Source organism: Natrix helvetica (genome assembly GCF_964273705.1).
Source record: "Natrix helvetica genome assembly, chromosome: 9".
NCBI lineage: Eukaryota > Metazoa > Chordata > Lepidosauria > Squamata > Natricidae > Natrix > Natrix helvetica.
In genome coordinates, this window is record NC_138560.1 from 8336173 (window position 1) to 8407209 (window position 71037).

Here is a 71037-nt window from a genome sequence, read left to right on the forward strand (position 1 = left end):
TGTTGTAAGTCAAAGACAAGTTGCAATTGCTGCCCTCTTCTGGGCAGCTTTGCAGACCGCTGGTCCTTTACAGCCCAATGATGGCTCAAATGCAACAGGCAGTGATTTTGCACACACGAGTGCTGCTTGGATGCGTTTTAGGAACCTTTTGCAGAGAGCTTGAGACCATCCCTTCCACTCTACTCTCCTAGGGTAGTTTTTCACATTGCAACAATCTCTCCTGGCCATTGAATGTGATGCCAGCTTGCTGACTTTACTCCTTGCTCATCAGAATGTGGACTTCCAATCTGAGTTGCTATTTGGCTCTACTTTAAAAATAGAAAGAAACAATGCAAGAGAGTACTCTCCCTCACTGAGTATATGCTAAAGAAAACAACCTTGTTGATAACAGGGCCATAAGCACAAACAGGACATGTTCTGATCTGGAATTTTTTTTTCTTAAAAGGAAACTGGAAAAAAATAACAAATTCAATATTTGCACAATAAAAAAAAGTGTTGCTTGGCAAGATTATATATAACATGGTGGAGAAGATGCAAGCAAAACACAAAAACACAGCAAAAGGGGCTTGAATTTAGGTGGGGAGGACTCAACAACCAGAGGGGCAATATGTTGCAAGAGAGGTAATCCCCACAAGCAAAGCTGGCTAATGGGACCTGTAGTCCAAACAAAGTATCTCCTATCCTCTGTGTGTGTGTATAATTTATTTATTTATTAAAGTATCAGATTTAACCTGTTCCACATCTTGCTCTCTGTTGCAAGAAGGGATGATCCCTAACAACATGCCCACTCTGGAGGTGGCTGATGGGACTTGTAATCCCTGGAGGTGGCTGATGGGACTTGTAATCCAAAGCATCGCGTTAAATGTAAGACCAAGTCTCCCTCCCATCTCTCAGTCCTCAAAGGACTTCTGCAAAGATTCCGATTCAGATTAACAAAGTTGGAAGGGACCTTACAGGCCATCTAGTCCAATCCCTGCTCAAGCAGGACATCCCACACCATATTCTGACAAATGGTAGTCCAATCTCTTCTTGAAAGCCTCAACTGATGAAGCCCCCACAACTTCCAAAGGCAACTTCTGTTCCATTGGTTGATTGTTCTCACTGTCAGAAAGTTCCTCCTTATTTCTACGTTGAATGTCTCCTTGGTCAGTTTCTATCCATTATTCCTTGTCTGGCCTTCGGGTGCTTTGGAAAATAGCTTGACCCCTTCCTCTCTGTGGCAGCCCCTCAAATATTGGGACACTGTTATCATGTCTCCCCTGGTCCTTCTCTTCACTAGACTAGCCATGCCCAGTTCCTGCAACCGTTCTTCCTATGTTTTAGTCTCCAGTCCCCTAATCATCCTGGTTGCTCTCCCCTGCACTTTTTCTAGAGTCTCCAAATCTTTTTTATAGTGTGGTGACCAAAACTGGATGAAGTACTCTAGGTGTGGTCTTACTAGGGCTTTATAGAGTGGTATTAGTGCCTCCCTTGATCTTGATTGTATCCCTCTGTTAATGCAACCTAAGATTGCATTGGGTTTTTTGGCTTCTGCTGCACACAGCTGGCTCATATTTAGTTGGTTGTCCAACTAAGACTCCAAGATTCCTCTCACAGTCACTGCTATTAAGCCTGTTTTCACCCAGTTTATACATGTACTTTTGGTTTTTCTTACCTAAGTGTAGGACTTTACTTTTCTTTACATTGAATTTCAATTTGTTAGATAGGCCCCGGGGTTCAAGTCTGCCAAGATCCTTCTGGATCCTTCTGGATCTTGAGAATGATGATGATAATGATGATGATGATGATAATTTAAAAAGTGGACCTTTGTAGCAGGTGGGTGGGTGGGAGAGGAAGGCAGCCTCCAACCGAAGAAAAGCTAAAATTACTCCAGCCTCTCATCTCTAAAGGACGATCCCTGGCTGGCGGATGTGATTCGTAGTCCAAAGGGTCCCCAGGTGAGTCGAAGCCTAGAGGAGAAGGCATTACACACTCACTCACACTCCAACACACATGCGCAGACTGAGTCCCTGCCTTCAATCGCCATCACCTGTGTGGACGCTTGCCACCTGCCGGTGATGAGTTGCTTCCCGCCCAGCCTCCAGGTGATATTTTTTTCCATGCCCACCTCGGCTGTGATTGGCTGCTTTGAAAACTCAAGGGCGGGGACACTTTAAAAAGGCGACGGGCTCCTCACCTGAGGTAAAAATGCGAGTGCGCTGTACAAGTAGCAGACGCTGCTACTATAGCTTGTCTTGCTCTTTGTAAGAGAAGATGCTGCGGGAGATAATAATTAATTAATAATAATATCTCCCAATTGAGGCTCTGCAGCCAAAGACTTCGTGCCTTGGATGGTGCCTTGCGCTCTAAGGTAATTCTAGCTGAGCCTCTTGGACATGGTGGGAAACTGAGAGGAGCTAATTAATAGCCTATTCTCGGGGTGTAAAGAAAGCACCTGTGATAATTTTAACCATAGTGTATTTTCTTGAGAGTAATAGTATGCCTGGCGTACTTTTGGCCATGGCGATGGTTCTAGAACCCAAAGTAGACATTGGCAGCCCCTTTTAATGCTAAGTGTGGCTGTTGAGGGAGAATTAAGTTTATGGTTTTCTCGCCTGGCATAATTTTGGCCATGGCAATGGTTCTTAGAACCCAAAGTAGACCTCAGCAGCCCATTTTAATGATAGGTTGGGCTGTTGATGGATGGCGGTGATGATCCATTCCTCCTCGTGTTTTCCCTGGATATAGCCTACCTATTTTTGGGTGGTGCTAAACCAATCATGGACCCTGACTCCAGGTCTGGACGACAGGCCTGTTGGAAATTTTGTTCGAAAGAAATGAATCAAAGCCACTAGGGTATCCCCCGTTTGTGACATGCATTGGTCCCACCCAACCAACATGAGAAAATGAACCAAGGGCTACCGGTTCTGGAGCAGGACCATTAAAGAACTTGCTCCAAACAAGCCAATAGCATTGTGCATTGGCACTCTCAATGTAGGATCACTGACTGGATGCTTCTGCAAATTATCTTCAAGTTTTCCTGCGCTGAGTTGGAGGTATTTCGAGGTTCATGTAAAGTGTAGGGCGGTGGTAGCCCCTTCCCCACAGATCTTTTCAGACCCCATTGCTCTGTCCCACACCTCCCCAGTACCTGAGGCTGCTGCAATCCATTAAGGTAAGAGGCCCACCCCTCAGTGAGGGTACTGGCTGGCACTCAGTTGTCCTGCACTGTGAATCAGCCAGGATGAAGTCTCCCTGGTTGAATCGGCCATGATCATATGGCCTGAGGTGGATGGGACCAGTGACATGGGTGGAGTCCTGGCAGAGGGCCAGCTGAGAATGAATACCCAAGCTAGGTTGGCTGCAATTGGGATGGGGGGTTGAAGTGGATGCGAGAATGTTTCCTGATCAATTGCCCCATTCTTTATTTACATTTACTTGCAGGTTGGAAGATCAGCAGAGGGCGCAGTGGCACAACGAAATGAGTGAAGTGTCTTGTGCAGGGAAATGGATGAGAGCTCCTATTAAAACATCCCTTCTACACGAGGGAAGCATTTAGCCTCATAATCCATTACTGTGCCGTCAGTGGTTATTGTACTGATAGCTATAAATAGACATGTTTTGCTATTCACAGATAGCATCGGGAAGTTGGAGGGATTGGAGGCATTTTTGTGCGTGCTGTTTTGTTTTAAAATGATGGATTTAAAAACATCTTGTTTTCCACCCCTGTTTTTTTTTTTTCTACCAAGCAATCTTATTAAGAGCTTGCAAGGTCTGGTGACATGCAGGTAAGTCTTAGTAAAGATACTATCCGATTGTTGATTCATTCTAGACTTGCTGCTCTAGAAGCATTTTTGATTATTGGCTGATAGCTGTGCCCTATGGGATATCTGATACTACCAGCACATCTGGGACAGATTCAAAAACATAGCCATCCATAACACACAAGCAATTAATGACAGGTGCTGTTGCCATGTTGCAGTTGCCACCAACCATGAGATGGTTTCAAAGAACTTTGAAAAGAATACTGCATTAGTGGCCAAAAGCCATGGCGTTTAAATACAAACTAGGTCTGCAGGAGATAAATAACCTCTCGTTATTTTTTTTTCACATTTTAAAAAAAATTGCTCAGTGGTCTTGCTTTCTTTACCTCTTGTTCTTACCCCCTTTCAGTGCACACTCGTCTCATTCTGTGTGATGGCTCCCACGTAAGTTGCATACCCTTGAGATAGCCAATACTTGGTCAGGGGGATCACCATGCACCATAACTTTTAAATAAGCCATTGTTACCTGACTCCGGTATAATTCTATTCTCAAATGGGTGAGTTGTGGTTCTGAGCCTCATCACAGCTTAGCAGAATGGACAACAAAAAACCATATTATCTAACTAACTCAGATATTTCTTTCACAAAAGCCATTTCTTAAGACAATAAAATTTGGGGCCCTTTTTTGAGCTGGTAGGACAAGAAAACACAATTTTGGTTTCCTATAGCAAGACTCCATTTCTAAGTTCAGCCAGAGTCAAAGTCAACAGTGCCCAATAGTTTGGGGACGAAAGGAAAAAAGAAAAGACTCCAGCAACTACCTTTCTACATCCACAGAAGGAAAAACCGTATCAAACACAGAAAAGCAAACTAAGATCTGCTTTTTTTTTTTTTTTTTGGTCCTGTAATCTAAAATTTCTTACCTGAGGCAGTTTGCTCTTTGCCTAATTGTAGGGCCAGCCTGATCTGGTTTTTGCAAAACATTTGCAAACAGGATATGCAAAAATGCATGCACCATTTGTTTCAGGTTGAAGGCCACACCAGCCAGGACAAGGGCATCGATGATTTTTAAGACAAAACTAAACTCTATTAAACTTATATTAATGAAATATAGTTCTGATCATTATCTCCCGTGTGTAGCCCTGGGGCCAGAATTTGAATGTCCTTGATTAAAATGACTTAAAGCTCTCCTTTGATGAGTCTGGACCCACCTGCCTTGAAACACCACACCTGTGAATTGGACCTTGCAGCATTACACTTTCCGTCTTCTTTCCAACAAAGCTTTCTATACCCATTTTGGAAAAAGTCAAGGATTGATGTTATAACACTGTCTTGAAGACGTTGTTTTCTCTGTGTGCTTCAGACCTGATCAAGTGACTTGTCTGATTATTTTGTCACGGACGTGGGGGTTGAGTTTTAAACTGTAGATTTTTAACTGTGGATTTTTAATGTTATACGCTGCCCCGAAGTCACCGCATGTGAGTTGGGAGGCTGTAGAAATTTGCTAAGTCCCACTTGGTTGTTCTGATCGTCAGTTTAATTGGTTTAGTTTGCCCTGCCAACTTGCTCGTTGAAAAGAGTTTTCCCAACGTCCTTTCTCTGCAGCCCGGCTCCCAACATTTGTAGCCATCAATGTTGGGGAAGAACCACGCCACTTCTCTGCCTCTCGCTCAGCCTTGCAGAGAAAGAGGGAAGAAAAACCAGGTTGCCGTTGTTCTCCTCTGATGAACAGCCTGAGTTTGGGTTACTGTGAATTGTCCTGAACAGAGAACGCTTGTCTTTCCGGGCCAATCCACGGGTCCCTTCTGAAAGGCACATACTGTACATGAAGGCTGCTGGTCTTTGTATATACATACCCCACACACTTAGAAATGTTGGAGCACGTGTCTCGTGAGTCACACACCCACTCTCTGGGGCCAGGAAGTGGCAAGAAGAGGAAATGATTGGTGCGGCCTTTCGTTCCCTTCCAGATGCTCGACATGCCACACTCCAAGGGCTGTGAAGCAGCCGCCATGAAGGTGAGTGACCCCCTATTCCCAGTTTCCTTTCTCAACAATAACTACCAGTCTCCGTCTTTTCGTTTCCTGTCTCTGGGACAATGTGTTAGCTGGGAAATTCCTTGCTGGAAGTTAACTCTTTGGGTTGAAGAACCTGGCTCTGGGTAAAAGAGGGGGGGAGGGGGGGTGTAGTGGCAGTGAATGAAAACCACATGTTCCCCCAAGAAAGGCATGGGAAGAGATGGAAAATCAGCGGTAAGTGGAAAAGCAGGGCTGTAAACGCGAAGGCAGACAGAAAAAACACAGAGAGATGCATTTCTCCCCACTTTTGGGGGTTAGCCCTGAAATGCCTTTTTCACCATTTTCGGTTTGCTCACAGGAAGTTTTTTCATACAAGAGACGAGAACTTTGTGTTATAGTTAATGATGGGTGGAGAGAGCATAATGGTTGAGCCGTAACGGCAGGTTCCGAAACTTTAGGCTTCAAAGTTAGAGCAGTTTAGAACTTTAGAACTGCTGCTGCTCCTCTCTCTGTGTGTGCATTTGCGTGCGTGTTTGTGTATATGCAATCGAGAAAGCAAATATGAGCAGGGAAAAGTCATTTGCCTTCTCAGTTACAAAAGCTAAAAGCCAGGAAGGGGATAGTTAATTTCTGGGATGTGTGGGCTACAGTAGATTGGCAGGAATCCCGTAGGAGAGGGTTAGCAAATCCACCCAGCCTTATGATGCAGAAGTGAGAGGCCACACTAGTTTTCTGTCAACCCCAATGGTCTTTTGTGATGAGGACTTTGGCTGGCTGACAACTCCAAACGGCCTTTGCAGATAGCAGCACTTTGGCACGGACGTTTTTAGGGGTTTTTCTCCCAACAAACTGCAAAATCCTCAGCTGTCTCAGTGAAAGAAGGATCTGTTCCACCGGGTGGATATGACAGTATTTTTCCAGCTCGGGAGGCTTGGATCTACATGGAACGATGAACTTCGTCAGAGCTTTGGAACAAACCAGAAATGCTTGTTACGTTGCGAAGCGGTCACTTAAGACAGAACAACGGAACATGTAGGGTAGGAATTTTGTGAGTGTGTGAGCATAAGTGTATAAATGACATGCCCCCAAACCTGTTCTATTATTTGCTTTCCAAATGTCAGATTTATGTGATCAGGCATTAGGAAGTTTTTTTTGGTATTAGCAAACTGCAACACAGTGCTAAAAAGGAGGGAGGAAATATTTGAATTATCTATATTCTGATGGGAAAATATTTTCTCTCATCCACGTGAGTCTATTTATTTATGGGTTTTGATAAACTTCTAGATTAAGATGTTTTTGTTAAGAAACCAAGGGTTTCTTCCTTTTTTTTTTTTCGTTGATGAGTGCCACGCTGGTGAGCATTCAGAAAGTTTTTTTTATTTGTTGCTTAAAGGATGAATTTGAGTTTCAAAAAGACTGCTATTTAAATAGATAAGTTGAGAATTCAATTCTGTTGGTTCATTACAGAAATGATACACAATCCAATTTTTTGATTTCAGTTCTTCATATAGAAATTAGTAAATGTGAACAGAGAAAATAGGTTGGATTGCACATTGTTTAATCCAAGCTAATTTTAAAAATGACCGGTACGCTAATGGAATATGGGCCCATTCTGAAAATCTGGGAAACTTTCATAATGAAAAAAAAAGCTGTAACTTGCTTTAAACACAGAAATATCTGCAAATGAGGAATAAGACAGTATTTTTCCACCACTCTAAAATCAATTAACATTCTGCATGTCAGCATCTGCTATTCTGAATTTGGACAAACTAAAATGTATGACTCCCATAAATTATCTCTAGTGAATCCTGTACTAAGGTAATTCCCTATTCTGTGGTATAGGTGGAATCTGCATTTGGTTTATAACTTTAACATGTTCCATGTTGGTTTCGATGATAAATCTATCTGGGTTGATTATGTTGTGATTCAGGGGTGGACTCATGGGACAGAGTTAGAAAATACATCACAGTTGATTCATAATTCTGTTTTTTCCTCTAGTTCATTTTTTTTGTCCTACTTGCCCTTCCATGTTTCACAGCTCCTGTGGTTGCCGAAGGTAAGAGGCTAGCTATTTTTTTGACATGGATCTTGATATGTATGTCCCCTCATCTCCACAGTAGTAACAAGCAATGGGTTTGTTCATTTATTTCACTCAACAATGAGATGAGTGGCATATAAATGTAATAAATAACGTTTCCCATGACGGTCAATCTTTCATGCTATCTGATGTGTGGGAATCTTTCAGGGTTACAGGAAAACTTAGCAAAGCTTAGAACCTGAGAGGTGGATCACCTGGGAGATCCAAAGATCAGTTATTAATACTTTCTAAAGCCATTTTGTCTACACCCTGGCAAGCTTGACAGAATATCAAGCAGAGTATGGCTCTCCCATCCCCCACAATGTAAGAAAAAGGTCCTATAGTATATTTCTCAAGAGTTCCCCACCATCCTGTCAGAGCTGAAGAAGCTTCTTGGATGAGAAGCAAAACGTCTTCAAAGAAAAAGGAGAAAATCCAGTTGCCTCTTGAAAAAGGGACAATCATGACCTGGAAAACTGAGAATCTCCATAGACATCCCATAGTATAATTGTGCATCTCTTATTTGGAATATTTACTTACTAGCCTGATGACAACAATTAACTCCATATCCGTTCAGTTGTCTTACCAATATCAGAGATTCTAAAATATCTTTTTTATTTAATTGTAGTACTGGGCTTTTTTGTTGTGCTTTTCTTAAATTCATAGAGAAACGCTTACCTTGAAGTTACCCATTGATTTATACTTGTTCTTAGTCAATGTAATTTGCAACCAGCATGGGAAATTTTTGATGAAGGTGTATGTAATTTATTAAGATGCATCCAGATAAATCAAGACAGGAGAGGAACAAGAAAGAAAACTATGCAGGACCCCCTTTGATCACCTCCCTTTTTCCTTTAATACCCACAAGAGGTGGGAAGGAAGACATTTGGAGACTTGAGATAAAAAATATTATGATTAATTTTACCCTTAAGATGAAAATTAATTCTCTTTAAATAAGCCAAAACATATGCTGGCATTTTCCACATTTCTTTTTTAAAAGAATCTGTATTGATAATTTCACATTTTTTCTGCATGTGTTGCAAAGCCGAGAACCAGATTGTCTTTTTAAAAATTATTTTTAAATATTTGCAAAGTGCTGGCAGAAAGAAAGGTGAGGAAATGTAGCCAATTGGGATCCTAAACTTACTACAAAGGAGAAGAAAGAAAGAGAAGGAGTTTAGGATATGTTATGGAGGAAAGATGGCCATCCTGGCATCAAATAATTGTACAGGTAGTCCTTGACTTACAACCGAAATTGAGCCCAAAATTTCTGTTACTAAGCAAGATAGTTGTTAAGTAAGTTTGCCCCATTTTACAACAGTTTTTCTTGCCACAGTTGTTAAGTGAATCACTGCAGTTGATAAGTTAGTAACATGGTTATTAAGTGAAATTGGCTTCCCCGTTAACGTTGCTTGTTAGAGAGTCACAAAAGGGATCACGTAACACTGGGACACTGCAACTGTCATAAATATGAGTCAGTTGTCAAGCATCTGGATTTTGAGCACCCAACCATGGAGGACCATGGGGATGCTGCAATGGTCTGGTGAAAAATGGTCATAAGTCTGTTCAGTGCTTTTGTAACTTTGAACAGCACTAAATGAATAGTTGTAAGTTGAGGACTACCTATATACTTTCTTCTACTTTTGGAGTTTAGACCTGAATGCAGTTATCTCTGTAGTGAAGTAGCTCACTCAACAGCAGCATTGTGGAGAAATCCAACAACTGCAAAATTACAGCTTCTGAAACCATTTTGGGAGAGGGGACACAACTTTGTGGGGGACAAAAATGAACCAAACATGACCCCTGGCAGCAAAATGGTATCTGGGTGGAAAACTGGAAACAACTAATGGAATGCTATGTGGAATTCTAATCCCTACACTCTATACCTTCAATCTTACTTGTTACTCTTCCCTTTCCAGATGTGGTCCAAATCTGAGACCCGTTACTCACGTTGACCTCTTGTTTATACACTCTGATTTTCTGTTTGTAGTTTCCACTCCTTGGCTTTGGACTACAGTAGGAGTGTCCAACCTTGGCAACTTTAAGACTTGTGGAGTTCAACTCCCATGCCTGGAGTTGAAGTCTATGTGTCTTGAAGTTGACAAGGTTGAGAAACATCGCTCAAGAGTGTGGTAAGAATAAAATGGGAAGTTGCACTGTTCTGAGCAATTTGGGGAAAAGATGAAGATGTACACAAAAGAGACAGAAAAAGGACATTAAGCTGTCTCCATTTTGATTCCGTTTCAGGAAGTTCAACTTCGATTATTCAGAAGGAGGAAGATGCCAAAGGATTTCAAACCACAGCAGAATCTTTTGTCAGTACTGTCGGTGAGTCTCTTGCCAAAATAGTTGGCAATAGCCAATCTTATTCAACTCAGCTAGCATTCGTGCACTAATTAAGCATATATTTCCCATCCCTAGATTGTTTTGCTTCCCTGAAGATGTATTTTGAGAAGAGAAGTAATTGGTTGGACAAAAGGGCTGATTTCCCTAGGATGCTGCTTCATTCCTTCAAAATCTTGCTAAAGTTAAATGAGCATCTAGTTTTTGCCATATAATGGACTCTTGAGTGGAGTTTGGAGTTGTTATTTAGTCCAATGCTAGAGATAGAGAATTAACTTTAAAAAGAAATGAATCTGATATAAAGTGGTTCATCCCCTCTTTGTTTGTGACACAATTATTAAAGTCTCCAAACTATCTGAGTTGGTAAATGGATATACACATGGTCATGTGGGATGGGGGAACTGTCTGGTTCTTGTGTATGGAGAGGACATATTCCACTTTATTATTTAATACAATACTTTCATAATTTAATAAAACACTTGGTGTTCTCCGAGTTTGGCTCTTTCCTGCAGATATCTCACTATCAGGCTAGGTAATATCATAATAGAGAGCCAGTTTAATATAGTAGTTAAGGCAGCAGTTTTGAAACTGGGAGACTGTGAGTTCTAGGCCTACTTTAGGCATGAAGCTAGTTGGGTGCCATGGGCCAATCCCTCCTTCTCATCCCTAAGAAGCAAGCAATGGCAAACCAATTTCAGCAAACTCAATTTCCCCATTGCACTGCTGATGTTATCTAGCCTACTAATAAAATGTCTGCAGTAAGAGAAAAAAAGTCTTAGAGAACACCATGAACTGAACATTTCAATCCAGAGCTATAGTCTTTACTATTCAGTGTTTAAAATGATCACTGCGTCACCTGTATTCATTCAAAAACACTCCCTTTTTATGAACCTGTAATCTCAACTAGGTGTAGCGTTGGGGCAACTGGATGAAGCTGACGTTTAACTATCAGTTGAAAATGTAACCTCAGGGTGGGAAAGAAATTCATCTATTTAATACCCTTTTCCCTTCTCCATGCTTTGTTTTTCTATGACAGAGGCGTTAACAAATGAAATTCGCAATCCAGAAAATCTAACCTCTCTGCAAGAGAATGTATCAACAAGCGGTATGTAAATGTGGACATTGTTGGATGTGTAATGTACATAGTTCATTTGTTCCTATGGGCAGTTGAATTAAACCAGTCAAAGATAACACTTTGGACTGATGTCCAAACTCAGCATAACACTTAAGCCACAATTTGTGAGTTGACATAAAAATGTATTTGAATGTTGGAATTACGGTTAAGGATTTCCTTTTTCTGCTTAATGCTTCGTTGAAGAATCTGTAAAGGTTGATTTAAAAAAAAAATCAAGTGGGTAGGGGAAATCCACAAAGTAACACTTTTTTTTTCTAAAGGCACTCTTTTCTTGACTTATTATAGAAGTAACAAAAGTGACAATACCAGCTGAAGTGACACCGGCTCTCAGCACAAGCATTGTGCAATTCAAGAACACTCCAGGTGAGCTCACAACTATGAGTCCAAAGAACACAAAGAATTTTGAAATGAATTCTGAAACACGCTGAAAATCAGACCAAAAACAATCCACAAAGCCTCTTTCACAGGGGAACAGAACTTTTAAGGATGTTTTTCTTGGCATAGTAAAATTTTCCTCTGGCATTATCTTTTCCAGAAGATTCCACACCTCAACTCCCATCTGTTGACCAAAAAAATAGAAAAGGTATTTATTTAATTCATTTATGAAAGATTTAAAGATGTCTAAATTGTTTGCTATGCTGGGCAAAATTTTCCAAGATGACGCACTTATCAACATTAATGAATATCTGAGAAAACATATTAACATCTACTGAACAATAAAATCTACAATCTTAACTCGAGTAAATACTGAAAAATACGATTTTCAGTTCTGACATTTTCCCATCAATATGCTTTCTTCCTCTTTCCATAGATGCTTTGTTGAAAGAATATCATGATATTTTCTTTTATGGTGAGTTTCAAACTGGGTTAAACAAAGGAGAAGGGAGATTTCCAAACACCTGTGATCCTGTAAAAAGAAAAAAAAATGGTTTGAGGGAGAAAATACTAACATAAAATATATATGTTATTATCAATGTGTGAAATTAAGCATTTTATAGAATGTCTGGGAAATCTATAGGATGCCAAAAATGGGACATCGAAGTATGAAACACTATATATTTCACACATTTCCTAGGCATTCTTTGCGATGCCAAAAGGCAAACGGGCAAAGTATAAAATATTCCCACTAAAATGCCATTCTAGCCTTCCTTGTTGCAACATGTAGGCCAATACTGGTCTTTTTCTCGTCTTTCTTTCAGTTAAAAAAGTCCTGTACATTGTTTTCCATTTCTTCTTTCATTTTCATATGTTTTTTCCAATAAAGAATTTAGGTTAGTGTTAGTGTTGGGATTTTCATAACTCTTTTCATACTTTACTTAAATAGTTCTTGTCCTTCCGCATAATGCCAGATACTATATACAATGCCTAGGGAAAGTATATAGCATATTAAAAACAACAGACATTTCATACTTTGCCTAAAGATGTCACACATTTTATAGATTTTCTAGGCATTTTATACATCCTGCCACCTTTTCACACATTACTGGTAACATATACATGTGTTGGGATGAGGCACCTGAAGTCCTCCAAATATTGATGGCCAACAATTCTGGCACTCGTTTGACAACATTGGAAGGCTCACAAGTTCTATGATGCCCATGTGCCCAATGGTTATACCACTTGATATGCTGGAAACCTAGTGGCCATATCCCCACAATACGTTAAGCTTTGGTTGGTGGGTTGTTTTTGAAAATCCATTTGAGGGTATTTTGGAAGCTTTGCATGTTGTGCAAACCCAGTTTATTTGGTTTGTTCATGATTGAAAATATTAGCTAAACATGAATGATTTGGGAAGCAGGTTAGATGTAGTGCCTTCCATCAAACATCAACAGATGCTCTTCAAACTGTCGTCTCTTCAGTTCCAGATGTCCCAGATTATTGACTTTTCTCCGTTTGCCTTGCAGATTATTGGTCCTTGCGCAAGTGGGGTTTGGTAGCTGCTGCCATCCTTTTCATCTTGGGCATTCTCATTCTTACCTGTAAGCCTGAGAGACTGGAATGAATGAATGAATGAATGAATGAATTGTATCTTATTAACTGAGGATGAAAAGAGAATGATGGAATAAAAGAACAGAACCATGTTTCATGTCATTGCCTTACAACTCTAGTTTAGTTTTAACAATTATAGTTAACGTTAATCAGTTCATTATACTGGCGTTGCATGAGCTTTCTCAGCAATATTATCTGCATAAGTGAAAATGCTAGAATATAATATCGCACCATTAATATCACCATTTGAAATCAACATTGTTTTCCACCATGATTCCAGGAATGATACTTGGTGATCCAATACCTTGGTGGGTTTAAAGATGCTGCGTAGGCTGCCATTTTTTTTACCATAAGACAAACTCTAGGACAAAGAGGTTCTGGCATTCCAGATGTGCTCAACCACAATACAAGCACCTTAGTGCACCCGGCCATTAGTGTAAGAAGCAGCTGGCGCGCCATCTCTCCCCATTCCGTTCTGAACTTTAGGAAAGAGCATTCCTCAAATACTTTGTTTGCTTCCTTTTCTCTTCAGGTGGCAAACAAGGGAAATTTCCACGATGCCGAGGGAAAAAGCAGGCAAGGTAAGCCTTCAGATGTGTTGCCCACTCTATCCCCTTGTGCATTTGATCACATGAAAATTGTGCTTGAGAAACATGTCTGAATCTCACGCGTGACCAACTCCGGTCCTGATTTCTTATTTTTACAGAACATACGATGTGACTCGGGCTTAAAGCCTCTTTGCCCGAAGCCTCTGAAGACTGCACTGGGAATGCTTTGGCACCACCAGGGGGCATCCTTATGGTGAAAGGGCATCCTTTGGTGTTCTCCCAGAACCATCTTCCTGCTATCTGACCTTTCCATTTGTGCTTATTATGATCCTGCAACATACGTCCATTTGTATTGCCCTCTCCCTAAATTATCTTTTTGTTACATTAAACTAGTTCCTTGGCACAACCACAAGGCCCAGAAATCCATTGTTCCTTTCTTTGCCTGCCTGAGGTCAGGGCAATTGTACAGTGACTATTGTTCTTGGTTGCTTAGCAAAACTTGTCTATCCAAATTCTCTGCCAAGAAATCTCAAGTTCTGTTCTCTCAATAAACTTTTGGCGTGGTTTGTTGCTTCTAAATTTCCTGACATTGACTCTGTGCTGTTTTTGGCCTGGTGTGGCTGTGGGTTATATTTACATACCCTCGTTCTGAAAGAAGCTATGATAGCAAAGCTATTATCCGTTGGGATCTGGAAGTTGTCAGTTTGGATGACAAGGTAGAAAGAGTCAGAAAAGAAGGGAGGGGATAGTTTTATTTTAAAAAAAGAAACATTATCTGGGTGAACACATATTACACCATAATCTGGTCTATTTGACTTTGGTTCCTCATAATGGGTAAACTCAACCTTCCCCTACTTTGTAATCCATCTTGAATGACCCCAGCTAATATCAACGGACATTCAGCTTATCGCATTACAGCCTTCAGGAGTAAAGTTGGCCGTCGAATAACATAACTCCCATAATCAGTGACAAAGTGTTGCTCCGCGATGTTGAAGGACCAAATTATTTACATTGCATAAAAATAGAGAAGAAGCTGCAACAAATAAAACAAATGCTGTATTTATGGTGGATGCGGTTTGTATTTAATGTTACTTGCTTGTTGACAGAATCCAGACCTTACCTAGTCTGGCTTACTTCTTTAACAGTTATTTTTGTTTCTATCCTAGCCTTTCCTCCAGCAGGCCTCCATCTCCTTCAGTTTATTATTATTATATTATATTATTTTATTATTATTATTATTTATTCGACTTATCAGTCGCCCCCTCTCCACAAAGGGACTCGGGGCGACGTACAATCAAATCAATATACAAGTGTGGCATGGAGGAGGTAACATCAATGATTAACAATACAGATGCAAGTGCAAACCACTAAGTTAAAAAATAGCCATAAGTTAAGACAGTTAAAACAATTTAAAAACCCCAAATTTACATTTACAGTATTAAAAATTGCCAGGGAGGTTAGAGGTTCTAGTTAAGCCAGGCCAGCTAGTTGGAACAGGTGGGTCTTGAGTTTCGTGCGGAAGGAGCAGAGATCGGTCGTTATCCTGATATCTGGGGGGAGGTCATTCCAGAGGGCTGGGCCCATCACAGAGAAGGCCCTACTCCTGGGCGCCGCCCCCTGGCACTGCCTGATGGACGGCACCCGGAGGAGTCCCTCTCTGTGGGAGCGAATTGTGTCCAGATCAACCCTGGTTTTCAGATAATGACTAACACAAAGTCACCCAGTAAGATTTCGGAAATTTGTACTTGCCTCTCACAGTACTAGAGAGGTAGTTTGGTTTAGTGGCTCAGGCATCAGAGTAGAAACGGGAGACTGTGAGTTTTAGTCCCATTTTAAACACAAAGCTGTATGGGTGACCTGGGGCCTGTGTCTGTCTATCTGTCTATCTGTCTGTCTCTGTCGCTGTCTCTCTCTCTCTCTCTCTCTCTCTCTCACACACACACACACAGGGAGATTAGAATTAGTTAAAACTAATTTTTATTGTTGGGTGCATATATTTTATTTCATGTTGCTTTGAGAGTTAGTCTATCAAGTGGTAAGCACCATAACTGTGGTGCAAACCCTTTTCTAGATTTGTACTCAGTTTGTACCCAGCTTCATTTAAAAAACAATTAAAGCAAAAACCTCCAAAACTCAAGCAAAGTATCACCCTACAGATCGATCATACATTGTAGGCCACTGTTTTTCAACCTCGGTATACATCTTAAAATTGCCAAGGTTGAAAAACATTAACGTAGGTCCTACAAGTATCCTTAAAAAAATAAAACCCTGACTAGCCAAAGCCCAACATTTTTCAACATTGTTGCCGCTGAAATGTCAAGATAAACTGAAGTTTGCTTTTTTTTTTTTTTGAGGTGGAAATTACAGAAGTGATCCCGGGGAATCATCTTAGGGGAATTAACCAAAGCAACAGAAAATGAAAATTCTAGATGATTTTATATCTAATACACACACTATATGATTGTGCCTGTATGTTTTTAAAATATTTGTGCAAGGGTTGAACTGCAAATATCCATCCATCTCAAACACAAAACAAAACCAGCCGAAGCCTGCCCTCACATATGTCTGAAAAAATGTGCAGGAAAATATAAACAGAACTTAATATAACTTTTCAAAATGAAAAGTTCTCTGTTAAAAGCACGGGAACAAAAAATAAAAGAAGTAAAACCATAATTATGAGAAGAAAAGATCTTGGAAGATTTCAACCAGAAGGTGGCAGAAGAAAGATTCTTTTTGAGTTCCTACATTAAAAAAATGTCCAACCAGGGTGCTTTTAGAATTCGGGCTTTTTAAGTTAGAGTTCCATTCTTTCCTGAATTGTATTTTTTTAAAAAAACAACAGGTTGACCTCTACAAAGAAAGCATGCCAAATAGAGGCATACTGTGTTTTTACATACTTATGTTTCCCCATTTCTCCCATCCATGCATCAAAAAATTTCAGCGGGAAGGAGTCACTCATGCTTAAAAAATGCAATGGTTGGACAAGGCTGTTGGATCCTAAATCTAAGTTCTTTATTAATTAGACCTCACTTTACCATAAGAAACAGTGAGTAATTCTACATTCCAGTTTTATTATTGTCCGATAACTGGGGAACTGGACTGCAGAGATGATTTCTGTAGGTAGGTACAGTAGATATAGATGGCAAAACTGGGCTTGACCCTTGAGGCATAGACAAATATCAGATCAATCTATAACGGGCAACAATCCACAGTTCTTCCAAGGATATGTAGTTTTCTCTCTGGTAACGCTAACTAGGGCATACAAAACCTTTGCCAGACCTATACCTGAATACTGCTCACCTCCCTGGAACCCACACTGCATTGCGGACATTAAAACATTAGAGAGGGTCCAGAGGTATTTTACAAGAAGAGTACTCAACTCCTCCGCTCATCATATAATTCCGTATATCACCAAGCTTGAACTTTTAGGCCTGGATAACGTTGAACTACGCCGTTCTACATTCCGACCTGAGTTTAGTGCACAAGATAATCTGCCATAAAGTCCTACCTAAGTCCTAAGTAGTTAATGACTACTTTTACTTCAACTACAATGACACAAGGGCTATCAGTAGATACAAACTAAATGTAATCCGTTCTAATCTTGATTGCAGGAAAAACGATTTCAGCAATAAGAGTAGTTAATGTATGGAACACCCTATTTGATCCTGTTGTTAGTTCCTCTAACCCCCATACCTTTTACCTTAAGCTGTCTACCGTGGACCTTACGCGTTTCTTAAGGGGTCCCTAAGGGGGCGTACATAAACGCACCAGCGTGCCTACCGTCCCTATCCTACTGTCCCCATTTATATGTACTCTTTTTATGTGTTTATGGCTATGTTTTGCTTATTTATATCTATTTATTTATGTCGTTTTTCATGTGTTTTTCATACTTGTTTCCTTGTATTTGCTGACAAATAAATAAATAAATACATAAATAATAAATAATAAATAAATAAATAAATAAATAAATAAATAAATAAATAAATAAATAAATAAATAAATAAATAAATAAATAAATAAATAAATAAATAAATAAATAAATAAATAAATAAATAAATAAATAAATAAATAAATAAATAAATAAATAAATAAATAAATAAACAAACAAACACACACACAAATATTCTTAGGGTCTCCTTGATCCCACCCACCTTATCCATTGCCTTCCTGCTTCTTCCACCAACTTTGCAAAGTTTTTTCTAGCTCATTTATCCACCAGGTGAGGTAATGATCAGGAAGCAGAAAAGCTTCGGAGCTCCAGGTGTAAACAGACCGCCTGGGTGAATCATCTCCTCCTCCTCCCCGACGGGCCTCGAATAAAGCTGAGCCCCGCGGTTGAGCAGCGTCCGGGACGGACGAAAAGACGGAGCGTCGCCAAGCCAAGCGGGTCAGCCTCGGTCCGAAGGGCGGGCAGGAAAGAAGGGAGGGAGGGAGGGGGGCAGGAAAGGAGGGAGGGAGGGAGGGGGGCAGGAAAGGAGGGAGGGAGGGAGGGAGGCAGGACGGCCAACTCGCTCCTCTTCGTCCTTCCGGAGTCGCGCAAGCGGTAGTCCGTGGGCAGGGAAAGGGGCTGCTACGCGGGGACGACAGCGCGAAGAGGCGCGCCGCTTCTGGATCCCATCTGCGTTTCCTTCGGCCAGATGGGAAGCGGCGGCTCTCTGGATCGGGGCCGCTTCTCCGCCGCGCACCAGAAAGAATCCCCTTTCCTGCTTTCCCACGACCCGCGCGCCGGAGAGCTGAGCAAAATGGCTCGACCCGCGTTCGGGGCGGTAGATTGCGAGCCTCCCGGGTGGCTGTTGAGGGTTGAAGGCAGAAGCTTCATTCGGACGGTGTACTTAATCCTGTACATTTTAAGATGGGTTCAGGTTTTTTTTTTGCTTTTTGCCGGGGAGGCGGCCTTGGCACCTGCCTGTTTCCACCCCCGATGGCGGCACGGTTGATTGTGCCCCACCTGTGAATTAAGTAAATGAAAATCCCGTAAATCTATGATATAGGATGGATTGGGGCCTTTTTGAAATGCTTTGGCCAGGGGTGAAGAAACTCTTGGGAAGTTGCTAAAGGCGACCTAGCTAGCAAATTAGGGAAGCCTCTTGCACGGTGATACAGTATTGCAAAATGCCTTCTTGATGCAGAACTTCAATATTGAGCAATGGGAAATTAAAAGAAGGGGATGATGCTTTTTCTACGTTCTCTGTCCCTTCCCCCTCCCTTTCTGTGGTCCCCCCAGCGTTGCTGCCTTGGCTGGCTTAAAGGAGTTGTCATTCTTGAAAAGCCCAGCATGGATTCTCCTGTGGTTGTGAGTAAAGGCTCCCAGTTTCCCTCTCCTGAGCCTGATCATCCCGTTCCAGTGAAGAGGTTTTATCAGGGTGAACCTGTGGCCCTGGGGGTGAGTAACAAAGACAGGTGGGGAATGATGGTTCGCCTCCTTTTGAGTGACTCTTGGAAATTTAAGTGTGGTCATAGCTGTCCTCAACCTTGCACGGCGGTTAAATCAGAGCAATGGACATTCCTGTTTAGTTTTTGTCTTGAACGTCTTGCCATTTGGGAAACATGGAGGGTCTTCCAGAGGTGAATACATGACTCCCAACAGCTGCAGTGAGTGGGACCAGTCCTGGAGGATGCTGGGAGTTGTATTTCTGGAGCGCCACCCATGCTCATTCCTGCCAAGGGCAAGAAAACAATTAGGCAAAAGATTGGAGAGAGACAGAAGGAGCCGATTCGTATGACGCAGGTCTCCAACCAATAGAGATAAGAGTTGCCTTCTCTGACTTGCTGAAGTTACAGATTGGCTTTTCCCAGACCTAGCTTTATGCCTTTTCTTCAGGCAGGGCAGATATTCCCTTAAATATGCAGTATATGCAGACCACAATTGAAGCATCATTGAGCATGACTGAGTTTGAAATAGGATTGGGTACAATGATGAACATGCAATTGCTAAAGTGTAAAAATATTGAAATTTGAAACAGGAAAGAATGAGTGAAAGAATATTGTAAAGTGTGCTATGTTGGGATTGAACATTAAAAATATCTATGCCTGATGAGTCCCAACAAGGAGGAAACTGATTGCACAGTGCCTCCTTCTAGCTAAGATTAAATGAAGAAAGAAATAGATTCGGCAGAGGTTGGCGAACAATAAGGATCCAAACCAGCGGGCAATGCCAACAGATGCTGGGACTTATAGTTCAGTGACATCTGGAGTATTGTTGGTTTTCCACATTGTGGGAAGGTCGCATCTGCAGGTGAATGGCATTTAGAGTTAGATATCCCATTTTAAAATCTTGTATTATTTTATTAAAGTTTAAAGTTTTGGGAGGCGATGGGATAAAATGTAATCAGGCTTTGGCATGTCTCTCTGCCCTCCTGCTCTGGTTTTGGTGTGTGAGTTGAAAGCGACGACTGGAATTGAAATGGTTACTTTCTCTATTTACAGATCACACAGATATTCATAGGATTCACTGGAATCGTTTTTGGGATCCTGGTCAACTTAATTGATACTGGTTCGAGTTACTTTCTGCTTATAAAGATACCCTATTGGGGTGGAATCTTGGTAATTTTTCCTGCTTATAAAGATACCCTATTGGGGTGGAATCTTGGTAATTTTACATGATGATGTATTGAAACAATTCAACGCAATAACTCAGGATCCAGATGTTGAACTGCCCATCATAGCAGCCTGACAGCAGACTGGTCTTTGCTGATGGATGCTTGGAGCTGTAGTTTAGCCGTTTTTGGTTTCTCCAAATCTTTTTACAGACTTTACTTCAAAAAAACAGGATTGCTTGGCTAGTTCCGTTTTTTGTCTTATGCCTGGTCTCCAAATTTCTAAACACCTCTGAATTTTACAAAAATAGAAGTAAATCTCCTTGGCTCTTAGTAAATCTCCTTGGCCCACTTATAATTCTACTCTTACCTCCTGGCGGATATTTTATCTGGGATAATTTTCAGGGTAAATGTTTTTATAATTTTTAAAATTTTAATCTAACTTAACTAAATTGTACAGTGAATCATTACTACCTCCTCCAGTCCCATATTTAATTTATTTATTTTGTATTGATACCATGTATATTTATTGTTCAATTATTTTAATATGACTGTACACCGCCCCGAGTCTCTTTTGAGAGAGGGGCGGTCTAGAAATTGAATAAAGTTAAGTTAAGTTATTGTATAGCTGGTTCTTACTTACCAACCACCACATTCAATGACTGAAGTTATAGTGCCGCTGAACCCAGAAGCTTCATTCGGACGGTGTACTTAATCCTGTACATTTTAAGAAGGGGACTGATGACCAGTCCTCAACCTTGTGGCCATTGCATAGCCCCCGTTGTCATAGGATCATGATTCAGACGCTCAGCAACTGGTATGCATTATCCCGTGCCACGTGATTGCCATGTGTGACTTTCACAGCCTGCTTCTGATAAGCAACGTCACTGGGGAAGCCAGCAGGAGATTGCAAGACATGGGAACCATGAGACTTGAGAGTTCTTGTTTGCAGCACCTGGAGACCTTTGGTTTTTCTCGTAGAGACATGGGGGAAATATTACTGAATATTACTGCTATGCTGTGTCGTACAAAAGTTCTATGAATGTAGCTCCTGTTTGTGATGCCTTAAAGCGCAGCTGCATCTTCAGCTGGAATAGGGAAAATTGATTGAGGTTCACCAGGAAAAAAAGTCATTACTTAATGACCAGTGAACAGTAACGAGCAAATTAAGGTGGGAGAGAGATTGTAGGTGTCAACCCTGAAGCTGGCCTTACGGAGGCCATTTTCTGGGCTTCGGTGTTGCCACACTGGAGCTGAGGGGTGGGGGGTGGGGAATAGAGATAGGTGGGGTTTGTAGCCCAAAACAAAATCCTTTCCCTGGGAACCAAGGATCTTCCCACAGGTGGTTGGAGAGAGGTGGAGTGACGTTACCAAGCAACTGGAAGATACATTGACTGGACCATGTGACTGACTGACTGGGGAAGGGGAAAAAGTTACTTTTAACTTGGTGAAAACCACGGGGAACTTCAGAGTTGGTTTTCACCAGACTGTGCCAATATGATATATCCAGTAAAACTGCAAATCTACCTGCCTTGGAGAGTTCTGCCTGTTATGGGTGTATTACTTGGAACCCTGACAATAGGCCTGTGATGGAAGAGAGACGTCTGTAAGTCTGGTTCTCTGGGGATGGAGCCAGGTTGATTTGCTTTTTCTTTTCTTTCAGCACATTATTTCTGGATCCTTAACGGTGGCAGCTGCTCGGAATCCCAAGATCCCTCTGGTAATTAACCTATGGGAGACCAGTCAAGGCTATGGCTTAAAAGCCTCTTATCAGAAGAGCTACAACCCACTGGGTTACCAGTCATGAGCTTGGTGGATTTTTGATGTTCCTGGACCATTAACCTCCAATGGAGCATCATGATGGTTACGGCTTCTTGTTTAAGAGCTTATTCCCAAAAATCCCTTTTGGGAAGCTGCAGGTCCTTTTGAGGATCTCTTTTTGCCACTTTTGGACAAAGATGTTCTGTGTCTTCATCTCTGGTTGAATATTTTAGTTAGTTGGAGCAGTTGCTTCTATGGAAGCAAACATTTTGAAGCTGAGTCTCTTCCTTCCCTGTGATCAGGTGGAGGGTCTGGTATGCAAATATGTGTCCAAAAAGCACCATTGGAGAGGTGTAGGAAGGAGTTGAGCCACCCTTCTTACAAGGGTGTTAGGGACACAGTGGCTCAGTGGCTAAAGCGCTGAGCTTGTCGATCAGAAAGGTCTACAGTTCAACGGTTCGAATCCCTAGTACCGTGTAAAGGAGTGAGCCCCCGTGAACAGCGTTCCATGCGCCTTCGGTATTCAATCATACCAGCCACATGACCACAGAGACGTCTTTGGACAGCGTTAGCTCTTCGGCTTTGAAATGGAGATGAGCACCGCCACCTAGAGTCAGGAACGACTAGCACATATGTGCGAGGGGAACATTTACCTTTACTAGGGTGCAGAAGGTATCAACGTCACCTTTTCTGGCTAAAGCAAATCCAAAACTGAAAGCCATCTTGAATTCTTCTTTTCTTTCTCCCATTGGGGAAATCTGGGTGGCCATATAGTCACTCTGTGTTTGCACTTGTGTGAATTTGTGTTTCTTAATTATTATTTTTTCGTCCCTCCTAGATGAAAGGCATGTTGGCAATGAATGTGATAAGTGCCATAATAGCTGGCCTTGGCGTCGTATTTCTGTCTTTCTCAGTCAGCACCCTCCTTCCATTTGATGTCAGCTACACCTGCAACTATCATCGTTATGACACTAAGGAAAAATGTGATGAAATCCAGGTGTCCCTTTTTATATGTTTGTGACCTTCCAAAATCCATCAGTGGGAACTAGGTTTCAACAGGACAGAGAAGAAGATGGGAGCTCCTGGTGTTCTCTAAGTGGAGATGTAACACTTTGGAGTTCATGCTGTCAAAAATCTATCCTGAAGAGATTTAATCATAGAAAGGAGTGGCAGGAAGGTTGCCTTTTAGAGTTTGTCTCTTCTGGGTGTTTCCCACCCTCCCAATCCTTTCAAAGCAGCTGCAACCAGCACATCTGCAGAATTCAAGGGGGCATAGTAAGAGAGCAATTCATGTTTTGCCAGAATTTTATTTGTGCATTGTTGAGGCTGGCATTTGACGGTTCGACCAAACCTTTTTTTATTTTATTTATGAAACTAGGTTGCAGTTTTTGCTTTTGGATTGTGATCAGATTAGATATTTCACCCTTGACTATATACCCAGAAGGTATTTGTGAGTCTCACAAGCTAGACCAGACTAGGAAATCAATTCTGCAGGAAGGCTGTAACTATTTTTTACAGAAACTGGCTGTAGCAACAGAATCTTACAAGTCTGATTGGGCTGCCCCTCTTCCTTCTCTGTATACTGCAGTGAATTAGGGAGGTGTCTGCCAGAGACACTTTTAAACAGTATTTCATTGCTCTCAATTTAAAAAAAAAATGCTTCATCCTCTTTTTGGCCCGACAAGACAGAATCCTGCATATCTCATCCAGGTCATCGTCCTTATTCTACAATTGGAGATATATGTGCCTTATCTGTATGTATAAAAATGGATGTGTTACTTTTCTGTTTCATCGGTAGAATATCGGTAAGGGAATATTGGTTTTTCTTATCGTGGTCACCATCCTGGAGTTTTGCATCTCCATCTCAGTTGCGTCTTTTGGCTGTAAGATGCTTTGCCGAGATCCCTTCACTGAAACGGTAAGATTCCAGAAGAAGGTGAGTAAGTTAATCAAAGGGATTCAGAAATGTGGCTTTCTGATACTTTGTTGAATAATACAATGGGATTTTAGCAGTTAATGGTAGAATATAATAGTAGCCAATCAGCATACAATTCTAGTTTATATGATGTACTACATGATGTGCTGCAGAGCAAAGTAATCATTGGCTTCACATCTCATCCATCCATCCATCCATCCATCCATCCATCCATCCATCCATCCATCCATCCATTCCCACCTTTTATTATTTACAAATACTCAAAGCAGTGAATATATCCAATACACCTTTCTCCTCCTATTTTCCTCACAACAACAATCCTGTAAGATGGGTTGGGTTGAGAGAGTATGACTAGCCCAAAGTCACCCAGTTAGCTTTCATGGCTAAGGTGAGACTTGAACTCACGGCCTCCCATTTTCTAGCCTAGTCCTTGACCACTAGACCAAACTGGCACCGTGCTATGTTGCAAATCAAGGATTCTGAATACTAGTGGATAGATTCTCATCTTGTAATAAACCTAAAGAAAGTAAATCAACTTAGAAATCTCAGTGAGCGCAGCCTTCGTCTCTGGTTAGCAGGGGAGGAGATAAGGTTTTTCCTGCCCAATTACCATATTTTTCGGACTATAAAATGCACCGGAGTATAAGACGCGCCAAGATTTTGAAGAGGTAATTTTTTAAAAAAGTTTTTGTACTCTGCAGACCTCCCAAACCCTCTGTAAACCTCATTTTTTGTGAAAAACGGGGCATGCAGAGAATTTGAGAGGCAAAATACTTCTAGAGGCGGCGGGAGGGGGGGAGACAAAAACGAGCAAAAAATGGCCTGTTTTTGCAAACAAAAGGGCATGCATAGCCTTTAGGAAGCTTGTAGAGTGCTCCTGGGGCCTGTGGGGGGAACGAGCAAAAGAACGACCCATTTTTTGCTCGTTTATGCCCTCCCAAGCCCCCAGGAGCACTTTGCAGACCTCCCAAATCCTCTGCACATCCATTTTTGTAAAAGGGCCAGGGTTTCAGGAGGCCAAATATGCTATATTTAGTGTATAAGACACACCCAGATTTTCAACATCTTTTTTTGGGGGGAAAGGTGCATCTTATACTCCAAAATATACGGTAAGTGCCACCACCTCATCTCCAAATGATACAGATAGCACTTCAAAGTGAATTTCAAAAATTGCTTTGCGATGTGTAGGAACTTGAACCCAGCAGCTGTGTTGGAGTCCTTAAAGCAGCTGAATCTTTTTCTGGGACTTGGGAGGTAGCTCCAGACATGCAAAACAGAAAAGGACGCAGCTGCTTTAAAGAGAGACAGCGCTATCTTTATTCTCCAGTGAAAATCCACGTTCCTCTTCAGAATGGAATCAAGCCATTTAAAGCAAGGACAGATAGGAGTAGTCAGTTGGACAGCTGAGGCCTTCTACTCTGAGCTATGGAAGGAGAAACATATGGATAAAAGATTAATTTTATTTGTTTTATTTATTAAATTTGTATGCCATCCTCTCACTATCCAAAGTGACTCGGGATGCCTCACAGTGCAATAAAAATAGAAGTACAAAACCAGATGGCCTTAAAACCTCCATTTCTCATTTCTTTAGATTGTGGTTGTTTATCAGAATGTGACACCTTCCAGTGCCAAACAACACTTGCCCTTCGACTGCAAACCATCAGCAATTCACCCCTGAATTACTTTTCTTTCACAGCAGCTCTTCCAGGGTGCATTTGCCTCCTGCAGATGGAAGCCTTAAACGTTTTAAAGGAATTGCAAAGAACTTTTAAATCAGTGGATCCTAAAGGATTTAATGGGCTAAGCAAAGCACCGTCCATAAGAGCACTTGAGAATGTGAGAACTGGCTTTCTGATACTTTGTTGAATAATACAATGGGATTTTAGCAGTTAATGGTAGAATATAATAGTAGCCAATCAGCATACAATTCTAGTTTACATGATGTACTAAGTGTGCTGCATAACAAAGTAATCATTGGGCTTTCCATCCATCCATCCATCCATCCATCCATCCATCCATCCATTTGTTTGGCAATGAAATTACAAATCTGAATGAAATCACTTAGCACTTTCTTTCTCAACTTCCCCCATCATCTTTCCTCCCAAGGTGGTCTCTACCATTATCATTTAGTGCATCAGCCTTCCCCAACCTAGTGTTCTTCCACTGTGTTGGATTTTACACCCCATTGTTCCAAGCCCTCCGCGGTCCTCTCTCGTCATAACCCAAGAGGCAGCTTTAAAATGTCATGGAATTGACATGTCCGGGAATTATGTAAGAGATAACTAATGTACTTGGCTACATGCATGTAAAGTCCCTGTTGTTTGGTTCTTTTGGAGGGCTGACGTAATCAACTTGTCATGCTGTTGCAACAAATGCAAGTATATTTCTGATTTATAATTCTGAAGAATTACATTACGCAACATCTATGGCCTGGATTACTTTATTTTCTGTATTTGCACAATATATCCAACCATAAACAAATGCATTCTTGCAGCTAAGGCGCATGATGTGGAGAGCAAGGAAGATAATCTTGGCAGAGATATGCAGGAATTGTAAATCTAGGCAAAAGGAGATGAAGTCCTGAGCAGGAAAATAACATTCTAAAGTATCTCAGGCAGACATCTAATTCCCTGGAGTATAAGGAGGACATAGAGGAGAGTCAGATTTGCAAGATTCTACTACTATAGCCAGTCTCAATAACAGTGGTTTCAGCTTTCCTGTGATTTCCTGGCCTGATCTACCTAGTGAGGCTAACAATAATTCCTCCAAAATGCAGAAATTAATCAAAGTTGTCTGTTCCATTGAAAGTCTTATTCGTGGGTTTAGGGATTCTGAAATGTGACTTTTGAAGGATGTTTCTGGGATGCCCTTCAAAGAGAAGCTGAAACTCTGGGATATCAAGAATGCTGTTTCTCCTAAACAAGTATTTGACCATATGCTACACAAAATGTTGGGCTTCCCTTGTGCTTTGCTGTAGTGTGTTACATCAGATCGCAAGCACAGATGGAACAGTCTAGAAGCAATTTTCAAGAAAATCTTCCGCCTCCCAGGACTTGAGTACTTCATCAAAATTATTTGTTCCCTCTCGACTGGCCAGCTTCAAGTCATCCAAATGGTCCTTGTTGAAGTTTCCACAGGCGGCACACAGCTTCCCTCTGAGGGTCTCCTTGGCTGCCATTGTCACCATCCCGTCAGGATGGAGATAAACTTGCACTTCAGAATCATGGTCAATAACAATTTTATCTTGAATTTTCCTCATGGACACAGGGCTGTTCTCATATGGCAGCTTTATATTCTGACCGTTTACCTGGAAAACATGATTGAGGTAGGAAAACAGTTAGCAACCTGAAAACATCCCGGCATCCATTTTTAAATGTTTGGTTTCTTCCTTTGAATCTACTCGAATAGTCCTCAGCTTCATTTCAAATCTCTCTCTTAATTTTTGCAAGAGATCAGATGTCTTGCAGACAACAGCTGCTTAGATAGAAAAGAAGATATTAGGTATCACCCCATTTTTTGCAGAAACATCTGCATACTATTTTCATCAGGTGTCAACTCATTCGTTTATACCTGCTCCTGACTATGATTGTCTAGATTTGGAAGGTAAGCAATGGAAACTTGGTTAGTAATTGAAAGGGGTTTTCTTGAGTTGGAAAAACATGAAACTTTGATTTGGGGTTTTACTGATTAGATTGATTTATCGTTATAGAAATGGCTAGTTTCTAATATTACGGAAACGTAAAAAGTTGAGGTTTGATGCCTTATTCTACTGCAACAGAGGGAGTCGGAAGTCAATATTTTTTTTCTCTCTCCCCTCCTCATTTTTCTTTCCCCTTCTCCTCCCCACAGTCCTATTATTTGTTTTGTGTCTTTGTATTTTATTCTATAACAAAATGTTTTTTAAATAATTGAAAGGGGTTTCCCAGAGAATCTTACAACTGCGCCTTTACTGAAATATCAAAGAGTGTTCCTGAACATAGCAGTGTGCAAAATTTTCTGTATAACAGAGGAGTGTCCATTAATTCAACCAGAATCTAGCTTGACTCAATTACCATTACCAAATTTAAAAGGCAACATTATTATTTAAATATGTAAAGATGATTAAGGGTAGAGTATGAATTGTTCAATCAGCTCACCAGTCCCATTGGCATTCTCTAGTCAGAATTTATGAATGGGGGGGGAAGGTGGGGGGGGGACTTTGAAGAATGTATGTTGAAGTCTACAAAGTGTTCCATAACTTCTTGATTTGCTCTTGATTTTCACTTACCCAAAACCTTTCTCGGTTTATAATCTGAATGAAGCCACCTCGAAAGTAAAAGAAGATAGATCTTCCAACCACCATCTCCTTCGTATACACCTTTCCAATGCTCACTAACAGCCTGAACCAGGAGGCAGAGTTCTGGTCACAAAGAGAAGCCATTTCATAGACTCCACTGCAGGAATATCTCCCTGCGGCACCATCGAAAGAAGTGAAACGCGCTTGGGCAGTGAGTTGGCATTGAGCTTCCAGCATCACGCAGCCACGCACGCCTTCCCGAAGGGCACAGGTCTCTCCAAGCTGGCAGCTGCTTTCTTTGCACTGGAGGTGGCCTGCTGACTGGCAGGTGCATTTTTTTGTGCAGCCCTTTGAGTAAATGTGCTCACCGATCTGTTGAGCAAAGTCCCAGAGTCAGTTACAATAAGAAAAGCATTCCCTCCCTCCTTCCAGTCTTCCAATTTCTGAGTTTTGCCCCATTTTATATCTTGTCTGTTGTTAAGTGAATAACAGCAGTTGTTAAGTTAGTAACCTGGTTGTTAAGTGAATCTGGCTTGCCCATTGACTTGGCTTGTCAAAAGTTTGCAAAAAGCGATCACGTGACCCCAGGACACTGCAACCGTCATAAACATGAACCAGTTGCCAAACATCTGAGTCTTGATCACATGACCATGGGGATGGTGCAAAGGTCATAACTTTGAAAACTTAGTCACTTTGTTCAGTGTCTTTGTAACTTTGAATGGTCACTAAATGAACTGTTGTAAGTCTGCAGTCTGTCAGGAATCACTCCTAGTCTCCATCCCGTGAGAAGTAGCCCCTTTCTGCTCTCAGCCACGTCAAGGGAGAGAGAAATTACCTTGAGGTAGGCTCCGCGATAAGTGCAGCCACATTGCTTCATGGTTACACATTGAGATCCATCAAAGACATAGTCCTCATCACACTGACAGCCTTCAAAGCAGTTCTCTGAACACTGACTTGGACTAGACAAGGCGGCACAGGAGGAATCACACGTTCTGGTGCAGGGCTCATAGTGGCTGTGGGCCGGACAGGTGAGCGCTGTGGAAAGCAGAAGAAGCAAATAGATTAACATGGCTAGGGAATTCCAGGAAGTGAAGTCCACATCTCCTAAAATTGCCCAAGTTGAGAAACACTGCACTAATGAAGTGCTAAGGACTAACAATCACATCTTCCAGAGGAGGAAAGTACAATCTAGGGAAGTACGTTGTCTCCCTAGAGCAAAAATCAAAGATGTGGCTGAAAACTTAACCAAAACAATTAGGCCCACCGACTATTACTGTTCCCTCCTCCTTCACGTTGGGACGAATGACACAACAAAGAACCTGTGTACAATATTGAGAGATTATAAGCAACTAGGCAATAAATTTAAGGATTCTTGGAACAAGGACCCGCGTTTCCCTGAAAATTAGACCGGTCTTATTTTCTTTTGTGCTCCAAAATAAGCAGTAGGGCTTATTTTGGGGGAATGTCCAATCCATGGAAGGCCCACTTCTGCTTCCTCGTGGCGGGGCAGGAGGTCTCACAGCCATGACACCACAAGAAACCAGATGGAATGGGCAACTGGGTAGCCATTAATAAGAATAGTAAGGCAAGGCACAGGAGGAGAGACAAAGACATTTGAGGCAGAGAGTTGGCTATTTATGGAAAGTAACTTCCTACAAACTTACGGCAGAAGGAAGAGCTTCTCCAGGCTCTAATGTTGGCACCAGATGCCTGGCAAGCAGCTACATAGGCCTGAAGACTTCGACAAAGGGACTCTTGAGCCTCATTGGTTGTACAGGCCTCATTCAAACAATGTTCAAAATATTCTGCAGGATTCACCAGTGAATGGCAGCCTATGAATGGACCTGTCTTGGATGGGATCATTCCACAGAAGTTCCCAGCTTCATATTTTGTTTTCTGGGCTTTGTTGCAGATGGGACATCTGTCCCCACAGCCATCAGAACAAATTACACCATTCACTGGGACCTTCCAAGAAGCTGCAAATTCTTCCACATTTTCAGTGAGTTTTCCATTAGGTAGCATGAAGTCATCCTTCGGATCCCCATTGAAGTTGCCAGCTAGGCCACACATATGACCCATGTAAGTACTGGGCACAGAAACCTGAATATATGAGGAAGTATCATATAGGACTGTGAGGCCAAAGGTTGTGTAGATAATGATGTTGTTCCCTTCTTGGGCGATCCAGAATTTCCCATCAGCTGCATTCATTGGCAGGGTATACAACTGTCCATCCACCTGTACCAACAAAGAATAAAAATTGGGGATAAGTTCTGGTTTTACATGCATAGAATTTAATGCTCATTTCACATTGCTTTTGCATTAGGAAAATCATCAGAAGTAGAAAGAATGCATTTAACTCCCAAATCTCACCCCCCCCATTTAAAAAAATCTTCTGAGATTAAGACCAAAACGTCACTGCTGAATGTAAAACTGAGTTTTTTTCTGCTTGATTGTGGTGCATTAAGTGCCTAATAAATTTAATGCACCTGTTTTATTAAAAGAAAACAAACCGGCAGAGATTTCTGCTTCCAGTCATTTGGGAGCTATCCCTGCAATATTTCCATGTTCTCTGGAGTTATACAAAGACCAAATAAAATGTGTGGGGGGGAGGGAGGGGTGTAGCCCCTATTCTTCAAACAGTTTTCTGGCTCTAGGATTCAAAGCCTTTTCCCCAAATATGATAAATGAAAACCCATAAAATAAATTTCCTAGTGATAAGCTCTTTCACCTACCGTTGCCTGCCACTTTAATCCCCTCTGAAGGGTGATTGTGTAACCATGAATGAAGACCTTCAGATTCCGGATTAGAATCAAAGGACCATTACCAAGTTTCTCATTCTCTACCCACACAGTGAAGTTCTGGAGCTGAGGATTTTGCCGGCAGACTTGAGCTAAGGTGTAAGTACAGGAGCCGTAGAGTTCAAAATGCCTCCCATCAAAGGAAATGAAATGAGGTTCCCCCAATACAATGGCCTTTCCATAGCCTATGGGGTGGCAGCCTTGAACGCCCTTTACAATCTTGCATTCCTCATTTTCTCCACAAGAGAACTTTTGACATTCTATGGTTGTGTTATCCTTGCAGATGCACTTTTTCTGGCAGGAAGTGGTGGGATAAAACTCTTCTCCCAGTTTGTAGTATCGGCCTTGGTCAAAACAGCCACAATTTGCCTTTGAAACACACTGATCCCCACTGCGGATAGATCCAGAATCACAAAAACATCCTTCCAGGCATGGAACATCACACTTCTGTGGTGAGATGAGGCTCTTGCATGTGGCGGGGCAACCGCTGCCACAGAGCTCATAGTGGGTGTTAGCTGGGCAAGACATACCTGAAGAACAGAATAAAGAGAATGCTGCTTATCAAATTGTCACAAAGAAGGGGGGTTAACACCAGAAGGCAAGATAAGAAAAAATGGATGGAAACTACTTCAACACATTTGAGGGGCACCAAGTTGAGAAAGGTTACTGTGATATAAATGGGGCTCTTCATCAAATGACTCTCCCATTTCTATTACTGGATTTAGGCTCTCTTTCATCTCTCATGCCAGCTACACTGTTTCCCCGAAAATAAGATATCCCCCAAAATATTGCAACACAGCAGCAGTCATGAGGTGACCATACTCACCGCCTCCTGCAGCTCAAAAATAGTAAGACCTCCTCCAAAATAAGGCCAAGTGCTTATTTTGGGGGGGGGGGGTGTCAAAAGAAAATAAGACCCTGTCTTATTTTGGGGAAAAGACGGCAGGAGACAAGACTTACTGCAGAAGGATGGTGATCTCCACTCCTCAACTTGGATGCCTTGAGCTTGACATGCTGTCATGTAGGAGCTGATGGCAATACAGAGGGCCTCATGGTGACCTTGATATGCGCAGGTATCATAGACACAATCATCAAAATAAGACTGAGGATCAATGGCATCATGGCATTGCCTGAAAGGCCCACTCTTTCTTGTAAGAATCCCACAGTAGGATGGACCTTGGTAGGTTTGTTTATCAGCATCACTGCACACTGGGCAATTTTTGGTGCACCCAGAAGAGCAGCCAGGAATATCTTTCACCTTCCAGCTGTTTGCAAATTGAACTTCATCCTCTGCTTGGGTTCCATCTTTCATGAGAAAGTCATCATTTTGATCTTCATTGGCATTACCACAGAGGCCACAGAGTGCATTGGCATAAGAGTCGGGAACAATGACCCTGGCATAGCTGTACCAGTCAAAGCTGACACGCAGATCAAAGTCTGTCTTGATGAAGCCGTGAACTCCACTCTGGTAGATGCTCAGTTTATTTTCATAGGAGAAGGGTAGTTCCACAAAGATGCCATTGACCTGAATTAAAATATAGAAAAAATAGTCAAGGCACTAACAATTCTTTCAAACTAAAGAGTAGATTTAGTCTTATTAGCTTTCAGACTCATCATCTCTTCTGTTCCCCTCCATGGGCTATTTGACAAATAAGCAAAGTAAGAAATCTATCACTATATAATAACAATAAATTTATACACAGGAAAAAAAACCAAATGTAAAATTGCAGATGTAATTTAAATTTGGCCCTAGAAGATGAAACAATATAACAAATAAAATAAGTTGTAAAAATTACACAAAACAATTAAAACACTAGCTTGATAATTAAATAATTTCTAGTTCTCATGAAATTCTCTGAGCCTAAGAACAAATTCTGTATACATTTCTAAATACTATTGATCATAAATAGATATTTTTATGATATCAAATAAGTGACTGACATCCCCATTAAACCAATATCCAATCAGGAACTGGATGAAAAACAATAGGGAGGTGTTGCCTTTAATATCTTCACTAAGAAATAAGAATCAAAGTACACTATATATAGTATCACCTCCCTAAACCAGAAACCAGCAATCTTTTCAGACTGAGTTTTTGGGGTTGTTCCATGAAAACATATGCAATTTTGCTTTTCTCATGAAAATTCTTGCGTGAGACTAATAAGGCTTGAAAACCTGAAGGATCTCTTGGGATTCCACCTTGCAGAAGATTATTTTGCTATTTCAGCATTTATATTGGGGGCATTAAATTAGGCATGATAACATTTTGGTCTGTGCAAGTCCCATATAACTGACCCCTTAAATCTGCAACTATCATCCCATCCTGGTTTGGAGAAATCGTAGCTAAACTTCCATACAAGAGCTAAGAAACATTGAGAACTTTACACCTATGAAGCTCTTATGCCTGAGAACATGAACCTTGCAATGACTCTTTTTTGTTATTAATAAGACATTTGAACACCCCCTTGGATTAGTTTATATACCTGGATCTTTTTGGGAAACTCTTGGCTCATACTGATGGTAAAGTTGTAGATCTCCAGGGTCACCACTTTGGTGTAGGACACTGCCTTGTTGCCTCGGTGGTTATTCTCCACCGTGACCAAAAATGGGGTCAGAGAAGGATCCTGGGAGCAGAGCCCGGCCATTTGGTAAATGCAGATTCCCATGAAATCATATTTCTTCCCATCGAAGGTTGTATAGTGAGGGTCTCCGGATCCTATGCAGGTCCTGTAACTGACAGCATGGCATCCCCGGACACCATTGACCACGCTGCATTTTGTCTTGCCCTTGCAAGAAGACTTTTGGCATACAGCCTTGCCTAATTTGGCATCACACTTGCAGTGACTCTGGCAGTCTTCATCTCCCCAAAACTCTTCCCCTGCCTTATAGGTCATGCCCTGGTAAATGCAATTGCAGGTGTCCACCGGAACGCACTTCTCACCGCTGCGGACAAAGCCTTCGTCACACTGGCAGATTTGCGCACAGGTGTTGTTACAGGTGCTGGGAGCAGAACGGTCAGAGCAGGTGGCTGGGCAGGCATTTCCACAGGCTTCATAGTGGCTGTTCTCAGGGCAGGATATTGGGACTATTTAACGAAATCACGGTTAAAACAAGGTTAGTGACTATTGACATGCACTTCATTCCTGAGGAAACACCCTACGTGTCTAATGCAAAACGACAAAAAGATTCACATTGTTTCTGGATAATCAAAGGAGCAGCAGACTTTCCTTGTGGGATTTTGAAAGAGAAGGCAAAGGAAGGTCCTTTTAAAGCTTCTGGAAGAGAAAGGAAAGCATCTTTATGCAGGAAACTCTGCATTGTGGGAGGAGAGTTGTGTTAGTTTATGTGAGGAAAAAAATCAGAAGGAACCTAGCACATTTTATTAAAAGGCAGAAGCCTTTGTGACCTGCACACCCTTCATCTGATGCAAAGAGCCACAAAAACCAACACCTTTTAATAAAATTGGTTGGTTGGATAAGATGCTACTGAACTGCACTTGTTTGGTGTAATTACTGAAAAATGATGAATAAGCAGTGGAAAAGTAATGCAGGAATGGGTGGAAGGAAGAAAAATACTTTTACACTCAGTGTTTCTTAACCTTGGCAGTTTGAAGATGTGTGGACAACTCCCAGAATTCCCCAGCAAGCCATGCTGGGAGTTGAAGTCCACACATCTTCAAACCGCCAAAGTTGAGAAACATTGTCTTACCCACTTAGCAAGAGGAGAAAAAGTTAGTACTTTCCATTTACTCCCTTGTCTCTTATTTGCCAGTTAACAAAGCATTATTTACAGAGTACAGGGAACCAGGGAAGAAAAAAACAAGCCTCTCCTGTAATATTTCTTTTTTCTATTCCTAAAGTTTTAGACGTATTACTTCACACTTTAAGGTTGGGTGGGTTGGTAGGGAAATAATGAAACCATGGATCATTTGGACTTTGGCTTACGACTTTGCTTCTACCGTTAGATTCTGTTATATTGTTGGATTTGGTTTTTTATTTTATTACTGTTTTGAAAGCAACTCGGTGATTAGAGCAGCATTTAAGCCAAAATAAATAAATATTCAAATGCAAGAGGAATGCAAATCGATTTAACATTTAATCTTGCTTATAAACATTTGATTTATTGTCGGTTTATTTTTCAATGAAAGTTAAACAAAATTAACAAATAGAATTAAAGAAATTCTGCAGTCCTAGCAAGTCAAAATATCCTCCCATGTACATTTCATGAGATTTAATCATGGAAAGAGGATCCATGCCATACAGGCCAAAGAAATCTTGCCCACAATGAATGCATTTGTAAGCAAAAACCCTACACAGGATGACCATATTATCTGCAATCTGCTTCGATGTTGATGCCGTTTGGTTTTGGGCTCTGCTCTTTTACAAGGATCTCGCTTGCTTTATATTTCGTGCTGCATCATCTTCCCTTCTGGATCTCAGATTTACATCACTCTTTCCTCTCCCCCCTCTGAGCTTCCCTGACTTGCATCTCAGTGCTTTTGCTCAGAAGGGATTTCCACTGGCTCCCTTAGCCAAGGTTACCCACTCCGGAACATGCCCTGGATGACAAAGGATGCTGCCCTGCTATTTTCAAAGTACACAGTGCATATTATATTGAATGGAGGGATACACCTTTACATCTTGCAATCTGCCATGCCAAGTTCCTCAGGAAATGGCAATACAAAGATGAATGGATAAAGGAGATGGAGGGAGGGGGAGAAAATGAAAGAGAGAGAGAGAGAGAGAGTATTACTGTGGGTAATTCTTTTGTTCCTTTTGTCCATAGAGTGAACATTAAGGAGGTGTTTTTCTTTTAATATGTAAGGAGGTGAAGTGATTGGAGTCACCATGCTTATTGTCTTTGCATTCTCCTCCTGGTTAGCTGCAAATAGAATCTAGATCAACTCGGCTTGATTTCCGAATAGAGAAGTCAGTGGAAGATATAATGGATTGAAAGTGGCCCCAGATAAATATGAGCAATCTGAGTATCCAATAAAGCTTTAAACATTTAAATGTATATTATAATAAGAACCAGCTTTAAAAGACAGATATCATCATCATCCGCCACCACTACAATCAATTGATGAGGATACTTACCTGAAGAACAAAGAGCAGGAGTGCCGTAGCCATCAGATTTACCACCTCCAAAGACAAAAAGTCCGAATGGAGAGTTCTCGTGTTCCACTAACAGGGCACGATCTGTTACCTCCACATCTTCTTCAGCCCATGAATATTTGGTGCCTGGGATCTGTGTCCACCGGATTGTCCTGCCTTCCATTGTGATCCTACCAGATTCTGACGATTTGGCTATAATCATGGCATGATTTGTGAAGTTCTTCATTCCATAAATGTGGTATGAGTTGCAATAGCATGTGATGGCAGGGATGTTCATGAGGAAAGGGTCATAGTAATTGTCTCCTTTTTTGGCACCAGTGAAAAAAAACAGGACTTGGATTATGGCATCAGCAGAGATAAAAAGTGGTTGAGAGGTCGGGATCTCAAGTTGAACCACTTCTCCAGCCACCAGAGTACGAGATTCTTTCTTGGAGCTGGATTGATATTTGAGTAAAGTGTTCTCCGCAGAAACAATATACGCAATATCATTTTGTGTCTGGAAAGGAACAGGAGGGACGATGAAGGTGGTTCCCCAGCTCTGAACTGGCAAGAGCTGCTCAACAACATGATCACAGGCTGTGAACTTGGAAACACAGGTATGTCCACTCAAGACAGCCACAGGTTTGGTCGATTCAATCCTGGTACCTGATAAATCTTCTGTGCTTTGCAGCTGAATTGCTTCAAAGGCCTTGAGGTCAGTCATCAAGATGGACCCAGGACCGTAAACCTTGCTTTTGTATGTCACTGTGCCTTTGAGGTGGATGGTCACTTTTGTGAGATCCTCATGGGCTATGATAGCGAATTCTTTTGTGCCACTTTCTGTGGGGGTGACCACATAATATAACTGTCCCAGCTGGTGGATGGGATAGGTGATTGTTCCCTCACTTGTAAAAGGCAAGTAGTTGTAGGAGATGACAGAAATGTCTTGGTCAGCTTTGATCAGCACCACCTTATTAAATTTGTCACTCCCCACCATTTCTAAGGACTGTGGTAATTCAATGGAAATGACTTCTCCTTCATTGATGGTTTTGTGTAGTATTGTATTGTTTGTCGACACTGTAATATTTGTCACAAAATTATATCCAGAGATGTAGAGTTTAAGCTTTTGAGTAGGTTGCCCAGAGTTGTGATTTTGCATGAAGGCAGTAACAAAACTCTTCCCCCGGGAACTTAAATGACAAGTTCCTGAAATAGAGAAGGACTCTTAAGAGAGGATAGATCTCATCATACATTAAATTAGGATACTTCCCTGTCTTCATTCTTGTTTCTGGTTGTCAGAAAGTCACGAATAAAACCAGGTACATATGAGCCAATGGCAACTTCAGATATCTAACCCCTAGGTAAAAATGTTACCGTTTTATCACTCCATCACCCGCTTCTCCCCCTTCTATATTTAAAAAATATATAAATCACATCTACTTTAGTGACAGTGCAACACCTCCCTCCATGCCCATGTGGCCTTCAGACAGGATAAAATGTCACAGTATGGCCCCTGAATAGCTTTTACTGATTAGTATCATTGGTTTAAGCCAATATGCACATCTCACCTTTTTCCATTTGTTTGGATTGCCTTCCCTGTGGATAAATATCTTGACAATCGTATTTTAAGATAACTCTGAACCATTAAGAACCCCTTTCAGCCACCGTTCTGAAATAGCTGACTGGGGAATTCTGGGAGTTGAAGTCCACACAGTCTTGGGCTATAGTCCTCAAGCTACAATTGTCTTTCACCAAGGATACTTAGCCAGGCAACATAAAGGAATGAATACTTACCCTTAACACAGGTCAGGACTCCTTCTTGAAGGCTGCAGGTTTCATCAGCGGCACAAGAGTGGGCCTCACATAGGAGCCCTTTACCGGGGACACAAGTACAGTTTTCCTGGCAGGTATTCAGCAGAACAGTCTCATGGGGCTGGTAGGAAGAAACAGAGATTTTCTGAATTACAATATATACATATATTGACTTTGGGATATAAATTTCATTTAATCATATTATTTATTTGAATTTATTATGAGTGGCATGGAGGCCTAGAGGTGGAGTTCTTGCCTCACAGTCAGGAGTCTCTGAGTTCAATTCTAGGTAGGAGCAGATATTCCTCTCTTATTTTCTTATTATTATTTTCTTTGAGTTCATTTATGACCTTAGCTTTTAAATGGGAAAATGGATGGGAAGCAACAGACTCAAACTCAAGCCCTCCAAGACGGAGTGGCTGTGGTTACCGGCACCCCGGTTCAACCAGTGGGTTCCATCACTGGCCATTGGGGGCGAACAACTGGCCCCCGTGGATCGGGCGTGCAATTTGGGCGTCCTCCTGGATGTCCGGCTGTCGATGGATGACCATGTGACAGCCGTGGCAAGGGGGGCGTTCCACCAGGTTCGCCTGGTGCGCCAATTGCGTCCCCTATTGGACCGGGACGCCCTTCAAACAGTCACTCACGCACTTGTGACATCCCGCCTGGATTATTGCAACGCTCTCTACATGGGGCTCCCCTTGAGATGCACCCGAAGGCTGCAGCTGGTCCAGAATGCGGCCGCGCGGGCAATCATGGGAAGTACCAGGTACTCCCATATAACACCTCTCCTGCGCGAGCTGCACTGGCTACCTGTGGCTTTTCGGGTGCGTTTCAAGGTGTTGACTATTACCTTTAAAGCGCTCCATGGCACAGGACCTAGTTATCTGCGGGATCTCATCCTACCCCACACATCCCTGCAACCAATTCGCTCTCACAGAGAGGGACTCCTCCGGGTGCCGTCCACTAAGCAATGCCAGCGGGTGACGCCCAGGAGTAGGGCCTTCTCTGTGATGGCCCCGACCCTCTGGAATGACCTCCCCCCCGACATCAGAACTACTACTGATCTCCGTTCCTTCCACAAGAAACTCAAGACCCACCTGTTCCAATTAGCTGGCCTGGCCCAATCGTAGTTTTAATCTCCAATCCTCCTGGCCGGTATTTTAAATTTTGGGGGGTTAACTTTTTAAGCTGTTCTTAATTTTTACTATTATTGTACAGACTCCATATTTAATTTGTTTTTAAGCGGTTTCTAATATTTTCTTATTGTGTATACGGTTTTTTAGCAATTCTGTCTATGCACCGCCCCGAGTCCCTTTGGGGAGAGGGGGCGGTCTATAAATTCAATTAATAAATAAATAAAAATAAATAAAAAGATGATGTTTTGGGGAAAGGTCATAATAGAAATAAATGTGTCTGATTTTCTAATTTCCCAATAAATTTCTTTAGATACTGTCAATTTAGAAGAAATATTCAGGGAAATAATCACCAGGAGGTACGTATATCAAGAAAAGAATACTTTCGATACTTCTTCAGCCACATAACATAATACTGAAAATACTTCTTTTGTGAAAGAAGAAACTGAACTTGTGAACAAACTGATTTTTTTTAGTTCATCACTCATGAAAAACTGTAGGTTTCCACATACATGCAGATATGTCTCTTGTGCTGGATGAATGTAGCCTGCAGGGAGTCCTCAACTTAAAACCATTTGTTTAGTGATTATTCAAATATACAACAGCATTAGAAAAAAGAGACTCCTGACCTGTTTTCACACTTATGACTGTGGCAGCATATTCATAATTGCGGCATCCCCATGGTCACATGATCAAAATTTGTGCCCTTAGCAACTGGCACAAAAGAAGCATTCTCCATTGATTATCATTTGTAACCTTCCCAGCTGGCATCTGACAAGCAAAGTCAATAGGGGAAGCCAGATTTTCCTAGTGATGTCATGCTTCACTTAACAAATGTGGCCAAACATGTTGCAAAACAGGCACAGGTCCCATAACAACTGTCCTCATTTAGCAGCAGAAATTGTGGTTGTAAGTTGAAGACTATCGGTATATTTGCTAACCTCATAGTCGTGTCCATCTTGGGAACAGCCACAGGTTTCCACAGAAACGCAGGAAAGGCCATCAAAGTAGAAGCCGGCATCACACTGGCATCCTTTTGCACAGGTCTCTGGGCATGGATCAGGGTCATTGATCTTGGCACAAGTAGTGGGGCACAGGTTGGCACAGACCCTGTAATTGCTATTGACTGGGCAGCTTGGAACTACATTGGAAAAATAAACATAGATACGGTACATATTAGTTGACATTTCTTGGGTGCTACTCAAGGCAGAGGAAAATGGAATGAAGTGGACGTAGCTACCAATGGATCGTACTGCTCGGATGCTCCATAGGATTCCCTTTAAGGATCTGAGACACATTTTACATCTTTATTACGAAGGGTTTTTTTACACTGGGATTTCAATATAAGTTTTCAATGTCAGCAGACATGAGCTTTGTCCCGCCTTAGAATCAGCTCTGGACCTATGAGCTGAGCTGGCTTTGAAAGCTGAGTTGATTTATGGTTGGAAATACCTTTACACTTTCCAATCAGTCATTCCAGTTTCTCAGCAAGCAACCACACATAGTGTAATGCTCTTCATATGAATGGCAACAGGACAGCCTTTAGTGGCTTATCTCATGCACTTTTTTAGTAGACTGAAAGTTAAAGAATTTTCATTACTTCAGGATCTGGGGGGAATGGGGTCAGAGTATTCATGTGAAGCAACTGCCCCTGCATTCTCATAATAGCCAGAGGGAAGTGGAATGTGTGAGAGTGATCTCTCAGAAGAGAGGGAGGAACTTACAGAGGGAGTTATAGACCCCAAAGTGACTCTGATAAAGATGAACAACCTGTGTCTCCATTCAAATCTAATAAGAACTTAAATAGCTTCATCATTTTATGAGGATACTTACCTGAAGAACAAAGAGCAGGAGTGCCGTAGCCATCAGATTTACCACCTCCAAAGACAAAAAGTCCGAATGGAGAGTTCTTGTGTTCCACTAACAGGGCACGGTCTGTTACCTTCACATCTTCTTCAGCCCATGAATAATTGGTGCCTGGGATCTGTGTCCACCGGATCGTCTGGACTTCCATTGTGATCCTATCAGATTCTGACGATTTGGCTATAATCATGGCATGATTTGTGAAGTTCTTCATTCCATAAATGTGGTATGAGTTGCAATAGCAAGTTATGGCAGGGATGTTCATGAGGAAAGGGTCATAGGTATCGTCTCCTTTTTTGGCACCAGTGAAAAAAAACAGGACTTGGATTATGGCATCAGCAGAGATAAAAAGTGGTTGAGAGGTCGGGATCTCAAGTTGAACCACTTCTCCAGCCACCAGAGTACGAGATTCTTTCTTGGAGCTGGATTGATATTTGAGTAAAGTGTTCTCCGCAGAAACAATATACGCAATATCATGTTTTGTCTGGAAAGGAACAGGAGGGACGATGAAGGTGGTTCCCCAGCTCTGAACTGGCAGGAGCTGCTCAACAACATGATCACAGTATGTGAACTTGGAAACACAGGTATGTCCACTCAAGACAGCCACAGGTTTGGTCGATTCAATCCTGGTACCTGATAAATCTTCTGTGCTTTGCAGCTGAATTGCTTCAAAGGCCTTGAGGTCAGTCATCAAGATGGACCCAGGACCGTAAACCTTGCTTTTGTATGTCACCCTGCCTTTCAGGTGGATGGTCACTTTTGTGAGATCCTCATGGGCTATGATAGCGAATTCTTTTGTGCCACTTTCTGTGGGGGTGACCACATAATATAACTGTCCCAGCTGGTGGATGGGATAGGTGATTGTTCCCTCACTTGTAAAAGGCAAGTAGTTGTAGGAGATGACAGAAATGTCTTGGTCAGCTTCGATCAGCACCGCCTTATTAAATTTGTCACTCCCCACCATTTCTAAGGACTGTGGTAATTCAATGGAAATGACTTCTCCTTCATTGATGGTTTTGTGTAGTATTGTATTGTTTGTCGACACTGTAATATTTGTCACAAAATTATGTCCAGATATGTAGAGCTTAAGCTTTTGAGTAGGTTGCCCAGAGTTGTGATTTTGCATGAAGGCAGTAACAAAACTCTTCCCCCGGGAACTTAAATGACAAGTTCCTGAAAAAAAAAAGAAGGACTCTTAAGAGAGGATAGATCTCATCATACATTAAATTAGGATACTTCCCTGTCTTCATTCTTGTTTCTGGTTGTCAGAAAGTCACGAATAAAACCAGGTACATATGAGCCAATGGCAACTTCAGATATCTAACCCCAGGTAACAATTTTACCCTTTTATGACTCCATCACCCGCTTCTCCCCCTTCTATATTTAAGAAATATATCAATCACATCTACTTTGGTGACAGTGCAACACCTCCCTCCATGCCCATGTGGCCTTCATACAGGGAAAATGTCAGTTTGGCCCTGAATATCTTTTACTGATTAGTATCATTGGTTAGGGTTAGGGTTCACTTCTCCTTCATTGATGGTTTTGGGCAGTATCATATTGCTTGTCAATACTGTAGTATTTGTTCCAAAAGTATATCCAGAGATGTACAGCTCAAGTTTTGTGTAGGTTGCCCAGACTTGTGATTTTGCATGAAGGCAGTAACAAAACTCTTCCCCCGGGAACTTAAATGACAAGTTCCTAAAAAAAAAAGGACTCGTAGGAGTGGATAGATCTACTTGTGCATTAAATTAGGATACTTTCCTTTTTGGATTTGGGTCTATTAAACTTACCATTTCTATGTGGCCACCTCAGATGACCGACCGGTCCTAACAACTTGAGGATAATAGATAAAGACTGATCATAAAGATTCGGCTTAAGTAAAGCTTAACCATAATTACCACATGAGCATATCCTAGAGACTGGTATAATAAAAATGGTTTGCTTTTGCGGAACAATTTATCAAGTCTTTCTCTCATCCACTGCTCTAAAGCATCCTGGTGGTTCTTTAAAGGACCAAGTATTATTTAAAAAATACATTTGGGGCCTGAATGGACAGCATAGTTGCACAGCAGTTTTTCTGAGTTCTCACAAGGAAGAAATAAATTTCAGATCACTCTTCACAATGCTGTGCTTTCTATATGGATCAACAAATTTAAACCTGGATTATTATTATTTTTAAATGAAATTCTGGATAGAAAATGAGGGCCACTCGATATAAAATTTGTAATCCATTCAGTGTGTGTGTCTGTGTGTGTGTACTTGTGTGTGCACGCATGCGTATGTATGAATGTATGTATGGGATGCGGTGGTTCAGTAGCTAAGACGCTGAGTTTGTCAATCAGAACAGTCGACAGTTTGGCAGTTTGAATCCCTATTGCCACATAATGGAGTGAGCTCCTGTTACTTGTCCCAGCTTCTGCAACCTAGCAGTTCGAAAGCACATAAAAATGCAAGTAGAAAAAATAGGACTACCTTTGAGGGGAAGGTAACAGAGTTCTGTGCACCTTCAGCATTTAGTCATGCAGGCCACATGACCACAGAGACATCTTTTGACAGCGCTTTGAAACAGAGATGAGCACCTCCCCCTAGAGTCAGGAACAACTAGCACATATGTCGGAGGGGAACCTTTATCTTTGTATGTATGTATGTATGTATGTATGTATGTATGTATGTATGTATATAATTAAAAGCCTTAACTAAAAGCATTTTATTTAGGAAACTAGGACTGTCCAAATCATTTGATACATTGTAAAAAAAAGTACTTTTGTTTTGTTTTTTTTGCTATTCCCAAACTTCAACTAAGTTGGAAAACCTCTGAAATGTATATTCATTCTGAAATTTTTTCCTTGCAAATGTTTTTTTTACTTTTATTCAGAATATAATGCTTTTTAAAAATCCTTATGTTTACATGTTATTGGATGTCTAATTTTTCATGACGTAACTGGACAGATGACTTTTCATAATCCAATCAACTTTTACTTTGAAGTATCTTTGTTGTGCAAACCGTAAAAAGAAATGTAAATCTATGTTCCAGGTTCTCTCTTTTGTAATAATAATAATAATAATAATAATAATAATAATAATAATAATAATAATAATAATAATAATAATAATAATAATAATAATATTCCAAAAGCACTGGAATTACATTTAAAACAGTTAAAAATTGACAAAATCATCATCAGTCAAATGCAAAAGGCTGCACTGCTTGGATCCGCACACATATTACGAAAATACGTTACGACGTCCTAGGCCCCTGGGTGGGGCCCGACTAGTAATTAACGCCAAATCCGGCGAAACAACTGGCCGCTGTGATACAATTCTGTTGATGCAATAATAATAATAATAGTCCTAAATTATGAATTAAATGGTCTTCCTGTCTCGGTATTTAATTGAGCTCCATCACACCGAGGCAGGAACCCAGAGCGAACATTTGGCCATCAAAAAAACCCACAGCAAATATTTACCCAATAGATAAGAAGGGGTTGTAATTTTTCCTGATCAAGTACATTTAAATGCTTGAGGACTTATGGCAAACCTGTCAAAAATTTGAAAAATGTCTAACTTGACACTGCAGTGTCAAAATGCCTCCCTCAAAAAACAGAGATAATTTTCAACTCCACCCCCGACCCCCATCTAGGCTATCCTACTGGGAGGCAGGGCCAAGGCTGGGCCTGAAGTAGAGATCTGGGCCTCAGCTTCAGTTCTGGTGTGTATGGAGATTCTCAATTATCCAGATCATGGTTTAATCCAAGTGTGTGTTTCAAAGGCAAGTGGACTTTATTTTTTTCCTTGAAAACATGTCACTTCTCATCCAAGAAGCTTCTTCCGTTCTGACTGAATGGTGGGGAATAGAAGGATTTACAGTGTTTAAATGTGATTGTTAGCACCAGCCAAACATTTTCAAGGAGAAAAAAAGACCCAAGAAAGTCCAGTTGGCTTTTTAAAAGCACCTTTGGCTCTAGTACCCCTCGAAAAAGGCTTCCTTAGGGAGCAGTGCAATTTCCCCCCCCCCCAGCTCAGGGCTCCCCAGGAGCTTACCTGAGGGGGGAAGGTGAGCACATTGCTTACCTTTAGGTGGTGTTTTCTCTCTTTGGAGAGGCCTCTGCAGCCTAACAGAACCTGCTCCAGGACTCACCAGGCCTTCCTTCTCGAGGTGGCTTTGGCAAAGGCTCTGCAGCCTTCAAAACCACACGAAAACACACCCCGGTCAGAGACTCTTGAGACCCCGTGAGAGCACCCTCCATTCTCACATGGCCTCCACAGCCTCTAAAATCCCTGCGACAATGGGGCAAGCTTTGGAGAAGAGTTGGGGGGGGGGGGTGAACTGGCGTGTCACCCAAAATGTCACGATGTGTCACTTTTGACACATGTGGGAAGCCCCCTTCCTAAAAGAATGAAATATTTTGGGAAATATTAAAAAAGGCAGAATATTTCATTTCCCTAAATGAGAATTAGAGAAACATGCACTTAAATGTGCTGGCTCCCTTGTTTTTTTCCACCTTGTTTAACAAATACAATTAATCCTAGATGCTGGCTCCCTTGGGGTTTTAGTCCTGTCTTGAATGGATTACCAAATATGCATTTTTAAAAAGGTGGCCTCCTCAGTTTGGGGGGGGGGGGGGGAAGGAAGACTGAGTCTGCCTTCTGGCTTTTAAGAGCACGTTTCTCTATTTCTCATTTAGGGAAGTATAATATTCTGCCTTTTTTTTAATATTTCCCAAAATATTTCATTTTTCTAGGAGGGAGGCTTCCCCCACACATGTTTCATAGGTTCACTATCATTGTGCTAGAGGGAGAGTAATTTTAAAACGATCTTGAGGAGAAACAGTTCCAAGCTCAGCTTTCCCTCCATGTGTCGGCAACTACAGAGAGACCACAAAATTCCTTACACACAGTTGAAGCAACAGAAGTATAGATCAAGCAGTCCTGTTTACTCACCACATATTTGGGCCAAACCTGCCAAAAGGAGCAGAAGTCTTCTCAGTGCCATACCTACATAAGGAGAAGAGATTAAGGATATTTTTTCCCCCTGCACCGACATATCCTGCACCCCCAGAAACAAAGCCCAGCTGTCACTATGCAGACATCATTGTAACTGGCATGGAATTAAAAGGTGAAACTATGATAATTAGGAGGACCATGATTAACAGCCAATTTGGTGTAACAGTAAAAGGCACCAGGCCAGGAAACTGGAGGCTGGGAGTTCTAGTTCTATATTAGTCCTGAAGCCGTTGATGACAATCCACTCATCAGGAGTCATGAATGGATTGAAGATATCACTCCCAAGTATATTACTAATGATGGTGGTTGGGGACACATTATGCAATGATCCAACACTCTGGAGGAGCCTGTGTTGCTGGGGAAGATGGAAGGAAAAAGGATGACCAGCAGCAAAGTGGATGGGCTCAGTTATATTGACACCCGTGGAAGACCAGAGAAAATCAAAGTGGTCATTAAGAAATGACATCAATTTGATAGCAGATCAATAATGATATTTAAAGGCACCCCAAAAATATTCTTTATTTTTGGAATATTTGGTTCAATATGATGACACTGGTATCAATAGGAGGGCAACACAAGAGATGCTAGAAGATTCTAGAAGGGATACATACAGTGTGTTACTAGGCGCCCCCTTGAGGCTGTTAGGCAAATCAACCCAGAGATTAAAAAGCCCGCCAAAAGAGAAGGTAGCTGGTGAGGTAAATTTAACCAGCCAATCAGAAATGCCGATGTAATATATGAACTGCATACAATACCTGTTGTGAGGAGATTTGGTGCGCTGGCTTTAAGGCATTAGTTCTGACCAGAAATATATATTTTTAAAATGTTCCAGCTCATCTTTGTGTGATTATTTGGTATAACTCACACTAGATGAAATACATGACCCAACTTTGGTCAGAGACAATAAATATATGAAAATGCCTCAGTGTTGCAGCCTTTAGTTAAGGGACTAGTCCTCGTGAGGCTTTTGAGAGAATCTGAATCTGAGTAAGGCTGGGTGAAAGGAAAAGTTGCTCTCTAGGCTCTACTCCTGCCTGCATTAAGCTGACAAAATGCCCCATTGAATCTATGAGCAGATATGTGTTGGACTGTGCTTTTAAGGCCAAATAAGTAAAACCCAGGGGTATATTTCATATGTAGGAAAATGTAGCAGGTGCTCTCACAAAATGGCTGCCCTGATGAGTGCATGGGCATTCTTAGAAATTGGAGTTTTGGTCCAAATGTGTTATGACATCATCTCCCTCATGGATGTTTATAAATGGGTGTTATTGGGCCCAAAATGTTTTTTTAAAAAATCAAAACAAATCAGTGAGTTGTTTTTAAAAAAAGCTTAAATAGGGTAAATACGTTAGGGTTAAAACCGCTAGAGATAAATCCATTCAATATGTATGTCAGGCATGCACAAAAGCCCATGAAATGTTTGAGTGCATTTGATTTGATCTGAAGCATTGAATTGATCCAGCAATTTGGTTCATCTATTTAAATCAAAGGGCTAATTTGGTTGCATTACCTTCAAACAGAAGCTTCACATAGCTGTAATATTGATTGATTTCATGAAAGAAAATCAGACGTGTTAGGAGAAAAACACACACTGGACTCAACCCCCAACAGTTGCACAAGAACCCAGGCAAGCACACACCCACAAAAAATTTAAAAACCTAGGGGAAAAAAGCACATTACAAAGCAAACTAATCTGTTGAATGACACATTTGTGCTAATGGAAGCAGTACAAAGAAGCATATGTAGAAGTTTACATGCTACAGGAAAAATACCTACCATATACCCTTCTTCGTTTTTAAAAAGCTGCCAGTCCTTCATTAAAACAATCAAAAAGGGAATCGGGGAGAGCCTCCACCTTACCACATTGCAGCTGTAGCCTTCAGATTGTGAAGTTTGTCCAGCAGCCTTGATGCGAAAGCGCACGGAAGCATGGAAGCTCCCCGCGCACCCCCTTTCGCCTCCTGGCACCTAGGGCAATGCCAGGAGCCCCCCCCCCGCGGCTGCCGCCGACACAGGGGACCCCCAGCTAGCCGCCCCCAGGGAAGGCTTTTTAAGGAGGGGTCTCACCACCGCCTCCTTCAAGGCAGTGGGAAAGAACACCTCTCTCAATGAAGCGTTGGTAATCGCCTGGAGCCAACCTCGTGTCACCTCCCGGGAAGCCGAAACTAACCAAGAGGGACACGGGTCCAGCACACAAGTGGCAGCACTGAGTCTCCCCATAATCCTGTCCATGTCTTCGGGGGTCACAGGGTCAAATTCATCACAGATTGTCTCCACAAGATTCATCCCCGTCGGCTCGCCCAAATCTACCCAGTCAGAGTCCAAACCTATCCGGATGTCCAAGCCTATCCGGATCTGAGCGATTTTATCCTGCAGATACTGAACAAATTCTTCAGCCCTACCCTGCAGGGTTCTTCCCCAATTCCTTGGTTAAGTAAGGAGCGGGTCACCCTAAACAGGGCGGCTGGGCGGTTATCTGTGGACGCGATAAGAGCGGAAAAATGTTGCAGTTTTGCCACTTCTATCGCCACTAAGTAGGATTTAATATGAATTCTTACTAGTGTTTGATCAGATTCAGACCGGCTGGCCCTCCAGCCACTCTCTAGGCGTCTTTTCCGGTCAGGTCAGCGTCTTAGCCGCTGAGCCACCGCATCCCTAATGTGGCCTGTTGTGGGTCCAAAAGAGAGAGATAGGTCTCTTATTGCCTTGGCATATTTAATAAGGTCAGTGAAAGATTTACCTGCATCTGCGCAACATGCTGAATTTGGTTAATTATAACCATGGCTAGTTAGTTTTTTGGTGACTTAATCCGTTGGGAGAATCAAGGCTCTTTAGTTAGTTTGTGGTTCAATGTAACTCTCCCCCACCCCGGTGTCCCCCCTTGCCCTGTTTTGGCCAACAAAGTCCTGCAGAGTGCCGTCCAAGCTGAAAATGGGGCATGGGGGTCAATGTTCCCTCTAATTTTTTTTCAGTGTGTGCGGAAAAGTATAGTGTTTGAGCAGCATATTTTCATGCCTGAGCACCTGATTTTTTTTAGCCATAATTGCCATCAGAGAAGATGTTGGGGAGGGGGGCAAGGAGATAAAGGGTCCCCTCCCTCTCCTTCAGACCCCCAGGAAGGAAGGAAGGAAGGAAGGAAGGAAAGAAGGAAGGAAGGGAGGGAGGGAGGGAGGGAGGGGAGGGAAAGGAAAGGAAATGGGAAAGAAGAAAAAGAAAGGAAAAGAGAAGAAAGAAAAAAGGAAAGGAAATGGAAAAGAAGGAAAGGAAAAAGGAAAGGAAATGGGAAAGAAGAAAGGGAAAGAGAAAGGAAAGGGAAAAAAGAAAGGAAAGGAAAAAGTGAAATTAGTGAATTAATTAATTACATAGTGAAATTAATACCAACTGCTAATCTGTCTAGTTGTATTTATCTTTAAGAAACAAAAAAAAATCAAGCAGGGTGATAGATTGCAGAACGGCTTTCAGCAGTGAGTGTCTTATCTAAGCAATATGAAGACCTTTTCTTGAGCTTTACTTCAGGAAATCAGAAGAAAGAATAATCACTATCTAGTGAGCAGACTAACCCGATTAGTTCACTTCCAAATACTACAGGAAAAACATGATATTATAGAAAAACACAAAAAAGTTCTGGTTTTTGGGCAGCAATCTGCTGCGCAAGTCACTCAGCAGTGATTCATTAGCACTTCCTTAGTTATCCTGCATTAAAAAAAAAAGCTAGCAGAAAGCCCTAACATTAGCTGACTTAGGCTAGCAACATCAAAAGGGCTCTGAAAAAAAAAATCCAAAGAGATGAGGATTCTGCTTCCATCATTAAAGAGAGCTGTCAATTTACAATTATCAAAAACAAGATACCATTTGTTTGGCCTCTGCACCAATCCATCCTCAAACCTTTGCCCCATATTCATGAGAAGTAGAAATCACAGGATGAAAGGTATGGGACTTGAGTTTATTTATTAGATTTTTATCCCACCTTTATTCATAGGTAACTCAAGAAAGTGAACATATGTAATACTTGGGTATGGAGAAAGGAAGGGAAGTGGAAAAGAAGGAAAGGAAAAAGGAAAGAAAGGAGAAAGGAAAGCAAAAGAAAAAGGAAAGGAAAAGCAAAAGCAAAGGAAGATAGAAGGACAGAAAGGGAAAAGGAAAGAGTGGAATGGTATTGCTCAAAAACCAAGTCTCAAGATCCTGTGGACCCCTTCGGCTCAGGCAGTCCAGTTCCCTGCTGCTTCCCTCTCTCTGCAAAGCAAAGGGATCTCAGAAAGACTGCCTGGCTCAGAACTGGGCTTCAGACGCAATGCCTGAGAAACCCCAGATGTGCAAGGAAACACAGGCTACAACCAGCAAATCGCATTTTCCCAGGAACCAACGAAGTCCCAGAGGACCAATGAGAATTCTCCCTTCTGCAGCGTCATCAGTCTCTGGGTAGAGTTTCCTTGATTTGACCAATCACCAGATGGAGGAGAGAGTTTGGTGCAGAGAGAGGGGAAGGGGGATATTTTCAGTAATATTTTAAGACGTTAAAAAACACTGTGTGCAGTTTGAAACTTCTGCGCAGTGTTTTCTTGTTATGTGCGTGGCCGCACAGGCACATAGTTTAGAGGGAACAGTGATGGGGGTGCACACAGCTCCCCATGTCCTGTTTTGGCTGGCAAAGTGCTGCAGGAGGCGTCCGTCCTGTTTCCCCATCACCACTGGCCAGCCCACAGAGGAGAACTACAATGCTGATCTGGCCCTCAAAGAAATCCAGTTTGACACCCCTGTCCTAGATACCTTGGAACTGGTTCTCCATGTGTCACAAGAAAGGAAGAGAAGAGATGATATGCCTAAGCACACACCTGGCAAGATAAAAATGTTTATTTTGCTGAGATTCTCAGTTCGACCTGGAAAAAATATCTGGGCTCTCCTGATTTGCTAGGATGGGAAAGAGTGCTGATCGATTCCAAGTGAAACAGATACCCATCTGAGCTAGTTTCCCCTCTCTCGCTGGCAACAAGAAACGAAACCCTCTTTATGCTTAGAGGTGCAATTTTCATTTTTCCTAACGAAGTGGTAGCCTTATAAAAGAACCTCCAGAACTAAATTGCTGAGGATCCATCTCTTAAATTAAACCCAAGAGATTCCCTTACTGAGGCTACTTGGGGGAAGAAACATTTCTTTCTGTACAATCTCCTGAACACAAGTGCCAATATACTGCAGACTCGTTGCCCTATATAAAAGTAAAGAGCTATGGTCTCCCCTTTGTTCTTGCTGCAGGTCAATACTTTCCAGGATGTTTTGACCAATGATGGAGAACTATCGTTTGCCATGTTCAACTCTGCAGATATTCAGTGAACCAGGAATCCCAGCTCAGGTAGGTCTGGGGAAGCTCTAAATCAAAAGATCCCGTCTGATTAACAGAATGTACTGTTCTCTCCCAAGAATACAAGTACTGTGCATTTGTAAGAATACAAATGCATAGGACAAAAGTCTGTCGCATCTCTTACCTTCCACCACTGAGGGGATTTCTCCGGGTTTGAGGAAAGAATAGAAGCACTGTCTATGCTCACCCTCTTCCTCCCTGCCGCTGTTTCCTCTTTTATAGGGAGCAGAATTCCCAAGAAACAGGAGGGTAAACAGGAGGGTAAACACCCACAAGGTCAAGAAACAAGAGTTGCTGCCAGGCAAATAATGAAGAGACCCATACTATTTCCTGTTACTGGTAGAGGAGGAGAAAAATACCAGAAGTGATCAGGTCAAATTTATTGCCATCATTAATCAGCACAAGATATACCATCTGTCTGGAACCCGCATTGCATATCAGACATTAATACAATCAAGCGAGTCCAGAGATATTTCACTAGAAGAATCCTCTATTCCTCTGCTCGCAACAGAATACTTTATACTATCAGACGTGAAATTTGGGGCTTAGACAACTTAGAACTTCGCCATCTTCGATCCGACCTAAGCGTAGTACGTAAAATTATCTGCTAAAATGTCCTACTTGTTAATGACTACTTCAGCTTCAATCGCAATAATACACGAGCACACAATAGATACAAACTCAAGGTAAACCGTTCCAAACTTGACCAAATTTTGTCTCTCAGGGTGGCGAATAGCCAGAGGGAGATCAAGAAAGCACTGGCTGACATGGGGATCAGACACCGATTATGGCGTCGGCGATGCCGGTAACGGAGCTGATGGTGACGGCGGCGGTGGGGGCTTTAGTAGAGGAAAAATGAGACGTCGCCACCAAACGAGACGCTAAAATCACAAAAAAGCCCCCCTGCGGCAGCAGAAGTGTCTCAGGACGCTGAATAGAGCGGTGAGAGCCACCAGAGGGCAGCGCGAGGACGGAGGGAGGCCCGTGACGCAGGATGCCGACGGAAGGCCTTCGAGAGGGCGGTAAGTCGGTTGGAACGGCATCCGGACCAGGAGGGGAGGCAGGTTGAGGCCAGGACTAGCTGCTGGAAGCTGTGCTGTGCGCTGGAGCCAGGCGGAAAAGGTGAGAACTGTGGCACTAGTGGCACTAGGGGCAGAGCAGGACTTGTCCTGAGGACAGGCAAGAGCCCCCTCCATCTGGCAGACTAAGATTTATTGCCCCCCCCACCTGGCAGACTAAGATCTATTGTCTTCTGCAAACTAGCTGCCATGGCTGGTGCCCAGGTGCCCCTGATGACTATAATCTGCCTGTTTAACATCTGGTATCCTGTTGACTTCCTGCTATTTATGACTTATGGGGTTTCACCTGCCGGGCTACTCCTACTACCTCTCCCCCTCTCACCCTTGCCATCTGCTATTTTACAACAACTAGCTACTGCAAACTATCTGCCCGCTTCCGCCCACAATGGACCGCACCCAGGCCTCCATCTATTTATTTATTATCCATCTTCCAACCGATCACCTGGCCAACATGAGATCTCCCCACCCAGTTGTGATCGTGGACATTGCTTTCCTCCCATTAGATCCTGGCTTACTGATTTTAACATCAACAGCACCCTGACTTTGTCATAGCTTTTTACCATTACATACTCGAGGTTGGACTTGCTCCTGCTGCGGGAGTCCCCCCTCTCGCAGGCATGGCCCTTTGCCCCCTCCGGGGCCCACCTTGATGATGGGTTTGTGAACCCAGAGAGGTGGAGGAAGCGCAAACTTAGGGGGTTTTTAATGAAATGTTTTTATCCTTTTTAGGGGGCTCCAGGGTGGGGGGGGGGTAATCAGGCCAGGAGAGGGACCAGTGCCAGGCGAACAGGTGAGTCCAGGAGGGAAGTGAGTGTAGTAGGGGGGGGAGGGAGAATGACACTTCAACAGAGGGTTGCCCTATTACAACGGTCGTAGGGAGGGGTGGGTGCGAGGACAGAAGAAGATCTCATAGTCGGTTGGGAGACCGTGGCTGTTGGACACGCCCGGTCGTCTGTACCAACCCCCGCAGCCTAGGTGGCCAGGAACTACAGAGCCAGGGCCTAAGGCTGATGCTTTGCAATGCAAGGTCCGTGATCAACAAGGCCCCCCTCATTAATGAGTTGATCTCAGAGGGGGAGCTGGACCTTGCAGGGATAACGGAGACCTGGTTGGGCCACGAGGGTGGCTTACCCCTCGTGGAGATGTGCCCACCGGGTTTCCGTGCATTCCATCAGCCCCGGGCCCTGGGTAAGGGTGGTGGGGTGGCGGTAGTTATACGGGAGGATCTAGAGCCAAGAGAGTTCACTGTCCCTCAGATATCCGGGTGTGAGTCCCTTGGTGTGAAATGGGGCCCAGGGAGGCAGTGGGGTCTGCTGATTGTATACTTGGCTCCTCGCTATGCATCAGCAGCCCTGCCCGAGCTCCTCGAGCTGATCTCAGAAAAGGCAGTTGAGACCCCCAAACTTATGGTTATGGGGGATTTCAACTTGTCGTCGACGGGGGAAGCGTCTGAGGTGGCTCGGGAGTTCATGGCTTCCATGACAGCCATGGACCTGACCTAATTAATTCAGGGCCCCACACACGAGGGTGGTCACATGTTGGACCTTGTTTTTGTATCTGAACAGTGGACAAGTGATCTGGGAATAGGGGATGTAGTTATTACCCCCCTGTCATGGTCAGATCACTCATCTCTCCGGCTCGACTTCCCTGGCGCTACCCCCCACCGCGGGGAGGCGGAACCAGACTGTCCAAGCTGGTACCGCCCCAGGCGCCTGATGGAACCAGATAGATTCCAGACGGAGCTTGGGCCACTTCCTGTAGACCTGACCCGCTCTCGGTCAGAGGACCTAGTGACCGCCTGGCATAGGGCGGCTGCCGGGGCCTTGGACCGGGTTGCGCCTTTACGGCCTCTCCTACGGCAACGAACCACCCTGGCTCCTTGGTTCACCGAGGACCTGAGGGTGATGAAACGCCATAGGAGACGCCTAGAGAGCAGGTGGAGGTCCTCGCGCTCCGAATCTGATCGAACACAGGTAAGAGCCTATTCACGGACTTACCTTGTGGCATTAAGAGTGGCCAAACCTAGACATTGCGCCACTCTTATTGCATCCGCCGACAACAGCCTTGCTGCCCTGTTTTGGGTAACCCGCTCCCTCTTATTACAGAGGTCGCGGGAAGCGCCTTTACAGGGCAGAGCAGAGGAGTTTGGAGAATATCTGCAGGATAAAATCGCTCAGATCCGGAGTGGATGGGCCCCCTTCAGTGGACCAGGGGAGTCGCCAACAGCGAGTCTTGAGAGACCATTCTGGGAGGAGTTTGATTCTGTTGCCCCCGAGGATTTGGACAGGTTGCGTGGACGGCTGCGACCCACTACATGTTTATTGGACCCGTGCCCCTCCTGGCTGGTACTGGCATCCTGGGAAGTGACGCGAGGCTGGCTCCTGGGCCTAGTGAACGCCTCATTGGGTGAGGGGTCCCTACCGGCCTCCTTGAAAGAGGCGGTGGTGAGGCCCTTACTCAAGAGGCCTTCCCTGGACCCGACGGAACTAGCTAATTATCGTCCTGTCTCCAACCTTCCCTTTTTAGCGAAGGTTGTAGAGAATTTGGTGGCACAGCAGTTTCCGCGACACCTGGAAGAAACCGATTATCTAGACCCGCGCCAGTCCGGTTTCCGACCCGGTCACAGCACGGAGACGGCCTTGGTCGCGTTGGTCGATGATCTCTGGAGGGCCAGGGATAGGGGCTGTTCCTCTATCCTGGTCCTATTAGATCTATCAGCGGCTTTTGATACCATCGACCATGGTATCCTATTGCGCCGGCTGGAGGGGATGGGAGTCGGGGGCACCATTTTGCGGTGGTTCGGTTCCTACCTCTCTGTCCGGACACAATGTGTGTTGGCAGGGGGGCAGAGGTCGACCCTGAGGTCACTCACTTGTGGGGTGCCGCAGGGGTCGGTCCTCTCGCCCCTTCTGTTCAACACATATGTGAAGCCGCTGGGTGAGATCATTCATGGTTTGGGGGTTGGATACCATCTGTATGCTGATGACACTCAGCTGTACATTTCCACCCCAAACCACCCCAACGAGGCTGTCGAAATGATGTCCCAGTGTTTGGAAGCCGTCCGGGTCTGGATGGGGGACAACAGACTCAAGCTTAACCCCTCCAAGACTAAGTGGCTGTGGTTACCGGCGCCTCGGTTCAACCAGTTGATTCCATCACTGCCCATAGGGGGCGAACAACTGCCCTCTGTGGAACGGGCGCGCAATTTGGGCGTCCTCCTAGATGCCCGGCTGTCGATGGATGACCATGTGGCAGCCGTGGCAAGGGGGGCGTTCCACCAGGTTCGCCTGGTGCGCCAATTGCACCCCCTATTGGACCAGGATGCCTTACGCACAGTCACTCATGCGCTGGTGACGTCTCGTCTGGACTACTGCAATGCTCTCTACATGGGGCTCCCCTTGAGATGTACCCGAAGACTACAGCTAGTTCAGAATGCAGCCGCGCGGGCCATCATGGGGAGTACTAGGTACTCCCGCATAACACCTTTCCTGCGCGAGCTGCACTGGTTGCCTGTGGTCTTTCGGGTGCGTTTCAAGGTGTTGATCACCATCTTCAAAGTGCTCCATGGCACAGGGCCTAGTTACCTGCGGGATCGCATTCTACCACATACATCCCTGCAACCAATTCGCTCACACAGGGAGGGACTCCTCCGGGTGCCGTCCACCAAGCAATGCCAACGGGCGGCGCCTAGGAGTAGAGCCTTCTCTGTGATGGGCCCAACCCTCTGAAATGACCTCCCCCCCCCCCCCGATATTAGAACTACTACCGACTTCCGCTCCTTCTGACAAAAACTTAAGACTCACCTGTTCCGACTAGCCGGCCTGGCCCACTTATAGTATTACTCTTACCTCCTGGCGGATATTTTATTTGGGATAGCTTTTAAGGTTAAATTTTTTAAAAAAATTTAATCTAACTTAACTAAATTGTACAGGGAATTCCTACTACCTCCTCCAGTCCTATGTTTAATTTATTTATTGTATACTTATAACATGTATATTTACTGTTTAACTATTTTAATATGACTGTACACCGCCCCGAGTCTCTTTTGAGAGAGGGGCGGTCTAGAAATCCAATAAAGTTAAGTTAAGTTAAAGTTAAGTGGAGAAAATATGACTTCAACAACAGAGTGGTCAATGCTTGGAATGCTCTACCTGACTCCGTTGTTACATCCTCTCTAACCCCCACAGTTTCAACCTTATGCTGTCTACAAGTGACGTGCGGTGAGGTTTATGGCTGGTGAGGCTGGTGACATCACCAGGAAGGCGGGGAATGGGACCACGTGTGCTGGAGGCTGAGGCTGCCTCATCCTCCAGCACACGTGATCCCATTCCCTGCCTTCCTGAGCGCACTCCGCCAGCTCACGCTCTGCGATCCCCAACAGCAGCTGCTTTTCAGTGCTTTTCTGTGCGTCTGGCGTTTAGGACATCCGGCTATCTACCTAAACGCCAGACGCACAAAAAAGCACTGGAAAGCACTTCATCTCCAAGCCACTTCGTTTTGATGACGTCGCCGACGTCGCTGCTGGGCACGGCCGGCCGGAGCTAACCAGAGTGGCGCCAAGAGGTCTGGGCGGACGAAAGAGCGAGCCGTGCCTCTGCGCATGGCAGCTGCGGTGATGTCATCAAGCCCCTGCCACTTCTGGACGTCTATTGCAGTCACGAGGAGCGCAAAGTACAGCGGAGGCAGGAAGGTTATTGGCGCTTCCGAGAACCCTCCTGCCTCTGCCGGTTGCCCAGTTGGCACCGCCCCACGCACGCTCCTCCTCCTCCCTCCTCTTCCCGCGCGCGCTCCTCCTCCTCCCTCCTCTTCCTCTTATATATATGAAACTCCCTCGTGGATATTTTTATTATATATTATTATTTCATGATGAGAGGTGAGGCTCTGCCTCCCCTGCCTCCCCTGACCGCACGTCCCTGCTGTCTACTGTCGACCTCACCCCATTCCTACGAGGTCTGTAAGGGGCATGCATAAGTGCACCAGCCTGCCTAACATCCCTGTCCTAATGTTCCTTTGTATTCAAATACACTTCATGTATTCATAATCATGTATGTACATACATCTGTTATCTATAAAATAAAATAATAAAATAATAATAAAATAAAATAAATTAAAAAATAAATAAAAAGTAAAAAAATAAAATAAATAAAATAAATTTAAATAAAAACATAAAATAAAATAATAATAAAATAACATAAAATAAATAAAATAAATAAAATAAATAAAATAAATAAAATAAATAAAATAAATAAAATAAATAATAAAATAAATAAAATAAATAAAATAAATAAAATAAATAATAAAATAAATAAAATAAATAAAATAAATAAAATAAATAAAATAATAAAATAAGTAAAATAAATAAAATAAATAAAATAAATAAAATAAATAAAATAAATAAAATAAATAAAATAAATAAAATAAATAAAATAAAATAAAAACATAAAATAAAAACATAAAATAAAATAATAAAATAAAATAAAATAATAAAATAAAATAAAATAAATTGTATTTTGTATGGTTGATTCAGGCATCCAAACTTGAATAATAACAACGTTATCTAACCCTTTTGCTGAGGGGTGTAGGGTGTCCTGCAGATGACCCTTCTCTGTGTTTGACTTTGGGTAAAGGAGGGATTTTAAAAGTGTTTAAAAATGCTTTGTGGGTTTTATTGCTAAATAGCAAGCTCTTGCCAAAGCTCTGGGCAGGATTTGTCTTACAACAGCATCTCCCAACCTTTCTGGCTCAGCAGATCGGTGGGGGCAGCGGACGGAGTGGGGGGAAGTTAGAGGGGATGGTTTTCCATGCACACCAGAGATGGGTTGCTCCCGGTTTGGCCCAGTTCAGCCGAACCGATAGTGGCAGTGGCGGGAGGCTCCACTCACCTACCCAGGTGCTTCTGCATTTGCGCGCAAGCACGAGTGAACCGGTAGTAAACTAGTTAGCAACCCATCACTGGTGCACAGGTGCTACTTTCACAGACACAGCTTCACACGCACACTCGCCCACCACTTCCACCGGGTTGCAGACCAGGGATTGGTGTCCCCCGTCTTACAATGATCAGTGGTAGAAACAGCATCCAATAAACTTGAGGAAAGGATCCAATCAATCATTTCACGATATGTTTTTTAATGTAGTGAGTCACTGGATCTAGTCTTAGGGGACCAAAAACCCAGGATATGTCGGTTGCAAGTAGCTATGATTCAATACTTGTGCAGTACGGTTTCAAAGCCAATCGCATAGGCAATTATTTAGCCCCGAGAGTAAAGTTGAGAAGTTATCGTTATATTTTTAATAAGTAGACCTCTACACTTTCATTATACACTCTTAACGAAGTTTGTTTACTTAGCTACCCTGTTATGAGTCTATGTATTTGTATATGGTTTTAATAATGACTGTACACCGCCCCGAGTCTTGCTTAGGAAAGGGTGCGGTCTAGAAATAAAAGCTTATTATTATTATTATTATTATGATAAGGAAGTTCCAGGAATCTCACTTGTCCTTGAAGCATCAGATCTCCTTGGCAACCTGATATTGTTTACCACTATTTACAGTAGTCTAATCATCTATGATTGCTTTGAAACTGAAGGGGGTTATGCAGGAATTATTATTTTTTATGTTGAAGAGTTTCCTTTCTGGCTGTATTTGACTGGAAGCAGATTTATCTCAAAGACTCTTCTTTCCAAGAAGTATAAAATGAGTGGTATGTTAGCTTTTCCCAACATCTTTTGATCCCCCGTGAGTGTAATGTAAATATCTGCATAAATAAATAAATAAGCATTGTATCTTTCTGGCTCTTTCTGCAATTGTAAGCACTTGGTGGATAAGAATTCCCAACTGCAGATTGGGTTATAAGGAGCACGGTGGCTCGAGTGGTTAGGACACTGGGCACAAGGTGAGCAAAGTTTGCCTCCTTTATGGCGTATGTAGCTTAGTTTGATCCCAAGCGGGGGAGTGAATGTCCTACACGAGGCCAAAGCAGACCACAACGGTATGCTTGTTTTCATCACCTCAAGCAGAGTCAGGATGCTACTGTTAGATAGCATCCAAGATTGTTAATAATGGGATTGTTACATACATACACACATACCTTCCATGGAAACAGCAAAGAAAAGCAGGCATGGAAGGTGTCTAGCCAATTTATCTCAGAGCAGAGAAACTCCGGAAATGGATTTATTGTTTGTTGAAACTCTGCATCGGCTAAGTTACACTTACCCCACAGACTGTCTTCAACCTGCAAAAACTCCTTGCCGTTGTTAAAGATGGCCCTGAGTGGCTTTTCCAACAACAGTCGAAAAGTTGGACTGCCAAAACATTAACTGGAAAATCCCCCCCTTGTAAAGTTTAGACTTTTGAACTGCTAGGTTTAGACTTAGTCCCACAGCTAAGCCCAGGACATATGAAGTTTCTTGCCATTACAAATGCCTTTGTAGATGGAAGTAGAGAGGGACCCGATGGCTCCAGGGCTAAGATGCTGAGCATGTCGATCAGAAAGGTTGGCGGTTCGAATCCCTAGCGCTGCGTAACTGACTGAGCTCCCGTTTTGTGTCCCAGCTTCTGCCAACCTAGCAGTTCAAAAGCACATCAAAAATGCATGTAGAAAAATAGGAACCTGTAGGGTTAATTAATTAATCAGTAGTTGGCAAACCACATTGATTAATCCGTCAAAATCCACATTCCCTCCTCTCTTAATCGCTTAATCTCTTATGCTTACAAAAAGAGACAATAGAATGTACATCACATTCCATGCAGCAAAATATTAACTAAGTAGAGAGTCACTATCTATACCATGAAGTGTCCATGAAGTGATCATGAGGTGTCCATGAGGAAAGCATGCATCTGTAAACCAATCAATAGTTGCCAAGTGTATGTTGCTGTCCAATGAGCTTTTGCTATTCTGAGAAGTTTGACAATAAAAGGGAGCCCCAAACAATGCTCTGGGTGGGTGTCCTTCGGGGTACCTTCCATCGGGTGCTCTTCCCAGCACAATCTTACTCCTGTCTGCGTCTGCTTTTCTATGTCACCAATAGGAACCACCTCTGGTGGGAAGGTAACAGTGTTCGGTGTGCCTTCGGCGTTTAGTCATGCCGGCCACATGACCACGGAGACATCTTTGGACAGCGCTGGCTCTTTGGCTTTGAAATGGAGATGAGCAGCACCCCCTAGAGTCGGGAAAGAATAGCACATATGCATGAAGGGAACCTTTACCTTTAGATGGAAGTAGAGGGGATAGATAAAGGAGCTTTTTTATTTTATTTTATTTTATTTTGCCTGGGTTGATGGTGAGGGATTTTGCAATGTGTGCGTGCTGCTGTTAATAAAGTGTGATTTGTTTGAATTTCAGCTCCTTTTTTTGACAGATTTCTAGAGACATTACATCCTGTGGGCCTGTTGCCCCTTCCGTGTCTGCATCGTGCAGTTAAAAGAATATTGGCGAAAGGAACAATGTGCAATTTCTTTGAGAGAAGTGATTTCCCTTTAGGTTCCATGCGGTTGCCCTGTGCCATTATGGAGAAGTATCTCATCTGTTCCAGGAGATAGTTGCATTATTAGGCAACTGTGCAATCGGTCCTGTGGACGTTTGGAGATTTGTAACCACAGATTCGAATGGCCAGATCAAATTAATATATGAGAGGCAGATATTTCCCCTCACTTCTCCTCGCTGAAGTCCCAGGCTGGATCTTATATCCATTTCCCTCACCTCGTTTTAGCACAATTTCACCCAGATGCTAATAAAAGCCTTCAGCTTCGGGTTATTTGGTGCATCTTGCTTGCTCGGCATGTCAGGTCTTTTGCAAGGCAACGTTTGAGCAATTTACCTTACTCTGCCTGGCTCTCTTTCTTTTGCTGACACTCAATTTATTTGGGTACCTGTTGAGCATGAGAATGCGGTTTGATCCAAATTATGTTTGTGTCAAACCCCGGACTGGGGTTGGACTCCCAGATACATAGGGGAAGACTACAAGATCGACCAGGTGTTGGATTCCCGGATACATAGGGGAAGACTATGAGATCGACCAGGTGTTGGATTCCCGGATACATGGGGGAAGACTGCAATACCTGGTACAATGGAAAGGGTACCCATTAACGGAAGCCACCTCCATGGCAAATAAGAATATTAGAGCCACATGACTAATAAATAAATTCTACAAGGAACATCCCCACAAAGCCAGGAGGGATATGGGAGGACAGGTGAGTGGTGGGAAGGCTGCAAGCAGCGAGAAACGCAGAGCGGACAAACAGCTGATCCCATCTGAATGAATACTGGCTAACAACCAGTTGATTATGGTTCCCTGCAAGCTGGCCAACCAGCAGCTGGTGGAGTCCGCCACCGTTCTGACATTGGGCCTTTGGGCCTGCCAGATGGTCAGCTGCTCCAGGAGCAGAGAGGGGCGGCTCCAGCCTTTATAGGGCTCTGGGAGGTGGAGGCTCCCAGCTCTAACTTTATTCCTTACTTTTTTGTTGACAGAACTCACTGTGTGCCGAGCATCCGGCTTATTAAACCATTTGGAACCCAAGTGAGTGGCATCCTGATTGTAGTTTAGGTCCAGAGCTCAGTCCTTTGAGATTTGACTCTCAAGTCATTTCCAAGTTGTTCATTCAGATTTGTCCCACAGTGGGTGGGCATGGGGCTGGAGAAGATATTATGAGCAGGAGGGGGGGGGGGAAATGCTTCCAGAAGTAAGTTCACTTGCAATCTATAGAAAGAAATCTGGTGCAGCCCAACCTTTGATTGCAGGTTCCATTTGCTGGACTAAGAAAGAACTACTACAGATGTGGGAGAACCATAACCTTCTTCAATATTGCTCAACCAGAAATCCTGACTTCCCCAAAATGGCCCCTTCTATCTCCTCACTCCACCACCACCACCCTTGTAGGAGCACAATCAGCTGGCCAACGATGAAGTCTTTAGTTCTCCAATGAAGAAGCTCGCCTTCCATGACCTTTAAGGTGGCAATAGCCATGCAGAAGTCTTCTGGGAGGTCTTGGATTACAACTCCCATTATCCCTTCTCACCCCTTTTGCTTGGACATCTTCTAATCCAACCCTCTGCTCAGGCAGGAATCCCTATGTCATGTCAGACACTTGGTTGTCCAATCTCTTCTTAAAAACTTCCATTGTAGGAGCATGCACAGCTTCTGGAGGCATGTTGTTCCACTGGTTAATTGTTCTCAATGTCAAGGAATTTCTGCTTAATTCTAGGTGGTTCTTCAATGTTGGTGAACCCATTTTATCTATGCATCAATCATTATTAATTGTTATTATAGTCATGGGGAAAGAATTCGAATGCATTTCTCAAATTGCAGAAATAATCCAGTGGCCTGAAGATAAAGCAGGAGACGGGGACTTTGGCATCAAATGAGACATTAAAGCAAATATTTCATTACTGATTGATGTCTGTCAACCAGCAGAACGCCAAACAGTCTCCCTTTAGATTTCTAAAGAAAGAAAGTAAGTTTACTTTTCTTGTAAAACAAACGCAGATGATTAATTTCAGGATTTTAAAAAAACAGATAATCCTGAGTTGAGAAGAGAACACAGCCCATAATGTCATTACATCACCGCATTTGCAGATCAATAATCATTCCATATGGATTATATTGGAAGATCTTGGATCACAGATTACCTAATCACACAGCTTCATTTATGCAAAAGAATGTAACAGAAAACTAGATAAGGAACCAATATACAAGTGGGATGGAGTTGGGATCTTCATAGTCCACCAACCACCTCCAGAGTGGGGACAACCCCATCAGGGCTACTAGCCAATCAGCAGAGCCAGGTTTCCAGGCCCTTTCTATTAAACAGTTGTTTTTTTAATTAAAAAAAGATGAAAAATATGTTTTGCAATTTCCTTCTGTACAACATTTCCACCTCGGTATACATCCATCCACTGTAAATGTATTCCCCCTCCCCTTATTTCAGTTTCTTTTTGTCTATATGTATGATACTATTATAAACATTCCTTAATTTACAATCCGTCATTCCATTTATACATGTTTGTTCATCTCTACATATCCATTGCTAATTTCTAACTCCTGGGTCTTCTTCATTTAGTCTTTCCTTAAGCTTTACACCTGTCCTCTAGCCATTTGTACCACTCGTTCCATACCATATAATATTCTGTTTCCTCCTTTTCTTTTATTTCTTTTGTAAATTTCTCTGCACACTCTAACACTTTCACTATAACATTCCCCTCTGTTGGTATACTATTATTCTTCCAATTTTCCAGGCCCTTTCAGAAGGCTGGGGAGAGGGTGAATCTCACCTTGACTGGCATGTTGTTCCAAAGGATGAAGGCCACCCCAGAAAAAGCTCTCCTCCTGTACCCCGCCACCCTAATTTCCTTGGCCAATAGGGTCCACAGCATACCCCTTTTATCAGAGCAAGTGGGGCAGACCAATAGCATTGGAATGAGACATTTCCTAAGGTAGCCTGTATTTTTCCTTCCTCCCCCACCCCCTTAACCTGTAGTCCTAGGACTTTCTGGTGGCCTTCCATTCAAGGATTAAGTTAGGTCTGACCCTGGTTAGCTTTTTGAAATTGACCACTGAGGTGCACTTTCTTGTGGCATCCAGAGCCCAACAATACCCGGAACAAATTTGTTTTTCAATATTTAATAGCTGTGAACATTTCTTCCTTCTCCCATGACGTAACCCAGGAAGCTGGTCTGCTCCTCAATCCTGGTGTTGACCGCTTCTCACAAAGGATGGGAAAAACATACAATGGATTGAAATGTTCACAGCATTTTTGTTTGATTTAAGGTCCCTTTTGTGGCAAACATTTGTTGCCTTTGTAAACCTAGGTGTGTCAGATACATATGTGGGTCTTTGTGGGATATATATATATATATATATATATATATATATATATATATATATATGTATGTATGTATGTATGTATGTATGTATGTATGTATGTATATATATTGTATGTATGTATGTATGCATGTATATAAGACAACATGAAAAATAAAAATATGGTTTTCTGCCTGCATGGTCTTCTGTGATAAGCCGAAGGACAGAAAGAGGGAGTAGTGACCTTCCTCCCATATTTAGTCATACCAGGGGTTGTAACACAAATACATACATGCATACATACATACATGCATGCATACATACATACATACATACATACATACCTACATACATACATACATATATATATATATGGAGAGAGAGAGAGAGGGAGGGAGGGAGGGAGGGAGGGAGGGAGGGAGGGAGGGAGGGAGGGAGAGAGAGGGAGAGAGAGAGAGAACACATGTTGGTTTTTCTTACCATACAAGAAAACGAAGGCATCACTGGTTACTGCAACAACCTTGCACACATTCATTCAATCAAAAAAAGGAGCACAATGGAGAGGCTTTATATTTTCCTACTACTAGCAGCAGGTAAGTGAAGAGCTTAAAAATTGGGGTTGTTTTTCTCCCGCAAATGACAGATCGAGCCTAATTTTAATTCCTGAAAAGGAAGCTAGATTTCAGAACAGGTTGTGTGGTAATAGTAGTCCACCGTGCTATCTTACAGAGGCAAAAAGCATTGTACATACGTTAAAACTTCCATCTGTCTACTAATTCATACTGTATAAGGCAGTTCATTGTTGTATTCTATGTTCATCAAAGCTAGAGATTTAAAATGAAAGCATCTTGGTTTAAACCCAAGAGACCCTAAGTGACTTTGAACCTACAAGAAGAAGGGTTAAAAATGGACAACTGTATAATATAGTTAATAAAAAAATAAGAACAGGTTCTTAATTGGACTAACCACCTTAATAAGTGAATGCAAGACTTAACACTGTTTTTAAGTTTTAATACAGGGGAACGCAATAGAATGGAAAGAACAAATATGGCTAGGTGACCAGGTTGCCAACACTCAGCCTAAGTTATAAAATACTATGGCCATCTTAACATACAAGGCTTCAACAATCCATATCAGTGGTTCCAAATCTGGGGTCCAAGTCCCACAGGGGGTCAACTTGATTTTTAAGGGGGGCAATTTGAACCTTGTTTAAACTAAGTTAATGGCCTTTTAGGTTTCCCCCGCATGAGTAGAGTTCACTTTTGAGCAAATTAAGAATTATATGTCACGGGGGGGGGGGGGCATCAGGATTTCAGAGATGCTTAGGTGGGGCATGGCCAAAAAAAGGTACCACTGATCTATATGATGTCATAACATAATGAACTGGTCCCCCTCCAGATAAAAGCTGAATTCTTATAACTTCCTGGATCACCAATTGGTGAGTTCAGTTTTAGTGTAGTCTAACATTCCTACAGATCTAATAAAGAAGTAGATTATTCTTATTGCAAAGGACAGGCAACTTAATCCTCTGAAATATCCTTCTGCCATTCTGGCATTTTCTAGATAGCTTGGAGAATTTGCCAGCCATTTCTTGGCCATGCTGGCTACTCATTTGGGGAATAATAATATGTCCAGAGGTCACTTGGAGAAGGAAACCTGAAGGTATTCATCAGATTTAAATTGTTTAGGTTTAGGTTTGGGTTTGGGTTTGGGTTTAGGTTTGGGTTTAGGTTTAGGTTTAGGTTTACAGAGATGGAAGGGACCTTGTAGATCTCTAGTCCAAGCAGGAGACCCTACACAAATTATGACAAATAGCAGTCCAATCTCTTCCTGAAAGCCTCCAGTGATGAAGCTCCCACAACTTCCGAAGGCAACTTCTGTTCCATGGGTTGATTGTTCTCACTGTCAGAAAGTTTCTTCTTATTTCTAGGTTGAATCGCTCCTTGGTCAGTTTCCATCTGAAGGATGCTACTTTAGGTTTGGTGACTACAAGGAGGTTTTAGCAGAGATCAGGGCATAGCTACATAGGATGGGTGGACTTGATGGCGCTCTGACTATGGGAGTGTTATAGAAAGCACAATTCCATTTTAAGAAGATAATGTCCAAGAGGAACTCACATGTCAAAAATGTACAAGCTCATCTAAAACTTATTCCACTTTCTATATTCCGAGTTCTTTCTTTGACATTGCACAACAGATCTTTAGACCTCTGGAATAATGTCTCTGTGTTTCTATTGTCTACTTTTGAATCTAAGTGGTTTTTCAGTCGTGTTCATTCTCATTTTAATTAAAATTACTGAATAAGGAATGTATGCATGTATCTGGGTTTACATACATGAATAAAAAAACTCCAAAACTGATTGCATTTTTGTTTCTTTTCTTTTTTCTTTTAGGATCAGCGTTGCCTTGTCTGGCTGCAAGCCCAAAGAGTAAACACATTCTGATAAACAATCTAAAGAAACAAATAACAAAAGCTTTAGCACCATTTTATGTGTGTCTGTGTGCATACATTCTCATTCCACAGCTCAAAACAGAACTCCTCAGCTTTCCAAAAGCCTTTGGACTGATTCTATCTGCTTCCAATAAGACTTTACACAGAGGTGGTATTCAGCTAGTTCTGAGCGGTTCTGGCGAACCGGTAGTGGAAATTTTGAATAGTTCAGAGAGTCGGTAAATACCACCTCTGGCTGGCCCTGCCCCCATCTATTCTTTGCCTCCCGAGTCTTCTTTTGTCCTGCAAAGGAGAACGGAGCTAGAAAGCATGTTAGTGGGAAGCATGCTGGGAAGGCTGCTGCAAAAGAAGGGGGACAACCACAGAGGGTGGACAGAAGGTTAGCCATACTGGGAAGGTCACTGCAAAAGGAGGGGGGAAGCCACAGAGGATGGAGAGGAAGTTGTTCATGCTGGGAAGGTCACTGCAAAAGGAGGGGGACAACCACAGAGGACGGACAGGAGGTTGGCCATGCTAGGAAGGTCACTGCAAAAGGAGGGGGACAACCACAGAGGACGGGCAGGAAGTTGGCCATGCTGGGAAAGTCACTGACATATGAAAAGGGACAGACAAGAAAGTTCTTCCCATCCAAAACAAAGGGTGATAAGTCACATGGTTTGTTTGGGATTCGTCCTTTTTAGTACCTATCGCACCTCGTGAAACCAATTAACGTCAAGTACCAAGGTACCATTGTATATGAAAACTAGCCCGAGGAGAGAAGGCAAGAAAGAGAGGTCATCCTATCCAACTTAATTCCTTCCAATCCAACTATTCCTTCAATCAAATACCAGAAATCCATGTTTCTCAATCAGTTTCCCATCTGCCTTTGGAAATCTTACTTTTTCAGGGAAGGTATCTCGGCAAAGCATCTTACATCCAAAAGACGCAACTGAGACGGTGATACAAAACTCCAGGGTAGTGAACAGAGTAAGAACAATCAGTATTCCTTTGCCAATATTCTACCAATGAAAGAGAAAAGTAACATACCCACTTTTATACATCCAGACAGGCATATTTATCTCCAATTCTAGAATAAGGAAGATGACCTGGGTGTGAAGATCTATTGCCTAGGTCATAAGGGGATTGAAGGGCTTTTTAAGTCCAAACCAGAAACAGAGTAAGAGTTGGAAGGGGCCTTGGAGATCTTCTAGTCCAACCCCTGCTCAAGCAGGAAACCCTATGCCATTTCAGACAAGTGTTTGTCCGGTCTCTTCTAAAAAAACCTCCACTGTTGGAACACCTGCAACGTCTGGAGGCAACTTCTGTTCCACTGATTGATTGTTCTAACTATCAGGAAATCCCTCCTTAGTTCTAGGTTGCTTCTCTCCATCCATTGTTTCTTGTCCTGCCTTCTGGCGCTTTGGAAAATAGGTGGACCCCCATCTTCTTTCTGGCAGCCCCATAGACATTGTGGCACTGGGCCAACATTTGGGATGCTCTGGCCATGGCTTTCATTTTTTTTTCCTCCAATGGTTTAATTATCAGAGGCATCTTAGCATTCCAAGCAATGAAAGAACATGGGAAGTAGCCCAAGCAACTGTACGGCCCAATGCACAGGTAGAGCCCAATCAGACTAACTTGGGCCAAGTTTTTTTTTTCTGTGCCACACATAAATATCTAGCAAAGCTTTGACTGTACTGTTAGAGCTGCCCCCTTGAAACCATGGCCATTACACTAGGCAGGGGGTTGGACTAGAAAACCTCCAAGGTCCCTTCCAACTCTACTATTGTATTGTATCCCTGTGGACGGCCCTGGTATATATATCCCTTTGGAAAGACTTGGCCAAAGAAAAATGCCCAGATTCTAGAAATCCCATGTTAATAAAAGCTTTCTGTGGTTAAAACTCTATTTGGGAATTTTGGGGTATTTTTAGGCCTCCTCCAAAGAGATACATGCCCCTTAGAGGTCACTTTTAACTTCTTTTCCCTTCTCTCCCCTGTTGAAACCAACTTGTTCTGGATGGATTTGGGACGGTCACATACTTATTATATAAAAGGGCATACCCGGATTGGATTACACTTTTCCTGAATTTCTATTTCAAGGTTGTGGCAATACCAAGACAAATCGAATGGAAAGAGTACACTGTAGGTGACGAACAGGGATGCCAGGCCCAATCCAGCTGCTACAGTACTTAACACATTCATGGCCACCATGCTTTGTACCTAGGGGAGACAAAATGAAGTAATAAGCATACAGACAAAGACACACACAAATGTGCACGCGCACACACACACACACACACTGGCTATGATGCAACTGAGATTTCTCAGACGATGATGGGAACAGAAGAGTGTCAGTGTTGGATTTGCTTAAGCCAGAAACGTTGAGCCTTCTTGCTCCTCTTGAGTAGCGCAGGTTGGATGGAGACTCTTTTGCATGGCAGATTAGCCGCCATGAAAGAAGAGAGTCAACTTCTTCTCTTCTTCTCTTCTCTTCTCTTCTTCTCTTCTATTCCTTATTCTATTCTATTTTGAATGTAATTGTATGTTTGTCTGATTGAACTTGAGGTTAAGGAACCATTTGTGAGGATAAGAAATATTACAAAAAGTCAGCTCTGAAGATCAGCTTGGTTTACTCACTGCACAAACAGCGAATAAATCCAATACACCTTTCTCCTCCTATTTTCCCCACAACAACAATCCTGTAAGGTGGGTTGGGTTGAGAGAGTATGACTAGCCCAAAGTCACCCAGTTAGCTTTCATGGCTAAGGTGAGACTTGAACTCACGGCCTCCCATTTTCTAGCCTAGTCCTTGACCACTAGACCAAACTGGCACCGTGCTATGTTGCAAATCAAGGATTCTGAGTACTTGTGGATAGATTCTCATCTTGTAATAAACCTAAAGAAAGTAAATCACCTTAGAAATCTCAGTGAGCCCATCTCTGGTTAGCAGGGGAGGAGATAAGGTTTTCCCTGCCCAATTACCATATTTTTCGGACTATAAGACGCATCGGAGTATAAGACACACCAAGATTTTGAAGAGGTAATTTTTTTAAAAAAAGTTTTTGTACTCCGTAGACCTCCCAAACCCTCTGCACACCTCATTTTTTTTGTGAAAAACGGGGCATGCAGAGAATTTTTCCCAAGCCCACAGAAGCACTTTGCAGGACTCCCAAATCCTCTGCACATCCATTTTTGTGAAGGGGGCAGGGTTTCAGGAGGCCAAATATGCTATATTTAGTGTATAAGACGCACCCAGATTTTCACCCTCTTTTTTTGGGGAAAAAGGTGCATCTTATACTCCAAAATATACGGTAAGTGCCACCACTTACCAAATGATACAGATAGCACTTCAAAGTGAATTTCAAAAATTGCTTTGGGATGTGTAGGAACTTGAACCTGAATCTTTTTTATTGTTTCTAGTGTCAGTTAAAAAAAAAAAGCTTAAAAACGCATAATTATTCCACAAGACACTGCAATTTGTAACACTGTTGTTCTTAGAAGCATTTCTTTTTTTAAAAAAAATCTCTTTTTTAATTCTTCAACTCACCCAGTCATTTTCCCCTTCTGCTTTTCTAAAGGGGAAGTTGGAATAATATAACTGATTTCTGCCTAAATTTTGTCCTTTAAGCAGGAAATCCTGAATTTTTTTTTTGTCATGCGAAGATAGCCAAATAAACAGCACACACACACACACAAATCAGTTTTGTGAGAATTTCTTGTTCTCTAAAACAAGATTGGCAAACTTTTAGATCATGAGCTGGGAAAGAGGCTTGGAAAGATGGAGGTTCAACGCCAATAATACACAGATACAAACTCAAGGTAAACTGCTTCAAACTCGATTGCAGAAAATGCGACTTCAGCAACAGAGTGGTCAACGCCAGGAATGCTCTACCTGACTCCGTTGTTACATCCTCAAACCCTCACAGCTTCAACCTCAAACTGTCCACTGTGGACCTCACCCCATTCCTAAGAGGTCTGTAAGGGAGGGTGCATAAGCGCATCAGTGTATCTAACATCCCTGCCCTACGGTCTCCTTGTACTCATTTTCTTTGTTCATGTCCATGTTTCTACTATACCTGTTATCTTGTACATGATTGACAAACTAAATAAAATAAAGTAAAATATATTTGGTCAGCTCGTCTCTTTATTTGCTTAGCTGTACTTAGGATGCTCACTTTCTGATAAATTTGTACAAGGACCCCTCTTGCCCCCAGACGTTCAAAGGAGACGAAGCAGAAAAGTCTCCTTCTTTAAAACAAACAAGCAAAAAATTCAGATCAGACATAATTGCTTGGGAGACCTTA

The 71037-nt window shown here is 42.5% G+C and overlaps 3 protein-coding genes across 8 annotated transcripts; 2 read left to right on the plus strand and 1 right to left on the minus strand.

Moving 5' to 3' along the window:
- The first annotated feature begins 5618 nt into the window (after nt 1-5618).
- On the plus strand, nt 5619-14432 carry LOC309396721 (uncharacterized protein). 6 transcript variants are annotated; one of them, XM_081962102.1, is made up of 10 exons: nt 5619-5761; nt 7760-7817; nt 10086-10166; nt 11218-11286; nt 11602-11679; nt 11852-11899; nt 12128-12166; nt 13221-13295; nt 13838-13886; nt 14012-14432. In XM_081962102.1, the coding sequence occupies exons 1-10, from the start codon at nt 5714-5716 to the stop codon at nt 14034-14036; spliced, it is 570 nt and encodes a 189-aa protein (XP_081818228.1). In that variant the 5' UTR covers nt 5619-5713; the 3' UTR covers nt 14037-14432. The 6 variants fall into 6 exon arrangements, with proteins under 6 accessions (XP_081818228.1, XP_081818226.1, XP_081818224.1 ...); XM_081962100.1 differs by having other exon boundaries at nt 5620-5761; nt 7760-7816; nt 10079-10166; XM_081962098.1 differs by lacking the exon at nt 5619-5761 and adding an exon at nt 5957-5995 and having other exon boundaries at nt 7760-7816; nt 10079-10166.
- A 3686-nt stretch (nt 14433-18118) lies between these two features.
- On the plus strand, nt 18119-26512 carry LOC309396719 (membrane-spanning 4-domains subfamily A member 4A-like). Its single transcript, XM_081962095.1, has 7 exons — nt 18119-18240; nt 19078-19236; nt 20280-20396; nt 22053-22109; nt 22989-23147; nt 23949-24068; nt 25678-26512. The coding sequence occupies exons 2-7, from the start codon at nt 19129-19131 to the stop codon at nt 25762-25764; spliced, it is 648 nt and encodes a 215-aa protein (XP_081818221.1). The 5' UTR covers nt 18119-18240; nt 19078-19128; the 3' UTR covers nt 25765-26512.
- A 139-nt stretch (nt 26513-26651) lies between these two features.
- LOC309396710 (IgGFc-binding protein-like) lies at nt 26652-46061 on the minus strand. Its single transcript, XM_081962077.1, has 11 exons — nt 46009-46061; nt 41035-42237; nt 40143-40342; nt 38048-38186; nt 33644-34245; nt 32121-32685; nt 31095-31690; nt 30027-30597; nt 29198-29397; nt 28354-28734; nt 26652-27393 (listed from the first exon to the last, which is right to left on the minus strand). Exons 1-11 carry the CDS (start codon nt 46058-46060, stop codon nt 27100-27102), a joined length of 4803 nt encoding a protein of 1600 aa, XP_081818203.1. The 5' UTR covers nt 46061; the 3' UTR covers nt 26652-27099.
- Nucleotides 46062-71037: the final 24976 nt, after the last annotated feature.

Bases quoted from the DNA above. Each gene is read 5' to 3' on its own strand.
- LOC309396710 (XM_081962077.1), bottom strand. From the start codon at position 46,060: ATGGCACTGAGAAGACTTCTGCTCCTTTTGGCAGGTTTGGCCCAAATA. The intron at 38,187-40,142 runs GTTAGCAAATAT...TCTTCCTACCAG, and splicing joins AAGATGGACACGACTATGAG to CCCCATGAGACTGTTCTGCT. The intron at 27,394-28,353 runs GTAAGTGAAAAT...CATGTTTTCCAG, and splicing joins TAAACCGAGAAAGGTTTTGG to GTAAACGGTCAGAATATAAA.
- LOC309396721 (XM_081962097.1), top strand. From the start codon at position 6,745: ATGCTTGTTACGTTGCGAAGCGGTCACTTAAGACAGAACAACGGAACA. The intron at 11,900-12,127 runs GTATTTATTTAA...CTCTTTCCATAG, and splicing joins TGACCAAAAAAATAGAAAAG to ATGCTTTGTTGAAAGAATAT. The intron at 12,167-13,220 runs GTGAGTTTCAAA...TTTGCCTTGCAG, and splicing joins TCATGATATTTTCTTTTATG to ATTATTGGTCCTTGCGCAAG.
- LOC309396719 (XM_081962095.1), top strand. From the start codon at position 19,129: ATGGATTCTCCTGTGGTTGTGAGTAAAGGCTCCCAGTTTCCCTCTCCT. The intron at 19,237-20,279 runs GTGAGTAACAAA...CTCTATTTACAG, and splicing joins GTGAACCTGTGGCCCTGGGG to ATCACACAGATATTCATAGG. The intron at 24,069-25,677 runs GTAAGATTCCAG...TCATTTCTTTAG, and splicing joins GAGATCCCTTCACTGAAACG to ATTGTGGTTGTTTATCAGAA.